The 72,089-nt window shown below is 52.1% G+C and overlaps 1 protein-coding gene across 1 annotated transcript; it reads left to right on the top strand.

The window, feature by feature from the left end:
* Nucleotides 1-36,324: 36,324 nt before the first annotated feature.
* MEAK7 (MTOR associated protein, eak-7 homolog) lies at nt 36,325-55,749 on the top strand. The gene is made up of 8 exons (XM_073659907.1): nt 36,325-36,463; nt 42,304-42,452; nt 42,962-43,189; nt 43,343-43,490; nt 44,333-44,755; nt 44,878-44,996; nt 46,950-47,129; nt 55,237-55,749. The coding sequence occupies exons 2-8, from the start codon at nt 42,315-42,317 to the stop codon at nt 55,351-55,353; spliced, it is 1,353 nt and encodes a 450-aa protein (XP_073516008.1). The 5' UTR covers nt 36,325-36,463; nt 42,304-42,314; the 3' UTR covers nt 55,354-55,749.
* Nucleotides 55,750-72,089: the final 16,340 nt, after the last annotated feature.

Raw genomic sequence — 72,089 nt, 5'->3', positions numbered from 1 at the left:
AATGGCCGGTCAAAACAAGAGTTAATCAAGGCATAAAGGATATAGAGATCCATAAATAATACATAAGGAGTAACCCAGTTAAATATAGCATATACACACTTCCTCCTCTTACTACATGGCCCAATAATATGAAATAGTCATATGTTATTTCATTATTTTACTTTATTTAGTTAATTGCAAGCAAGATAATAATAAAAAAACAGCCCCTTAAAAAATCCCATAAAAACCCATGGGTGGTGTGGTCCACCAATATCCTATCGACATGAGGTAATATATTGTACTCAGTAACCATCAATATTGCATATGATGCCCAGCATAGGCCAGTTAATATTACATGAATAAATTGCAGCTGAAATACAAACCAGATGCCATGGTAGTAACTCCACACCACCCAAGCACCCCAACGCACGTTTCGCGTATGTTGCTTCCTCAGGGGGGTAGTTGGTGCAAGGAGCAGTCCGATCATAAGTAGTTGTACAGAGGGGCTGGGCCAATTACTGTGCCCTATCATATGTCATTAATCTAATTATATGAATAATAAATAAATCCAGCCAGTTACCTACTGGCGTCCAGAGGAATTTGCATATTCTGTGCCGTATGTCTGATGTATAAGACGGCGCATCCATGCTGCCCATCCCGAGGCCGGCGTCCCGGAAGTCAGACAGCGAATGCCTGCGCTCCTTAACACCCGATTGGACACCGCGCTCAGGGAGGGAAGCGCGACAGCACAGCGCAGGCGCGCACACATCACTGGCACCAGGACACCATTTTGTTAGTGGGCACAGCGTGCCAGTAGTTTTACACATAGATAATTAATAGAATATGCAGAGATATAGTTAGTGATGGGCATAACATGATTATAGCACAATAATTATAATATTTATAACATGATCAACATAAGAGAATACAATTAACATTACATTAATAATAAGAGATTGCGGAACACCATCAAAGAGATTTTTGAGCATACCGTGCCAGCAGCTCAGCACAAAGAGACAGAGATATATATAACATAAACTATTTTAACATGATCAGCAGCAAAAAAGTACAGGAACATCTGTAATAATGAATTCCAATATTGCTGCTTGAAGCTTGAGAGAGAATTTTCTTAGTCATATCTCCCTCTGGTGGCTTTTACATAAATTGCAGGTGCTATCTCCCTCTGGTGGCTTTTACATAAATTGCAGGTGCTATCTCCCTCTGGTGGCTTTTACATAAATTGCAGGTGCTATCTCCCTCTGGTGGCTTTTACATAAATTGCAGGTGCTATCTCCCTCTGGTGGCTTTTACATAAATTGCAGGTGCTATCTCCCTCTGGTGGCTTTTACATAAATTGCAGGTGCTATCTCCCTCTTGTGGCTTTTACATAAATTGCAGGTGCTATCTCCCTCTTGTGGCTTTTACATAAATTGCAGGTGCTATCTCCCTCTGGTGGCTTTTACATAAATTGCAGGTGCTATCTCCCTCTGGTGGCTTTTACATAAATTGCAGGTGCTATCTCCCTCTTGTGGCTTTTACATAAATTGCAGGTGCTATCTCCCTCTGGTGGCTTTTACATAAATTGCAGGTGCTATCTCCCTCTTGTGGCTTTTACATAAATTGCAGGTGCTATCTCCCTCTGGTGGCTTTTACATAAATTGCAGGTGCTATCTCCCTCTGGTGGCTTTTACATAAATTGCAGGTGCTATCTCCCTCTGGTGGCTTTTACATAAATTGCAGGTGCTATCTCCCTCTGGTGGCTTTTACATAAATTGCAGGTGCTATCTCCCTCTGGTGGCTTTTACATAAATTGCATGTGCTATCTCCCTCTGGTGGCTTGTACATAAATTGCAGGTGCTATCTCCCTCTGGTGGCTTGTACATAAATTGCAGGTGCTATCTCCCTCTGGTGGCTTGTACATAAATTGCAGGTGCTATCTCCCTCTGGTGGCTTGTACATAAATTGCAGGTGCTATCTCCCTCTGGTGGCTTGTACATAAATTGCAGGTGCTATCTCCCTCTGGTGGCTTGTACATAAATTGCAGGTGCTATCTCCCTCTGGTGGCTTGTACATAAATTGCAGGTGCTATCTCCCTCTGGTGGCTTTTATATGAATAGCAGATGTTACACATGTCCTTTAAACTGTGATCAGAAGATACAGACATCATATTAAAGAGATATATTATTACACATACTGCAGTGTCATACAATAAACATTTATCCATAGTCTACCCTTCTAGATATACCAAGTTAATAGCAGTTAAAATTTTGTTCTAAACAAAAGGTTATTAATACATAATTGTGTAATCAATATCTATTGACAGATGTATCCGTATAAACCTCCATGTGTAGTTCATGCAGGCAGCATATTAAAATTAATATATAATGCAGCAACATACAATATGTATCCATAGTTTATCCCTCCAGGTATACTATATAGAGAGTTATTCCCTGTATGTATATCCAAATAATAGTACACAGCTATATACTCAATCATATTCATTTAAATATTCATATATAGTCGATAACACTCCTCCATGTCAGCCACCACAATACACATCCCCAATAGTTACAACCACATATATCAGATTGCTGAATAAAAATATTAAAAGGTATTTTTCGTCATACGGATCAGTGGTTCCCCCTATAATACAAGGTCACCCCCAACATTAGTTTCACGAGTGTTACGGATGGTGGAACCTCTGTACTGCGGTGCAAGGACGGACCAGAGGGGCATGACTAGGTATCAACTCCCAAGGCCGCACGGCGGCTCAGTCGATTCCGTGAACTAGGGAGGAACCGAGCCGAGGGACCAGGTGCCACTCTGGGCCAGTCCTTGTATGAGAGCAGGTGACTCCCACGGGTCAGAGGGCAGGAACTGACCGGTACAGCGGATGAGCCTCGGCTGGCAGGCTGACGGGTGATCCGGGTAGACAAGCAGGCTGATTAGGCAGATAGTCAGGCGAGTGTTCCAGGTAGGCAAGCTGGCGGCACAACAGGTAACAGGCAGGTGCTTCCAGGTAAGCGGGCTGGCAGGCACGGCAGCTAACAGGCAGGTGTTTCCAGGTAAGCGGGCTGGCAGGCACGGCAGGTAACAGGCAGGTGCTTCCAGGTAAACGGGCTGGCAGTCACAGCAGGTAACAGCCAGGTGCTTCCAGGTAAGCGGGCTGGCAGTCACGGCAGGTAACAGGCAGGTGCTTCCAGGTAAGCGGGCTGGCAGTCACGGCAGGTAACAGGCAGGTGCTTCCAGGTAAGCGGGCTGGCAGTCACGGCAGGTAACAGGCAGGTGCTTCCAGGTAAGCGGGCTGGCAGTCACAGCAGGTAACAGGCAGGTGCTTCCAGGTAAGCGGGCTGGCAGGCACGGCAGGAAACAGGCAGGTGCTGGTGGGCACGGCAGGTAACAGGCAGGTGCTTCTAGGTAAGCAGGCGGGCAGAGCCCATAGACAGACTGGCGGACTGGAGAGTAGACAGACTGTCGGGCTGGAGAGTAGTGAGGCTGACGGACTGTACTGAAGATCAGACTGGCAGACAGGACTGACTTGCAGAGGACCTGGGGGCTGAAGCAAAGTAAGAATCACAAAGCAACAACCTTGCACGGGCACCTCCATATTGGAGGAGGTGCCTTTTATAGGGGAAGTCCTCCGGCCATTGGCCAGGGACTTTTTAGGACGGCGCGCGCGGCCCCTTTAAGAGGGAGGGAGTGCGCGTGCACGCCCTAAGCACAGAGCCAGGGAAGCTGCGTGCACCAGCAGCAGCAGCAGAGAGGCCGGAAGACGCTGGAGCAGGACCGCGGCGGCAAGGGGGACGGCGTCTCTGCCGGGCAGGAGGCAGAGATGCCAATGCTACAGTACCCCCCCCCTCCCTTACGCCCCCTCTTTTTTAGGCCTGCAAGAAATCTTTTAAAGAGAAGAGGGGCATGAATGTTCTCCCTGGGTCCCCAAGAGCTCTCCTCTGGGCCAAACCCCTTCCAATCCACCAGAAAAAAGTTTTTTCCTCTTACCCTTTTGGTGGCCAGAATGTTCTCTACCTCATAGACGTCCTCAGCGGAGACCGGAGCTGGGGAGGTACCTGCATCGTCAGAAAAAGAATTAAGAACAACAGGTTTGAGGAGAGATATGTGGAAGGAGTTGGGAATCCGTAAGGTGACCAGGAGTTTCAGCTTGTAAGACACGGGATTGATTTGCTTGAGAACCTCAAATGGGCCGATGAACCGCGGACCCAACTTATACGATGGTATTTTGAGCCGAACATGTTAGGAGGAGAGCCAAACCTTGTCTCCTGGATGGAATTGAGGCGGATCCAGACATCTCTTATCAGGATGTCTCTTCATCTGCTCGGAGGACTGAAGAAGTACGGATCTAGTGTCTTCCCAAACAATAGAAAATTCGCTGACCAGAGACTCCGCGGCAGGATTGTCCACAGAAGAGGAGACGGGAAACAAAATCCGGGGATGTTGACCGTAGACCACAAAGAACGGGGATTTAGTAGAAGACTCGCTCTCATGGTTGTTATAAGAGAACTCGGCCCATGGTAGGAGCTCAACCCAGTCTTTATGGTGAGCGTTGACGAAGTGCCGGAGGTAGCTGGTAAGGATCTGGTTGATACGCTCCACTTGACCCTTGGACTGAGGATGGTAAGCAGAGGAGAAATCCAAGGAGACATCCAGCAGCTTACACGTAGCTCTACAGAAGCGTGAACTGAACCCCGCGATCAGACACAATGTGGAGGGGTAGGCCATGGAGACGGAAGATGTGATGGATGAAGTCCTTAGCCAGCACAGATGCAGACGGGAGACCAGGCAGAGGGATGAAGTGGGCCATCTTAGAAAAGAGGTCAGCGACCACCCAAATGACTGTACAACCGGCAGAAACAGGGAGATCAGTAATGAAGTCCATTGCAATGTGTTGCCAAAGAGTGGAAGATATGGGCAAAGGCTGGAGACGGCCGGCGGGCAGATGCCTAGGAACTTTGTTATGGGCACAGGAGGAACAAGCCGAGACAAAATCCGCAAAGTCCTTGCGTAGAGAAGGCCACCAGTAATGTCGGGCGATGAGCAGGAAGGTCTTCCTCCGGCCTGCATGGCCGGCTAGTTTGGACAAATGACCCCAGAGAAGAACCTTCTTACGATCAGGAACAGCTACAAAAGTCTTACCGGGTAGAAGACGAGACAGGTCAAATGGGGCCACAGTCATTACACTGGAGGGGTCGATGATATGTAGAGGTTCCTCCTCTTGGTTGGAGGACAGGAAAGAGCGGGATAGAGTGTCAGCTTTAATGTTCTTGTCCGCAGGGCAGTAATGTAGAGAAAAGCAGAATCGGGCAAAGAACAGAGACCACCAGGCCTGACGTGGATTGAGTCTCTGGGCGTTCTGTAGATATGCCAGGTTTTTGTGATCAGTGTAGATGATCACTGGGTGCAGAGCCCCTTCCAGCAGGTAACGCCACTCCTCCAGCGCTAATTTGATGGCCAGCAGCTCACGATCTCCTATGGAGTAGTTGCGCTCGGATGAGGAGAAGAGCTTGGAGAAGAAGCCACAGGCTACCATTCTCCCGGACGGGGATTTATGGGTGAGCACCGCTCCGGAGGAGGAGGAGGATGCATCAACCTCCAGTAAGAACTGCTTGTCGCAATCCGGACGGTGCAGCACAGGGGCGGAGGAGAAGGCTTGTTTTAGGGAGACGAAGGCCTCCTCCGCTTCGGAGGTCCATTCCTTGGGATTTGCTCCCTTACGGGTGAGCACGGAGATGGGAGCAGTCCGGGAGGAGGAGTGAGGAATGAAGAGGCGGAAATAATTTGCGAAGCCCAGGAATCGCTGAATCGCCTTCAACCCCTCCTGTCGGGGCCATTTCAAGACGGCAGAAACCTTCTCGGGATCCATCCGAAGACCAGTCTCGGAGATAATATATCCCAGGAATGGAAGGGAAGTCTGCTCGAAGAGACATTTTTCAAATTTTGCGTAGAGACGATTCTGCCGGAGCCTTAGCAGAACCTGACGAACATTCCTCCGGTGAGAGGGGAGATCCGGAGAGAAGACCAAGATATCCAGGTATACCACTACGCAAGAATACAAGAGGTCGCGGAAAATGTCATTAACTAGCTCCTGGAAGACGGAGCATTGCAGAGACCAAAGGGCATGACGCGGTATTCATAGTGACCGTCCCGGGTGTTGAATGCCGTCTTCCACTCGTCTCCCTGGCGGATCTGGACCAAATTATACGCCCCACGTAGATCGAGCTTGGTGAAGACCCTCGCGCCTTTAAGGCGGTCGAACAGCTCCGAGATGAGAGGCAGGGGGTACTTATTCTTGATGGTAATTTGATTAAACCCCCTGTGATCGATACACGGCCGTAGCGAGCCATCTTTCTTTTTAATGAAGAAGAATCCGGCTCCAGCCGGGGAAGTGAATTTCTGAATGAATCCCCTAGCAAGATTCTCTTCTATGTACTCAGACATGGCCCGGGTCTCAGCCAGCGACAAGGGGTAGATATGCCCGCGGGGAGGAGAAGCACCAGGTACCAGGTCAATGGGGCAATCATACTGCCTATGAGGTGGTAGTGTTTCAGCCTCCTTCTTGTCGAAGACGTCTGCATAGGACCAGTAGGGTGCCGGCAGACCAGGTAGATTAGCCGGAGTAGACGGGGGTCGAGCCGGGCGAACCGGAACCAGGCTGGCCCCATGGCAATACTGCCCCCAACAGAACACCTCACCGGATCGCCAATTCAGGACGGGTTCATGTTTCTGTCGCCAGGGTAGACCTAGCAAAAGGGGGTGAGAGAGTCCAGATAGCACATGGAAGGAGATCCTCTCTGAGTGCAGCATTCCCACCTGAAGGGTTACAGGCTCTGTGATGAGCAGGATGGTCACCGGAAGGAGTCTTCCATCCACGGAAGCGACTGCCAATGGTTCAGCCAGACGTTTGGTGGGAATCTGATACTTCTCCACAAGGGACTGAGAAATGAGATACCCAGCGGCTCCGGATTCCAGGTGGGCGGTTTCAAAGAACCGGGTCTCTCCACAGGAAATAGAAACGGATAGACTCAAGGACGGAGAGGATTTACTCTTGCTCCCCTCGGCTCGGCGTGTTTCTTGGCGAGACTTGACCATCTTGGTCTGGTCGATCTGCATGGGTTCGGGCGAGCGTGCCCGGGGACTTGCTGGTTGGGAGGCAGGCTTCTGGAAAACAGGAGCGAGACAAGGAAATCTTCTCTCCAGGTAGTCTCCTTAGCTCGTTCCAGGAAACGGATGTCAATCCGGGTAGCTAGTGACACCAGGTCATCCAGGGTGGTAGGAATGTCCCGGCCGGCTAGCTCGTCCTTGATCCCTGCGGAAAGAGTCTCCCAGAAGGTGGACACCACGGCCTCGTTGGTCCAGGCAAGCTCAGATGCGAGGGTACGGAACTGTATGGCATAGTGGCCCACGGTGAGACTCCCTTGGTGGAGACGGAGCAATGAGGAGGCAGTAGAAGTCCTTCGGTCGGGCTCATCGAAGACCTTCCGGAAGGCAGTGAGGAAAGCCGGAAGATCGGACAACAGGGAATCCCCTCTCTCCCATAAAGGGTTTAGCCAAGCCAATGCTTCCCCGGTGAGGTGAGACATATGATGAACGCCACCTTGGCCCGGTCGGAGGGAAACTGATGTGCCTGGAGTTCAAAGTGCAGCGTCCAATGGTTCAGAAAACCCCAACATAAGACGGGGTCACCCCCAAAATGAGGCGCAGAGAGCCGGGGTCCAGAGCTGGATGCCATGGCACCAGTAGGTAGAGGCGCCGCCGGAGCGGATGCCGCTCAGCTCGAGGCGGACACAGGTGGGACGGACAGCGTGTCCAGGCGAGAGTTGACAGACCGCAGGTAGGTCAGGATGGTTTCCGGTTGGGATCTCTGACGAGAAACCTCATGGTACAGGTCAGCAAGCGAAGGGGCCTGGGGGCCACCGGGTTCCATGGCCCGTGCAACCTGTTACGGATCCGGGTGGTGGAACCTCTGTGCTGCGGTGCAAGGAGGGGCCAGAAGGGAGTAACTAGGTATCAACTCGGTCCGACCAAGGTCGCACGGCGGCTCAGTCGACTCCGTGAACCAGGGAGGAACCGTGCAGAGGGACCAGATGCCACTCTGGGGACCGACCTTGTATGAGAGCAGGTGACTCCCACGGGTCAGAGGGCAGGAACTGACCGGTACAGCAGATGAGCACGGCAGGCAGGCTGACGGGTGATCCGGGTAGACAAGCAGGCTGATTAGGCAGATAGTCAGGCGAGTGTTCCGGGTAGGCAAGCTGGCGGCACAACAGGTAGCTGGCTGGTGCTTCCAGGTAAGCGGGCAGGCAGGCACGACAGGTAACAGGCAAGTGCTTCCAGGTAAGCGGGCTGGCAGGCATGGCAGGTAACAGGCAGGTGTTTCCAGGTAAGCGGGCGGGCAGAGCCCATAGACAGACTGGCGGACTGGACTGTAGACAGACTGTCGGGCTGGAGAGTAGTGAGGCTGACGGACTGGACTGAAGATCAGACTGGCGGACAGGACTGACTTGCAGAGGACCTGGGGGCTGAAGCAAAGTAACAATCACAAAGCAACAACCTTGCACGGGCACCTCCATATTGGAGGAGGTGCCTTCTATAGGGGAAGTCCTCCGGCCATTGGCCGGGGACTTTTTAGGACGGCGCGCGCGGCCCCTTTAAGTGGGAGGGAGCACACGTGCGCCCTAAGCACAGAGCCGGGGAGGCTGCGTGCACCAGCAGCAGCTGCAGGAAGGCCAGAAGACGCCGGAGCAGGACCGCGGCGGTAAGGGGGATGGCGGCTCTGCCGGGCAGGAGGCAGAGACGCCGATACTACAACGAGCTACACCAGAAATGGAGCAAAGCTTATCATGTCATTTAGGCCTTTTGGTTTAATCGTGTCCAAGGTTATAATCCATTTTATTTCTTTTTGTTCAAGCATTATTTTTACATTTCCACCTCTTGCTCCAACATTAACCTCATCTATTCCCCTAAAGAGCAACAATCTCCAATTACAGTTACGACATCTCTGAAGTGTTTGGGAATATTTTTTAGAGTAGACCGTTCCTCAGGTTTTTCTCATTTAGCTGCATTTTTTATATCCTTAATTTGTTCAAGTATTCTTTCCCCGAAATTCACGGGATGTAAGTCCCACGTACATTAGATTGCACGGACACGTTGCCCAATATATTATCCCCGTCGATCTGCAATTAATAATTAATTATTTTATATATCCTTTACTCTGTCAATTTGGGGACAAGGACCACAGGATCCACATGAGAAGCTGCCATGTGTCGGAGTAGTATTACCAGCTAACATGTTTTGGGGGAATGTAATGGCTCCTCACCAGGATATCCGTTAGGGTTTTTGACCTTTTTGGTGTTATAGATGACTTTAATGGGATTACCTGTCTTAAAACGGGATCAGAGCGAAGAATTGGCCAAAATCTACTACTGATCTCATACATCTCCCTCCATTGACCGCGGTAAGGGGTGATAAGTCTCGCCCTCATCCCTAGTTGCTTCCTCAGCTCTCTCACAGCCTTTCTGAATAACATCATTCCTATAATGACGGACACTGAAACGTTTTTTCAATTCCGCTGCTTGTTTTTCACATAATTGGTCGGTAGAACATATACGTCGAGCCCTAAGGAACTGATCGGTCGGTATGGATCTAATGACCTGAGGTGGATGGGATGGTCTTGCACTCAGGATAGCATTGACTGCTGTACTTTTTCTATAAATATCTGTAGATATTATTCCTCCTTCTTCCTTTTTTTATTTTTAAATCCAAGAAGTCAATTTCCTCAGGGCTCGACGTACTGGTAAGTCGAATGTTATATTGATTGTCATTAAGTTCTTGAAAAAACTGCTCCAAAAGTGCATCCACCCCCTGCCATATAAAAAAACAGGTCATCAATGAACCTCACCCACATCTGGACCGCACCGTTCTCCTCTGCTGGATAGATAATGTTATGCTCCCAGTACCCAAGGAAGAGGGACGCATAGGATGGCGCACAAGACGCCCCCATTGCGGTGCCTCTCTCCTGAAGATATCTCCTATCCTTGAATAGAAAGAAATTATGCTCACCCACATCTGGACCGCACCGTTCTCCTCTGCTGGATAGATAATGTTATGCTCCCAGTACTCAAGGAAGAGGCACGCATAGGATGGCGCACAAGACGCCCCCATTGCGGTGCCTCTCTCCTGAAGGTATCTCCTATCCTTGAATAGAAAGAAATTATGCTCACCCACATCTGGACCGCACCGTTCTCCTCTGCTGGATAGATAATGTTATGCTCCCAGTACCCAAGGAAGAGGCACGCATAGGATGGCACACAAGACGCCCCCATTGCGGTGCCTCTCTCCTGAAGGTATCTCCTATCCTTGAATAGAAAGAAATTATGCTCACCCACATCTGGACCGCACCGTTCTCCTCTGCTGGATAGATAATGTTATGCTCCCAGTACCCAAGGAAGAGGCATGCATAGGATGGCGCACAAGACGCCCCCATTGCGGTTCCTCTCTCCTGAAGGTATCTCCTATCCTTGAATAGAAAGAAATTATGCCTCAGAACGAAATTGAGGAGCTGCAGAATCAGCTGGATTAGATGATGGTCCAGATGTGTGGTATGCAGATAGAATTCGACCGCCCCCAAACCATCCTCGTGCTTAATTGAAGTATATAGGGACTCCACGTCTGCTGCAGCCATGATTATATCCCTATCAAAGGAGATGTCTTGAAGTCTTATAAGTAGGTCCATGGAGTCCCTAATATAAGATGGTAAGCTTTGCACGAGGGGTTTGAGGTAATAGTCTAGGAATCTACAGTGGTGGCCAAAAGTATTGGCACCCCTGCAATTCTGTCAGATAATACTCAGTTTCTTCCTGAAAATGATTGAAATCACAAATTCTTTGGTATTATTCTCTTCATTTAATTTGTCTTCAATGAAAAAACACAAAAAGAATTGTCCTAAAGCCAAATTGGATATAATTCCACACCAAACCTAAAAAAGGGGGTGGACAAAAGTATTGGCACTGTTTAAAAAATCATGTGATGCTTCTGTAATTGGTGTAATTAACAGCACCTGTAACTTACCTGTGGCACCTAACAGGTGCTGGCAATAACTAAATCACACTTGCAGCCAGTTAACATGGATTAAAGTTGCCTCAACCTCTGTCCTGTGTCCTTGTGTGACCACATTGAGCATGGAGAAAAGAAAGAAGACCAAAGAACTGTCTGAGGACTTGAGAAACCAAATTGTGAGGAAGCATGAGCAATCTCAAGGCTACAAGTCCATCTCCAAAGACCTGAATGTTCCTGTGTCTTCCGTGCGCAGTGTCATCAAGAAGTGTAAAGCCCATGGCACTGTGGCTAACCTCCCTAGATGTGGACGGAAAAGAAAAATTGACGAGAGATTTCAACGCAAGATTGTGCGGATGGTGGATAAAGAACCTCGACTAACATCCAAACAAGTTCAAGCTGCCCTGCAGTCCGAGGGTACAACAGTGTCAACCTGTACTATCCGTCGGCGTCTGAATGAAAAGGGACTGTATGGTAGGATACCCAGGAAGACCCCACTTCTTACCCCGAGACATAAAAAAGCCAGGCTGGAGTTTGCCAAAACTTACCTGAGAAAGCCTAAAACGTTTCAGAAGAATGTTCTCTGGTCAGATGAGACAAAAGTAGAGCTTTTTGGGAAAAAGCATCAACATAGAGTGTACAGGAAAAAGAAAGAGGCATTCAAAGAAAAGAACACGGTCCCTACAGTCAAACATGGCGGAGGTTCCCTGGTGTTTTGGGGTTGCTTTGCTGCCTCTGGCACTGGACTGCTTGACCGTGTGCATGGCATTATGAAGTCTGAAGACTACCAACAAATTTTGCAGCATAATGTAGGGCCCAGTGTGAGAAAGCTGGGTCTCCCTCAGAGGTCATGGGTCTTCCAGCAGGACAATGACCCAAAACACACTTCCAAAAGCACTATAAAATGGTTTGAGAGAAAGCACTGGAGACTTCTAAGGTGGCCAGCAATGAGTCCAGACCTGAATCCCATAGAACACCTGTGGAGAGATCTCAAAATGGCAGTTTGGAGAAGGCCCCCTTCAAATATCAGGGACCTGGAGCAGTTTGCCAAAGAAGAATGGTCTACAATTCCAGCAGAGCATTGTAAGAAACTCATTGATGGTTACCGGAAGCGGTTGTTCGCAGTTATTTTGGCTAAAGGTTGTGCAACCAAGTATTAGGCTGAGGGTGCCAATACTTTTGTCCGGCCCTTTTTTGGAGTTTTGTGTGAAATGATCAATGATTTGATTTTTGCTTCATTCTCTTTTGTGTTTTTTCCTTGCAAGCAAATTAAATGAAGATAATAAGACCAAAGAATCTGTGATTGCAATCAGGAAGAAACTGAGTATTATCTGACAGAATTGCAGGGGTGCCAATACTTTTGGCCACCACTGTACATGTTGGGTCACATAGGCCATTGTTGCCCGATACAATTGGTCTACCGGGTGGGTCAACAATGTCTTTGTGAACTTTTGGCAGGAGGTATCACTGGGTTAGAAACAATAAGACCCTCATACACTGATTGGGGGATGATATTTTTTCCCTGTGCATCATTAGATAGATCACTATTAAAAACCAGTGTAGGGTTTTTATCCAATTTCTGATAACAAATCAGTAATATTAACTGGCCTATGCTGGGCATCATATGCAATATTGATGGTTACTGAGTACAATATATTACCTAATGTCGATAGGATATTGGTGGACCACACCACCCATGGGTTTTTATGGGATTTTTTAAGGGGTTGTTTTTTATTATTATCTTGCTTGCTGTGTGAAATTAACTAAATAAAGTAATATAATGAAATAACATATGACTATTTCATACTATTGGGCCATTTAGTAAGAGGAGGAAGTGTGTATATGAAAAAAACAAGAGACCTGAACTGGAATGTAAATTGGTGTGCATGCAGCGTGTTTGAGCATGTTCACACATGGCCACTAATCAGAAAAAAAACATATGTTACGTGCACGCCGCTAGGTTCAGATAGGGGCGAGACCCGTTTCATGAATTCTTTGGAATCCTGGGGGATCCGTTACTCAGGGCGACCATAGACCATGTGCTGCAGCTTCTCTCAGGCACACAGGGGTATTGACCCTCAGGCACAGACACGTAGGTTGTTTCACTTGCTGACCAGACACACTTGACAAGAGTCCTCATAAACGGTAGAACAGTAGCATTTAATAAGAAGCCGCACAGCCAGTGCAAGTTAAGCCTTATGAGCAACAGGCTCCAATGATAAACAGTACAGTTTCCTTAGCAGCACAGCAGTTCACAGTCTTCCCAGTAGTACAGGACAGCACAGATCTAATGCAAAGGCACATTAATGAACACAGCATTTTTTACAGCACAGTGAGATGGAGGAGGGGGGAGGGTTTGCTGAGGGAGATGATCCCTGTGACACCATTTCTTACAGTCCTTATCTTTCTGCCTGACAATACTCTGCATTGCTAGTTCAGGAACTCTACCTGACCTGTGCTTAGCTTCACTCCTGACTTGAATCCTTTTCACTTGCAGGGGCGCTTCTGTGAGATACAGAACACACAAAACACCTTTCTCTTCGGCTCCAGCCAGACAGTAAACAACTTCCCCACAATCCCCTTGGGGCTCTGCTAAAACACTCCCCTTCTCCTGTGAATGTGTTAACCCTTCTATTGCTGGATGCTTCTGGAGCACAACACTTCATGTCTCATGTGCTTGTGTTACTTCTAATAGTTGCTGAATGCTTTTAAAGCAACAGCACTACTTCCGCATGTCACACTCTGCAACAGCACTACTTCTGCCTGTCACACTCTGCAACAGCACTACTTCTGCATGTCACACTCTGCAACAGCACTACTTCTGCATGTCACACTCTTCCCTCCTTTTTTGAATGTCGTCCTCGACATTCGTTTTAATTGGTCAATCTGACCAATTCTGAGACAGTGGTGAAAGTTAGATATCTTTATATACAAATTGGCATTGACAAATTGGTATAATGTGGCACCCCAGGGGTCTGGTTTCCACAGTAACAGCAATGTTATGTCTGAGAGCAGGTGGGAGGTCTCTTGGTCAGGGATCCTATGCATGCCACACCTCCTGCCCAGTCCTGGGAGGGGAAGAACTTCCCCTATATAAACTTAGGGCTGAGGCAGGGTTAGGGAGTAGAGAAGAAGTAGAGACAGAGAAGCAGATATAGGAAAAGAACATCAGGAGCTCTGTGGGAGCAGTGCTACAAGGAGTCAGGGGCTGGCAGCTGCAGAGCTCGCCCTGACTGAGAAGTTATCACCGGACCCGGAGTCCGAGGCTGTGGGGACTAACTCCTATCCAGCAGCAGAAACCGACCGGCAGGGGATTGCAGGTCCTCTGGCCCAGAAACCCGAAGGCACGGTCACACGCGTGGGACCAGCACCGCCGTCGTGGAGCGGAAGCTACTAGAAGGCCCCGAGTCACCGGCCATACGGGTGAGCACCACACGGTACACTCAGGGACGTGGGCTACTTATACCCGCCTCTAGCAAGGTAGCCGGAAGAGTATCGTTAGTTTGGGAGGCCTACAACTCCGCCTGGCCAGGGGAGATCCCATCTGCTCAAGGACTGACCAGGCCCCAATCGCTAGCCAGTACTCCGGGAGGGTCTATCTTTGTCACCAGTAAAGACCCTGAACTACACCGTACCGTCTCCGAGTGGTTCCTGCTACCCCCATCATCCACGTCGGCTGCCCTGAGGCCATACCCCTCCCGTTGGGGGTTATACTATCACGCTGCACAATCCTACCACCGGCCTCAGCGGTCTGCCCTGCAGCAGCAGCTCCTTAGCTGTACTCAACGGGTGGCGTAGTCGTCCAACATCTACCGCTAATACAGCGCCACTTAGTCTGACTCCCTGGGCACGGACCGGATCACCGCCACGAGACTACAACCCTCAAGAGATCCGGCTCCGGGTAAGCTCCCGCGTGCGCAACGCAGCGCGACACAGGTCCAGGGGCGCGTCAACTTTTGGCGTAGTCGGCAGGATTTCGTGCCCGCAACCACCGGGTACTGCGTGCCTGAAAAAGACTGTTCAAACTTACCAGTGGTGAAGATTCCCGCCATCCGTGGAGGTTTCCCGCCATCCGGCGCCATCTTCTACCTTCTTCCCGCCATCCGCGAAGTTTTCCCGCCATCCGGCGCCATCTTCTGCCTTCTTCCCGCCATCCGTGGAGTTTTCCCGCCGTTGGACGCCATCTTGAAGACGCCGCGCGGGAAGAAGAGGGGCGTGGACTCCGAAAGCGCGCGAGAACTGAAGCCCCGCCTCACGTCCGGACGTTGCGTAAGGTCCTGGAAGGAGCCCAGCAGACGCCGACGTCACAGGAGCGCGACGGAAGGTCCTCAACCCTGACGATCCACTGCGGAGCCGCGGCCTACGGAAGAGGATCATCGCAAGGTAGGCCACGGTCCACTAGGGGGGAGGAAGATGTCGGATACGGAGGAGAGCTTCACTGCCTCAACCCCCGCCAGCGCCACCGCTGCTGCAGTCATGCCTTTCACCATGCCCTATATCCCGGGAGCGGCCTGGCTACCCCAGTACTCAGGGGAGTCACATACCCTGCATGACTTTAGAGAAAAGCTGGATAGCCTCTTCCAGGTGTATCCCCACACAGAAGAGCAAAAAGTGAGCATCCTGGTGGCCCAATTAACCGGAACAGCCCAAAGGGAGGTAAAGTCCTGGCCACCTGGGAGGAGGACTGTTGCAGGGATACTAACCCGGCTGAGGGACACCTTTGATACCGGCACCTCAGCCGAGATCAAGCTTAGATTCTACGGGTGCAAGCAGCGAGCACACGAGAGTATAAGGGACTATGCCCTGAACCTACAAGAGGCCCTGAGAGCCATTAAGCAGACCGACCCTGACGGCGTGGGAGACGAGGACAGGCTGTTGACTGAACAATTTATAGAGGGTTTATATTGCAATGCCCACCGAACCCAGTTGCGGGCAATGGCCTTACAGGACCCTCATCTGGGATTTGCACAGTTCAAGGACAGAGCCATCCGGGTGCTCCGAGAACCGGCACCAGGTGGCGTTGTGACCCACAGACGCCCCACTACCACTTACCACCAGGAGGCGGCACCCTTGTCGGCAGGGCCTGTGGGAGCTGATGCGCAGGCTTTGAACAATGACCCGGCTCCAGACCTGCACCATCAGGTCCAAGAGCTAGCTAAAAGCGTTGCTGCGCTAACCCGAACTGTGCAGTCTTTACAGGTTTCCACTCCAGGGAAGATCCAGCTGGCATCCGGACCGGAGGACATCCCGTGGCGTCGACCAAGGAGGACCCCACCGGCCAGAGGAAGACCCAGCGACCGATACAACGAGGACGGACGACCCATCTGCCGCCGCTGCAATCAACCCGGACATATGGCAAGGTACTGTCCTTTAAACTGGCACAACCTGGGGTAGAGGGCCAACCCCCAGGAAAAAGATCACCAGGCCCATCGAACTGGCGCGAAAAATATGTGGGAGGACGTCCAGTCTTACCCGTGGTACTGGATGGCATTCCTATGAGTGCCCTACTGGACACCGGGTCACAGGTCACCACCATCCCGTACGTGCTCTTCAAGCAGTACTGGAATGACTCGGATATCACCCGCTACCCTGACCAGCAATGGTCAGCCCGTGCCACAGAATGGATTTAAAGAGGTGACCATTAAAATCGGTAGAGTCGAACTGGCAGCACAGGGACTGATCATTGTAGACATTGACAAACACGAGAGTCACCCAAAGATAACTCTAGGAACTAATGTAATTGAAAATTGTCTTGCAGAGGTGATTTTCCTTTTACAGCAGGTTGCCAAGAACGCCAGCTCCGGCCAGCAGCGAGTGCTCCAGAAAGAGATCCGGGCACTGATGCGACGGCAACAGCTAGAACTCTCCGGTGGTGAGATTGGTAGCGTGCGAATGTGTGACCCTTTCCCTATTGCCATGCCCCCGAAAAGTGAAATGATGATTTGGTGCCGGGCAGCTATTGGTCTGAGAGGTAGAGATTACCAGGCAATGGTAGAACCAGTTTACTCAGACAGTAGGCCCACCATTTTGACAGCACGGGGGGTGGTCAATGTACGCCATGGGAGGGTGCCCGTTCGCATAATAAATATCGGGAAGAGGGAAGTGTACCTGCCCCGGTATGCCACGCTAGCCAAATTGTATACCATCAATCAAGATTCCATACAGTCCGTAGAACCCTTGCCTCCATCTTCCCCGGAGGAAGGTAACGGCTCTAAGGAAACAATGGAGGACTGGTGTCAGCAACTACATTTGGGTACTGACTCCACTCCCTCACACCAGAAACAGGGAGTCTATCGGGTGGTTCAAGAGTACGAGAGAGTGTTTAGTAAACACCCGTTAGACTTCGGGCGAGTCAAGGGGGTAGAACACCACATCCCCACGGGAGACCATCCTCCCATAAAAGAGAGGTATCGACCCGTACCCCCTGCACACTACCAACACGCCAAGGGGATGCTTAGAGACATGAAGGAGGCTGGGGTGATCAGGGATAGCTGTAGCCCCTGGGCAGCTCCACTAGTCTTAGTCAAAAAGAAAGACAACACCATGAGGATGTGTGTAGATTACCGGAAAATCAACCGTATCACACACAAGGATGCGTACCCCTTACCAAGGATAGAGGAGTCTTTGGCTGCTTTAAGATCTGCTAACTTCTTCTCTACCTTGGATCTCACTAGTGGGTACTGGCAGGTTCCTGTAGCAGAGGTGGACCGGGAGAAGACCGCATTCACCACCCCGATGGGACTTAGCGAGTTTACCTGCATGCCGTTCGGACTCTGCAACGCACCAGGAACCTTCCAACGATTAATGGAGTGCTGTCTGGGCCACAGAAACTTCGAGACGGTCCTGCTGTACCTGGACGATGTCATCGTATATTCCAAGACGTATGAGGACCACCTGAAACACCTGGCGGAAGTGTTCGAAGCTCTGGCAAGCTACGGCCTAAAGGTGAAACCCTCCAAGTGTCACCTCCTGAAACCAAAGGTGCAGTACCTGGGACACGTGGTGAGCGCTGATGGAGTGGCTCCCGACCCTGATAACATCACCGCAATTAAGGAATGGCCAAGTCCCTCCAGTGTAAAGGAAGTGCGGCAGTTCCTCGGGTTGGTAGGCTATTACCGCAGATTCATCCCCGGTTTCACCAAAAAGGCAGCTCCTATGCAGGACCTCCTGATAGGCCAGTCCCGGAAGGCCAAGAACCAGAAGCCACCCTTCAGATGGGAGAAGTTAGAAGAAGAGTCCTTCCGCCAGCTGAAGATGGCCCTCACGGGGGATGAAATCCTGGCGTACCCTGATTACAGCCAGCCCTTTATCCTCTACACCGACGCAAGTAACATCGGGCTAGGAGCCGTGCTGTCCCAGATCCAGCAGGGGAAAGAACGAGTAATCGCTTACGCCAGCCGAAAACTGCGACCCACCGAGAGAAACCCTGAGAATTACAGCTCATTTAAGCTAGAGTTCCTGGCAGTGGTGTGGGCAGTCACCGAACGCTTTAAGCACTACCTCGCTTCCTCCCGGTTCACCGTGTACACGGATAACAACCCGTTGACACACCTGGACACAGCAAGACTCGGTGCCCTAGAGCAGAGATGGATGGCCCGTCTGTCCAACTACGAGTTCACAATCAAATACCGGGCAGGACGCTCCAATACCAACGTGGACGCCCTGTCCAGGATGCCAAACCTACCGGACGTAGGAGAAGATCCAGAGGGACTGGAAGAAGTCGAACTCCCCGCGTTCCACCGTCATGGGACTATCCAGTATTCCCACCGGGTAGGGAATAAGCAAGCTGCTACGTTTAATCCCTTGCCTCACTACAACTGGGCGGAAACGCAAGACAGTGACCCTGCCGTCCGACTGGTGAAGGAGATGCTGACTCGGCCAGAGGCTCGCCTTGACCCAGACGCTCCGGAGGAAGCCAAGCAACTATGGGCTGAGAAGAGTCGACTGTTCCTTTATAAGGGGAAGTTGTGCCGCCGAATGGTTAACTCCCGGACGCATGAACTAATCTGGCAAGTAGTGGTGCCACGAAGAGACGCAGCCGTGGTGATGGAGGCATACCACGACGGGGCTGGACACTTCGGATGGAAGAAGCTGGAGTTCCTGCTGCGCGGGCGGTTCCACTGGGTAGGCATGAGGGGAACCATCGAGAGGTGGTGCAGAGACTGTGGCCCGTGCAACCTAAGAAGGAAGGACCGTGCCAGCCAGAAGACTCCCCTGCAGTCCATCGTCACCCGGCAGCCGTTGGAACTGGTAGCCTTGGATCATGTAAAACTGACCCCAAGCAGAAGTGGCTACGTCTACGCACTAACCATCGTGGATCACTACTCCCGGTTCTTGGTTGTCGTCCCCGTCAAGGACTTAACAGCTCGAACAGCAGCTAGAGCCTTCCAGCAGCATTTCTGCCGTCCACACGGGTACCCGGACCAAGTGTTGACAGACCAGGGACCTGCCTTTGAAGCGGAGGTCTTCCAAGAATTCTGCACTCTGTATGGCTGCCGGAAGATAAGGACGACACCCTATCATCCGCAAACTAATGGACTTTGTGAGAAAATGAACCAGGTGGTGATAGATCTTCTGAAAACATTGCCCCTGGAAGAACGCAGTCTGTGGCCTGAGAGGCTGCCCGACCTAGTGGACCTATACAACCACATCCCGGTAGGTTCCACCAACTGTACCCCGGCTTACCTGATGAGGGCAAGACCTGGTAAGCTACCTGTTGACCTGGAGATGGGAGTCCTGACACCCGAGGACACTTCACCAGAAGCAGACTGGGACACAGAGAGGCAGCAGCAGTACCGGAAAGTACAGGAGAGCGTGGAGCGAAGTCTCTGTCAAGCTAGGGAAAGACAAGAGAAAACTTACAACCAGTATGCTCCCGCTGTTCCCCTGGTACCCGGAGAGCAGGTCTTGAAGAGGAAAAGGCGGCTCCACAAGTTGGACGACCAGTGGGAGAAGGACCCGTACATCGTACTGCCCTCAAGCCACGACAACCCAAAGGTCTGTACCATCAGTAAAGACGGAGGGGAAACCACAACCATTGTATCCCGGGATCACCTGAAGAAGTGTCCCGAACAGCTACGGAACCCTGAAGAGGAACAAGAAGACCCTCGACCCGTAGAGGAAAGGGAAGATATGGTTAGTACTGTGCTCGGAGACTTCCCTCGGTCTTGGACTCAAGTAAGTGGCGCAGTTGTGGTACCCGTACTCACCTTCCTCCAACCAGCATCCCAAGCACCTACGGAGCAACAGGTAGAGCTGGAAGAACAGCCGGTCCAGGAGGCAGAAGACCCCACACCAGCAGACCAGGAGGATCAACCCTCTGCTTATAGTGAACCTGCCATGCCTCTAGTGAGCCAAAGGGCCCGTGGACAGCTGCCCAGTTTACCCTTGACAGTTCCTACACCCTGTAGTTCGGGGCTAGACAGTCAGCTCCGTAGGTCCACTAGGGCCACTAGAGGCCAGTTACCCGCACGATGGAGGATTTGAAGTGTATAAGTTGTTTTATTTATGGTTACCTGTTTTTCTTGTTGCTTGTGTATAATTATGTGTTTCTAGTTATTTTTAGGAGTCCTTGGTGGATTTACCGGGAATCCTTGTACAATTGGTTGGAGCGTAACCTAGGAATGGACTAAAGACTGTTAAGGACTCGGGGCAGGACAGACCCCTACCTGGTTACGTCTCCCTGTTTTGGTGAAATGGACACCTTGCTTTTCTTCAAAAACTGCACCCGGTTGCGGACACGCCGTGACCATCCTTATGTGTTTTTCTTATTGTATTATTATTGTTTATACCTTGTTATGTTTTTCTAAAAATATGTTTAGTCCCGGAGTACTAAATTTCACTAGGGGGAATGTGGCACCCCAGGGGTCTGGTTTCCACAGTAACAGCAATGTTATGTCTGAGAGCAGGTGGGAGGTCTCTTGGTCAGGGATCCTATGCATGCCACACCTCCTGCCCAGTCCTGGGAGGGGAAGAACTTCCCCTATATAAACTTAGGGCTGAGGCAGGGTTAGGGAGTAGAGAAGAAGTAGAGACAGAGAAGCAGATATAGGAAAAGAACATCAGGAGCTCTGTGGGGAGCAGTGCTACAAGGAGTCAGGGGCTGGCAGCTGCAGAGCTCGCCCTGACTGAGAAGTTATCACCGGACCCGGAGTCCGAGGCTGTGGGGACTAACTCCTATCCAGCAGCAGAAACCGACCGGCAGGGGATTGCAGGTCCTCTGGCCCAGAAACCCGAAGGCACGGTCACACGCATGGGACCAGCACCGCCGTCGTGGAGCGGAAGCTACTAGAAGGCCCCGAGTCACCGGCCATACGGGTGAGCACCACACGGTACACTCAGGGACGTGGGCTACTTATACCCGCCTCTAGCAAGGTAGGCGGAAGAGTATCGTTAGTTTGGGAGGCCTACAACTCCGCCTGGCCAGGGGAGATCCCATCTGCTCAAGGACTGACCAGGCCCCAATCGCTAGCCAGTACTTCGGGAGGGTCTATCTTTGTCACCAGTAAAGACCCTGAACTACACCGTACCGTCTCCGAGTGGTTGCTGCTACCCCCATCATCCACGTCGGCTGCCCTGAGGCCATACCCCTCCCGTTGGGGGTTATACTATCACGCTGCACAATCCTACCACCGGCCTCAGCGGTCTGCCCTGCAGCAGCAGCTCCTTAGCTGTACTCAATGGGTGGCGTAGTCGTCCAACATCTACCGCTAATACAGCGCCACTTAGTCTGACTCCCTGGGCACGGACCGGATCACCGCCACGAGACTACAACCCTCAAGAGATCCGGCTCCGGGTAAGCTCCCGCGTGCGCAACGCAGCGCGACACAGGTCCAGGGGCGCGTCAATAACGTTCATAAACATTGATAACAACCTAATCGTATGATCTTTTTCTTGTAGGATGCCTGTAAGAAATAAAGCCCCCGTCTCACATAGCGAGATCGCTAGCGAGATCGCTGCTGTGTCACGGTTTTGGTGACGCAGCAGCGACCTCACCAGCGATGTCGCTATGTGTGACACTTTGCAACGATCAGGCCCCTGCTGTGAGGTCGCTGATCGCTGCAAAGTGTCCTGGACCATTTTTTGGTCGTTGCTCTCCCGTTGTTTATCATGGTTACGAGCCTGCTAAAGTGAGCGGTAACCTCCCGCTCACTGTAGCAGAGTGGTAACCATGATAAACAACGGGTTACTAGGTGCGCGTGTGCCCCTAGTAACCCGATGTTTACCATAGTTACCAGCCTGCTCCTGCTTCAAAAAACAAAAAAGTGTGAAACAACTGAAAATATGTCTTATATTCTAGGTTCTTCAAAGTAGCCACCATTTGCTTTGATGACTGCTTTGCACACTGTTGGCATTCTCTTGATGAGCTTCAAGAGGTAGTCACCGGAAATGGTCTTCCAACAATCTTGAAGGAGTTCCCAGAGATGCTTAGCACTTGTTGGCCCTTTTGCCTTCACTCTGCGGTCCAGCTCACCCCAAACCATCTCGATTGGGTTCAGGTCTGGTGACTGTGGAGGCCAGGTCATCTGGCGTAGCACCCCATCACTCTCCCTCTTGGTTAAATAGCCTTTACACAGCCTGGAGGTGTTTGGGGTCATTGTCCTGTTGAAAAATAAATGATGGTCCAACTAAACGCAAACCGGATGGAATAGCATGCCGCTGCAAGATGCTGTGGTAGCCATGCTGGTTCAGTATGCCTTCAATTTTGAATAAATCCCCAACAGTGTCACCAGCAAAGCCCCCCCACACCATCACACCTCCTCCTCCATGCTTCACGGTGGGAACCAGGCATGTAGAGTCCATCCGTTCACCTTTTCTGCGTCGCACAAAGACACGGTGGTTGGAACCAAAAATCTCAAATTTGGACTCATCAGACCAAAGCACAGATTTCCACTGGTCTAATGTCCATTCCTTGTGTTCTTTAGCCCAAACAAGTCTCTTCTGCTTGTTGCTTGTCCTTAGCAGTGGTTTCCTAGCAGCTATTTTACCATGAAGGCCTGCTGCACAAAGTCTCCTCTTAACAGTTGTTGTAGAGATGTGTCTGCTGCTAGAACTCTGTGTGGCATTGACCTGGTCTCTAATCTGAGCTGCTGTTAACCTGCGATTTCTGAGGCTGGTGACTCGGATAAACTTATCCTCAGAAGCAGAGGTGACTCTTGGTCTTCCTTTCCTGGGGCGGTCCTCATGCGAGCCAGTTTCTTTGTAGCGCTTGATGGTTTTTGCAACTGCACTTGGGGACACTTTCAAAGTTTTCCCAATTTTTCGGACTGACTGACCTTCATTTATTAAAGTAATGATGGCCACTCGTTTTTCTTTACTTAGCTGCTTTTTTCTTGCCATAATACAAATTCTAACAGTCTATTCAATAGGACTATCAGCTGTGTATCCACCAGACTTCTGCACAACACAACTGATGGTCCCAACCCCATTTATAAGGCAAGAAATCCCACTTATTAAACCTGACAGGGTACACCTGTGAAGTGAAGACCATTTCCGGTGACTACCTCTTGAAGCTCATCAAGAGAATGCCAAGAGTGTGCAAAGCAGTCATCAAAGCAAAAGGTGGCTACTTTGAAGACCCTAGAATATAAGACATATTTTCAGTTGTTTCACACTTTTTTGTTAAGTATATAATTCCACATGTGGTAATTCATAGTTTTGATGCCTTCAGTGTGAATGTACAATTTTCATAGTCAGGAAAATACAGAAAAATCTTTAAATGAGAAGGTGTGTCCAAACTTTTGGTCTGTACTGTACGTCTTCAACCAGTTCTCTCTCTCTCTATGCTTTAACAGTTCTTTGTTTCTACAAAGTCTTTTAAGGAAAAAAGCATGAAAACAAGTCTTTCCACCAGGCAACATCTTCCATACTGCCTCTCGGTGGTGAATACCACTCAAGTGGGCTTACCTGGTCCGCAGGTAGATATACCTGTTTCCAGTTGACAGTCCTTGGCACTTGACTCGGTTCACCTAGTGTCTCATACATCAGCATCATGGGCCTCCTCAATTCTCGAGTCGACATCCTCCTGGTGGGTTGCTCCTCAGAGACCACGGGTTCTTCGGTCACAGGAGTTTTTTCCGCTGCACTCATTTCCCGTGCTTCCTCAGATGCTCTTGGAGCTGCCTCTGTAAGTTCCTGTACTTCTCCTGAGTCGCTTGTTTCCGCACGGTCTGGTAATTCCGCTTCTCCTGAGAGTCAATCGGTCTCTTCAGGGACCAGTGTTCGATCATCAGATCTGAATTGGACTTCATCTGCACTCCTTGGTACAAACTCAGGAGCCTCAGGACTTAGTTAACTCTCCTGAGGATGATACATCCCTCTCCTTGCCGGTCCGAGAAATACAACGGTGTGTTCTTCTCCATCTGAACTTTCAAGGTCACTATCCACCTCCGGAGCTTCAGTCTGTTGTGGTCCCTTAGTCGATCTCAGACGATGTCGGTCTACTTCTGGGAAGCTTTGTTGTAGTGGGAGATAATCACAGGGTAGTAGTAAATTCCGATGGACTATTCTGGTTTTCTTGTCTCCCGTTCCCAATCGGATTTCATACACTGGGCTGTCACCAGCTTTCCTCCTTACGACCACATAAACTTTGTCTTCCCAGTACGAACAAAGTTTTCCTGGACCACCTTTCTCAAGTATGTTCTTGACTAGCACCCGGCTTCCCAATGCCAATTCTGCTCCATAACATTTTCAATCATAGTAGTCCTTACTCTTCCTCTGTCCTTGCGTAACCACTTTGGACGCTACGTTGTATGCCTCTGCCATTCATTCCTTCCATTTCCGAACGTACTCCGGATACTTTCTGTAAGTCTCTGACACCGGAGTATCGAACATGATGTCGATTGGCAGTCTTGGCGATCGTCCATACAATAGGAAAAAGGGTGTCTAACCCGTTGCATCGCTCTTTGTACAGTTATAGGCATGTAAGACTTTTGACAGAGAACTCTTCCAGTCTTTCTTCTCATCAGCTGTTAAAGTGCGCAACATCGACAATAATGTCCGGTTAAAACGTTCCACTTGTCCATTACCCTCTGGGTGATAGGGCGTTGTGTGGGATCTCTGAATTCTACAGTACTTTCCTAGCTTGGCAAAGAGCTGGTTCTCAAATTCTCTTCCTTGGTCGTGGTGTAACCTCGTAGAGAACCCAAACCTCAAAGCAAAATCATTGAAGATCTTCTCTGCCGCTGTTCGACCTGTTTTATTGGTGGTGGCATATGCTTGAGCAAATCGAGTGAAATGGTCCATCACCACCAAGATGTATTCGTAACCACCCTTGCACGTCTCGAGATGTAGAAAGTCTATTGAGACCATCTCAAATGGATACGTAGTTTGGATGTTGCCCATAGGTGCCCGGGTTGATGTGTTGGGCCGTTTATCTTTCAGACACCCACACTCCCTGGTCACGTACCTATCAATATCTCTCTGCATGTACGGCCAGAAGAAACATTCACGGATCAAGTTGGTTGTCCTTTCCATTCCCAGGTGTCCCATGTTTTCATGGAGTTCATTGAAGACCAACCTACGGAATACTCTGGGTAGTACCAACTGCCGGTTTTGTCCTCCTTTATGATACAGGATACTTGTAATGCACACGCCCGGACTGACTGGCGTGTGCGTGTATATGTAGTGATTCCACTGGACCGTACCAGAGAGTGAATGCCTGGAGGGGCGTAACTAAGTATCCACTCGATCCGACCAAGGTCGCACGACGGCATACGACGCCAGTGCACCAAGGAGGAACCGAGCAGAGGGACTAGGTGCTACTCCAGGTCAGACCCCGGACACGGCTGTTGACCCACAACGGGGAATACAGGAACAGGCAGGTTAGGCTGGCACACAGACTGGTGGGTATAGGCAGACACGGCTGGTATGCAGACGGGTGGATGCTGGCAAGCACGACTGGCATGCAAACAGGGAGGAACAGGCAGGTACGGCCGATATGCAGGCAGGTGGATGCTGGTAAGCACGACTAGTATGCAGGCAGGGAGGTACTGGCAGGTACGACGGGTTGGAGCACAGAGTGGATAGGACCCAGTACAGACTGGGACTCAGGAACAGAACCGCAGATGCGGTGGACAAACACAGCAGAGTGAGGCCGCCCGGAGCGGCGAGCAAGAGCAGAGCAAGACGAGACCGCCAGGAGCGGTGAGCGAGAGTAGAGCAGGACGAGGCCGCCTGGAGCAGTGAGCAAAGGGTCAGAGCAGAGCGAGACTGCCGGAGCAGTGAGCAAAGGGTCAGAGCAGAGCGAGACTGCCGGAGCAGTGAGCAAAGGGTCAGAGCAGAGCGAGACTGCCGGAGCAGTGAACAAAGGGTCAGAGCAGAGCGAGACTGCCGGAGCAGTGAGCAAAGGGTCAGAGCAGAGCGAGACTGCCGGAGCAGTGAGCAAAGGGTCAGAGCAGAGCAAGACTGCCGGAGCAGTGAGCAACGCAGAGCAGCGCGGAAACCGCAGGAGCGGTGAGCAAGGCAGAGCAGGGTGGAAACCGCAGGAGCGGTGAGCAAGGCAGAGCAGAGCGGAAACCACAGGAGCGGTGAGCAAGGCAGATCAGAGCAGAAACCGCAGGAGCGGTGAGCAAGGCAGAACAGAGCGGAAACCGCAGGAGCGGTGAGCAAGGCAGAGCAGAGCGGAAACCGCAGGAGCGATGAGCAAGGCAGAGCAGGCTAGAAACACTGGAGCGGTGAGCAAGGCAGAGCAGGCAAGAACCACTGGAGCGGTGAGCAAGGCAGAGCAGGCAAGAACCGCCGGAGTGGTGAGCAAGGCAGAGCAGAGGGGACAGGGCTCTGTTCACACGGAACAGACAGAAGGGAAAGGCAGAACCAGATACACACAAGATACTTGCAATGAAGTAGCGAGTGGACTCTAAATTCACAAACGGGAGTACAGGGACAACGAGCAGGAGTTAGGTGCAGGTTCAGACTCTGCAGAAAAAGGGAAGGTACGGACATAGAGAAAAACAGGAAACAGGTTAGGAGACAGTTCAGACAGGAACTGTTACTGCAACAAATACAGGAACGAGCCAAGGTAAAGCCAAGTGCTGGTTCAGACAATGCAGGAGAAAGGGAAGGTACGGACATGGAGAGAAACAGGAAGCAGGATAGGAGAAAGTTCAGACAGGAACTGTTACTGCAACAAAATACAGGAACGAGCCAAGGTAAAGCCAAGTGCTGGTTCAGACAATGCAGGAGAAAGGGAAGGTACGGACATAGAGAGAAACAGGAAGCGGGTTAGGAGACAGTTCAGACAGGAACTGTACTGCAACAAATACAGGAGCGAGTCTGGGTATGCGGCCCCCAGAGGGCGAGACGAACAGGCTAGGAGCGTGTTCAGACAGGCCTGGAAATACAGCCTCCAGGAAGGCAGACAGACAGCTGGCTAGAGTGCACAGACAGGACACAGTTCAGACACGAGAACTGATACCGTAAGGCAGGAAACATAGACAGGACCTGGCACATCAGTGACAAGAAGCCAACTGACAGAACAAGATGCTCAGGCATGGATTCCAAGGAGGAGCTGGTTTAAATACCAGGTGACAGACAGCAATAGGCTGAGGATGCATTAGGGGTGTGTCTGCAGCAGCTACAAGAAACAGGAAGTTCAGCGGGCGTCACCCTAAGCAGCCAGGGCAGAGCAAAGCAGACAGTATGGAAAGAAGCCAGAGTGGCAGTCTGGACTGGAAATCAAGTGCGCGCTCTTGCACAGTGGGAGATGGACCACTATGCAAGGACACCGCCAGGTATGTTACAATACTGTCTTCACTGAGGTAGAGCTTCGTCCATTCTTTAATTAAAACAGATACTGCTGGTGACTCATTGTCTCTCTCCCGTTTACTTGGAAACCGATTTTGGTCCACATAAAGTAGTATTCTACCAATTATCTGATCTTCCCGTTGTGCTCTACGGATTTTCCCTTTTGGTAGTTGTTGAATAGATCGGGAGTGATCTTGTTCTCTCGCTTTTATGTTGGTTTCCACCATCAACGGACACCACAATAGTGTGTCTTCCACCTGATAAGCTTGTACTGCTTGGGTAGTGCTCTCAATTGCTTCCAGACTGACTTCCTCCGAGCATTCTTGCATGAACTCCTCAGGCTCTAGTGGCATTCTTGACAATCTGTCAGCATCCGCATTGCACTTTCCTGGCCTGTACTTGATGCTAAAATTGAAGTCAACTAGTTCAGCATCTGCTTTGCTACCGCTCGATCTTCAGCACACAAGTGTTCCAGGCTTACTGGGGGATCCCAGGACCCTGAGGTGGGTCGTGCAATTTCTTCCCCTTGGCAACTCCTGTTCCTTAGTGGGGAGACTGAATTCACAGTAGACCCTTGGGTTGGTCTCACACTGGCTGGATATACCGTTTTAACGGTTTCGATGTGACCTAACACAGTCTTTGGATCCAGTCTAATTTCATGTTTCGTAGTACTCATCACCAGTACTGTCACTTGAACAAACCCACCAGTAGGAATTGTAAGCACAGTCTCACCTTGAACTAGGCCTTCCGGAAGTTCTGAGGAGTCTTTGGCATGAACAGTCTTTTCTGTACTTTTCTTCCCGGTTATACCTGGACTCCACACCTCACCCCCACCATTTGGTTTGCAGGGATGATGATTAGGCTCCAGCCTACCTTGACTTCTTTTAGGTCCATTGTATTCTGTGCTTTCTTTACTCTATGAATCACATTTTCCGCCATGGCGTTGGGTACGGCAAGTGATGTGGCGATTGCATCCACCACCAGAGTCCCTGACTTGTGTTTCGTGATGACCTCACTGATTACATTATAACCCAGGATAGGATCCTCTGCCACGTCCTGATCACTGGTCACGAGAAAAGGTACGAAAAGCTCAATGGTGTTGCTGTTCTTCGTGGCCCTCAGTTGGAAAGTCACTTCCACCCGGCCTATGAAAGGGATTGCGGTCTGGTTGACGGCTTTGCCGTGGAGTTCCACTGGACCAAAGAGTTCTTTTAGTGACCAAAGGCAGGTATGTGGCAGGTAGCGCCTTCTCCATTCTTCATTTAAAAGGCTCGCTTGGGCTCCTGCGTCCCACAGTGCTTTTACTAGGAGGCCATCTAGCTGGCACTGTATAAAGCACCTCTCACCGTTTAGGCTGATGAGGCTATCTTTACTGATCGAGGAAACCTCCTCCCAGGAGTACATCGTTTGACCTCCGCACTGGGCATTAAGTAACTGATGTCCCTGTCTCCATTGCAGCTGTTGTAGATGGGAACACGCTTGGGGATAGTACTGACGCAGCCGTTTTACCTTATGCGCCGTTCTGGGGTTTGGTGAGATTTGGATTTGCTTCTGGGGCCTCCTAGGTGTCGTGGTTACCAGTCGCCCCGCACTGGCAACCTCCTGTCTTTTAACCCAAACGACAGTGACCATTGGCATAATGTCCTTCCTCACCACATCTTAGACAGTGGACACATACCATACTCCGATTTGATGAACGGCACGCTTCACAAGCCGGGTATCTTCTGTTTTGGAACCCACTCCTGGGTCTGAAGGATACAGGTTCTGGTCTGGAACAAATCAACTTTTTCACCTCAATCAACTCGGCTCGCAGTTCTCCTATTACTTACTTCCAGTCAGCGCTGGCAGGCCTCTCTTTTGTTGGTGATTTAAGGTTCCCTCTTGGAGGTGGCACTGGAGGGTCTCTATGATGATCTTCAGACTGGCCACGGGGGTTTCCAACTTCAGCTGACTCATTTTGGTGATTTTAGGAGCAGAGCCTTTCTTTAACTTCTGTTCGCTCTCTGACTCCAAACTAGCTGCCTCATTCATTTTTTCAATTAGGACTTCGTCCAGAATGCCAGGATCTTCTAGGTACTGTTTAAGCTGCAACTTGATGTCTTTCCTGATTAACCCCGTTCCCAATGATCTCAAGAACTTCTTCTGGACTAGTCCAGCATCAAACTTCTCTTCCGCTTCTACATCTCTGGATGCAAACAACAGTCTATCCTTCAGTTCAATTGCTCTGAACAAGAAACTTTGGGGTGATTCATTACTTTTCTGTGAGAGGTTAATGAGTCGGTGGAACAATTCTGTAGTACTCTCTTCTTTATAGTGCCCTTTTAAAATCATCTTCAGCTGTTGCAAGGTCAATTGACTTTTCATTTCTAGCATAATACGGAGGTTCAGTCCTGGGCTGATCGCTTTCACCACCCCCTCAAGGATCTCATCTGGATGGTAGCCATTCTGTAAGCCTGCATCGATCTGGTGCAACAAGTTCATATAAGACAGTTTCTCTTTCTGTTCACACTCTCCAATCTGTCCCAGGATCTTGAATTCTTTCCTTATGGTGATTTGTGGTGTTAGAGAGGACTGTCTCCCTGATTTATCTAACCCGAGCAGGTTAAAGGTCCTGTCTGAGTCTATCAGAGGTTTTGGTCGATTCCAGCAGGGCTGTTGTTAGGGCTTTGAATTGTACTTTCAATTCCTGTAGCTCAGTCTGTGGACGGCGATTTCCGCTTTTGGTAATTGGTGCCGCCCCTCTATCCTCCAACTTCAACCTGGTTAGAAACTGTGTTAGTTCCTGGAGGAATGTCCCCATGATGTCTTCAGCTCTTTCTCCCCCAGCTCATCCATTTTAGCATTAATGGCAGCTAACAGTTGCCTGTGGTTGTGTGCTTTAGAAATCTGTTCTACTGACATTTTTATATGTTCTGCTGCTGTTCTCAATTCTTCACAGGTTAACTGAAGAAGCAGCTCACCAATTCTGTCCACTTGTATTTCCACATCCATTGCTGCTAGTGAGTTTTCTTTAGGGCTGGTCCCCTTAAACTGGTGTAGCAGAGTTGAATTGAGGTGCTGTGCTGCTGTGTTTTCCCAGACACTTTTCCTCTTCTCCCTCTGCACGCTAATTCTTGCTCAAGATTCCCCGTACGGGCCACCAAGGTTACACGCACGCCACTAGGTTCAGATAGGGCGAGACGGATTACATGAATTCTTTGGAATCCTGAAGGAACTGTTACTCAGGGCGACCATAGACCATGTGCTGCTGTGTTTCTCAGGCACACAGGGGTAATGACCCTTAGGCACAGACACGTAGGTTGTTTCACTTGGTGACCAGACACACTTGACAAGAGTCCTCATAAACGGTAGAACAGTAGCATTTAATAAGAAGCCGCACAGCCAGTGCAAGTTAAGTCTTATGAGCAACAGGCTCCAGTGACAAACAGTACAGTTTCCCTAGCAGCACAGCAGTTCACAGTCTTCTGAGTAGTACAAGACAGCACAGTTCAAATGCAAAGGCACATTAATGAACACAGCATTCTTTACAGCACAGTGAGATGGAGGAGGGGGGGTTTGCTGAGGGAGATGATCCCTGTGACACCATTTCTTACAGTCCTTATCTTTCTGCCTGACAATACTCTGCACTGCTAGTTCAGGAACTCTACCTGACCTGTGCTTAGCATCACTCCTGACTTGAATCCTTTTCACTTGCAGGGGCGCTTCTGTGAGATACAGAACACACACAACACCTTTCTCTTCAGCTCCAGCCAGACAGTAAACAACTTCCCCACAATCCCCTTGGGGCTCTGCTAAAACACTCCCCTTCTCCTGTGACTGTGTTAACCCCTCTATTGCTGGATGCTTCTGGAGCACAACACTTCCTGTCTCATGTGCTTGTGTTATTGCTAATAGTTTCTGAATGCTTTTAAAGCAACAGCACTACTTCCGCATGTCACACATATTAGAGTTAGGGCTGTCCCATAACGGTCTCCGTGACGAGGCGGGGTGGCTTTCGCGTTATTTTGATCAAAATTATGTTAACTAAGTACCCTTTATTAATTTCATGCACTATTGCGATTTATTTATTTACTGCAGGGCATTTGTGTATTGTATTTCTTTCTTTGTTTTTTTTTCAGATGAGGAGGAGATGTAGAGCGATGCAGCACTGCAGAGAGGACGGGTAGGTGGTAGACAGAGTTTAGGAGGAGATGTAGGGTGGTGCAGCACTGTGGAGAGGACGGGTAGATGGTAGACAGAGATGAGGAGGAGATGTAGGGCGGTGCAGCACTGTGGAGAGGACGGGTAGATGGTAGACAGAGATGAGGAGGAGATGTAGAGCGGTGCATCACTGTGGAGAGGATGGGTAGGAGGTAGGCAGAGATGAGGAGATGTATGGCGGTGCAGCACTCTAGAGAGGACATGTAGTCGGTAGACAGAGATGAGGAGGAGATGTAGGGCAGTGCAGCACTGTTGAGAGGACGGGTCGGTGGTAGACAGAGATTAGGAGGAGATGTAGGGCAGTGTAGCACTACGAAGAGGATGGGTAGGTGGTAGACAGAGATGAGATGTAGGGCGGTGCAGCACTGTGGAGTGAACAGGTAGGTGGTAGACAGAGATAAAGAGGAGATGTAGGGCGGTGCAGCACTGTGGAGAGGATGGGTAGGTGGTAGACAGAGATGAGGAGGAGATGTAGGGCGGTGCAGCATTGTGGAGAGGATGGGTAGGTGGTTGACAGAGATGAGGAGTAGATGTAGGGCGGTGCAGCACTGTGGAGAGGATGGGTAGGTGGTAGACAGAGATGAGGAGATGTAAGGCGGTGCAGCACTCTAGAGAGGACATGTAGTCGGTAGACAGAGATGAGGAGGAGATGTAGGGCAGTGCAGCACTGTTGAGAGGACGGGTCGGTGGTAGACAGAGATTAGGAGGAGATGTAGGGCAGTGTAGCACTACGAAGAGGATGGGTAGGTGGTAGACAGAGATGAGATGTAGGGCGGTGCAGCACTGTGGAGTGAACAGATAGGTGGTAGACAGAGATAAAGAGGAGATGTAGGGCGGTGCAGCACTGTGGAGAGGATGGGTAGGTGGTAGACAGAGATGAGGAGGAGATGTAGGGCGGTGCAGCATTGTGGAGAGGATGGGTAGGTGGTAGACAGAGATGAGGAGTAGATGTAGGGCGGTGCAGCACTGTGGAGAGGACGGGTAGGGTGGTAGACAGAGATGAGATGTAGGGTGGTGCAGCACTGTGGAGAGGACAGGTAGGTGGTAGACAGAGATGAAGAGGAGATGTAGAGCGGTGCAGCACTGTGGAGAGGACAGATAGGTGGTAGACATAGATGAGGAGGAGATGTAGGGCGGTGCAGCACTGTGGAGAGGACGGGTAGGGTGGTAGACAGAGATGAGATGTAGGGTGGTGCAGCACTGTGGAGAGGACAGGTAGGTGGTAGACAGAGATGAGGAGGAGATGTAGAGCGGTGCAGCACTGTGGAGAGGACAGATAGGTGGTAGACATAGATGAGGAGGAGATGTTGGGCGGTGCAGCACTGTGGAGAGGACAGGTAGGTGGTAGACAGAGATGAGGAGGAGATGTAGAGCGGTCCAGCACTGTGGAGAGGATGGGTAGGTGGTAGACAGAGATGAGGAGTAGATGTAGGGCGGTGCAGCACTGTGGAGAGGACGGGTAGGGTGGTAGACAGAGATGAGATGTAGGGTGGTGCAGCACTGTGGAGAGGACAGGTAGGTGGTAGACAGAGATGAAGAGGAGATGTAGAGCGGTGCAGCACTGTGGAGAGGACAGATAGGTGGTAGACATAGATGAGGAGGAGATGTAGGGCGGTGCAGCACTGTGGAGAGGACGGGTAGGGTGGTAGACAGAGATGAGATGTAGGGTGGTGCAGCACTGTGGAGAGGACAGGTAGGTGGTAGACAGAGATGAGGAGGAGATGTAGAGCGGTGCAGCACTGTGGAGAGGACAGATAGGTGGTAGACATAGATGAGGAGGAGATGTTGGGCGGTGCAGCACTGTGGAGAGGACAGGTAGGTGGTAGACAGAGATGAGGAGGAGATGTAGAGCGGTCCAGCACTGTGGAGAGGACAGATAGGTGGTAGACATAGATGAGGAGGAGATGTAGGGCGGTGCAGCACTGTGGAGAGGACGGGTAGGGTGGTAGACAGAGATGAGATGTAGGGTGGTGCAGCACTGTGGAGAGGACAGGTAGGTGGTAGACAGAGATGAGGAGGAGATGTAGAGCGGTGCAGCACTGTGGAGAGGACAGATAGGTGGTAGACATAGATGAGGAGGAGATGTTGGGCGGTGCAGCACTGTGGAGAGGACAGGTAGGTGGTAGACAGAGATGAGGAGGAGATGTAGAGCGGTCCAGCACTGTGGAGAGGACAGATAGGTGGTAGACATAGATGAGGAGGAGATGTAGGGCGGTGCAGCACTGTGGAGAGGACAGGTAGGTGGTAGACAGAGATGAGATGTAGGGCGGTGCAGCATTGTGGAGAGGATGGGTAGGTGGTAGACAGAGATGAGATGTAGGGCGGTGCAGCATTGTGGAGAGGATGGGTAGGTGGTAGACAGAGATGAGGAGTAGATGTAGGGCTGTGCAGCACTGTGGAGAGGACGGGTAGGTGGTAGACAGATGAGGAGATGTAGAGCGGTGCAGCACTGTGGAGAGGACAGATAGGTGGTAGACATAGATGAGGAGGAGATGTAGGGCGGTGCAGCACTGTGGAGAGGACAGGTAGGTGGTAGACAGAGATGAGGAGGAGATGTAGAGCAGTGCAGCACTGTGGAGAGGACAGGTAGGTGGTAGACAGAGATGAAGAGGAGATGTAGAGCGGTGCAGCACTGTGGAGAGGACGGGTAGGTGGTAGACAGATGAGGAGATGTAGAGCGGTGCAGCACTGTGGAGAGGACAGATAGGTGGTAGACATAGATGAGGAGGAGATGTAGGGCGGTGCAGCACTGTGGAGAGGACAGGTAGGTGGTAGACAGAGATGAGGAGGAGATGTAGAGCAGTGCAGCACTGTGGAGAGGACAGGTAGGTGGTAGACAGAGATGAAGAGGAGATGTAGAGCGGTGCAGCACTGTGGAGAGGACAGATAGGTGGTAGACATAGATGAGGAGGAGATGTAGGGCGGTGCAGCACTGTGGAGAGGACAGGTAGGTTAGGGTTAGCCCAGGGTTAGGGTTAGCCCATGGTTTGAGTTAGGGTTAGCCCAGGGTTAGGGTTAGCCCAGGGTTAGGGTTAGCCCAGAGTTTGAGTTAGGGTTAACCCAGGTTTAAGGTTACGGTTAGCCCAGGGTTAGGATTGTGTTAGGGGTACGGTTAGGATTAGGGCTAGGTTTTTGTTACGGTTGTGTTGGGGTTGGGATTTTTTCAAAAGTAAAGAAAAAAAAAATGATGACGATATGGCGACTAGTGTTGAGCGCCAGTGCTCGCTACTTGAGTTTGCACCGGGTGCTCAGGTATGCACTGAGTATCGCGAGTGCTTGAATCTTCGGCCCATATGTTTCGTTATACAGCAAAAAAAAACTCTCGGGGATTGCCTGCCATGCACGAGAGATCCCCGCATGTTTTTTTTTGGGTGTCTAATAACCGTGAAACATGTGGGCGGGGACTCGAGCATGTCACTCCAGCACACGCTGTACATGGTGCATACCTGAGTACCCGATGCAAACTCAAGTAGCGAGCACTTGCGCTCAAGACTAATGACAACTTATTCAGTATGATGACCTAATGTTATCAAATTCTGTGTCGTACCTCTGGGTTCAAAATGTTCACTATACCCCTTGATAAAATCCTTGAGGGGTCTAGTTTCCAAAATGGTGTCACTTGTGGGGGGTTTCCACTGTTTAGGCACATCAGGGGCTCTCCAAACGCAACATGGCGTCCGCTAATTATTCAAGCAAATTATACATTCAAAAACTCTAATGGCGCTCCTTCCCTTCTGAGCCCTGCCGTGCGCCCAAACAGTAGTTTTCCCCCACATATGGGGTATCTGCTTACTCAGGAGCAACTGCACAACAAATTTTGTGGCCCATTTTCTCTTGTTACCCTTGAGAAAATTTAATATTTGGGGCCTGAAGTAAAATTTGTGTGAAAAAAAAGTTAAATGTTCATTTTTTCCTTCCACGTTGCTTTAGTTCCTGTGAAGCACCTGAAGGGTTAATAAAGTTCTTGAATGTGGTTTTGAGCACCTTCAGGGACGCAGTTTTTAGAATGGTGTCGTTTTGGGGTATTTTCTGTCATAAAGACCCCTCAAAGTCACTTCAAATAAGATGTGGTCCCTAAAAAAAATGGTTTTGTAAATTTTGTTGTAATAGGAACACTCGTGCAGCGTTCACAGCGGTCACATGACTTCATTACTGCGGTCTCCATGGAGATAAGGCTCGGCGCGCTGTACAGGAAGCCGCTGCTGCCTCCCACAGCTCGTGTCTGTAGTCGTTACTGCACAGGAGAGACGTAACAACGTAACACTAGGACCCAACTGATCCGCCAGTCACAAAGATGGCGACGGTCCGCATTCCGCCCTTCTCGTGTCTCCGCCCACTATTGCCATGCTGATTGGACAACAAATCTGTCGATTACACATTCCTCACGGCTGTAATGATTGAGCGGGGCGGGGACTGGAGAGAACAACTGACGTCACGAGAGGGCGGAGCTTAGAAAGTCGCAGGACGAAAGAAGGTAAAGAGCGCAGCATGTGTATCTAGGACTGTGGCATGGGGTGTATATACCTCTAGGACTGTGACATGGGGGAGTATATACCTCTAGGACTGTGACATGGGGGGTATATACCTCTAGGACTGTGACATGGGGTTTATATACCTCTAGGACTGTGACATGGGGGGTATATACCTCTAGGACTGTGACATGGGGGGGGGGGCATATACCTCTAGGACTGTGACATGGGGGGGGGGAGTATATACCTCTATGACTGTGACATAGGGTGTATATACCTCTAGGACTGTGGCATGGGGGGTATATACCTCTAGGACTGTGACATGGGGTTTATATACCTCTATGACTGTGACATGGGGTGTATATACCTCTAGGACTGTGACATGGGGTGTATATACCTCTAGGACTGTGACATCGGGGGGGGAGTATATACCTCTAGGACTGTGACATGGGGGGGGAGTATATACCTCTAGGACTGTGACATGGGGGGGGGAGTATATACCTCTAGGACTGTGACATGGGGGGGCATATACCTCTAGGACTGTGACATGGGGGGGCATATACCTCTAGGACTGTGACATAGGGGGGTATAAACCTCTAGGACTGTGACATGGGGGGTATATACCTCTAGGACTGTGACATTGGGGGGGGGGGGAGTATATACCTCTATGACTGTGACATGGGGTGTATATACCTCTAGGACTGTGACATGGGGGGCATATACCTCTAGGACTGTGACATAGGGGGGGTATATACCTCTAGGACTGTGACATCGGGGGGGGGGAGTATATACCTCTAGGACTGTGACATGGGGGGGAGTATATACCTCTAGGACTGTGACATGGGGTGTATATACCTCTAGGACTGTGACATGGGGGTGTATATACCTCTAGGACTGTGACATGGGGGGGTATATACCTCTAGGACTGTGACATGGGGGGGTATATACCTCTAGGACTGTGACATGGGGTGTATATACCTCTAGGACTGTGACATAGGAGGGTTTATATACCTCTAGGACTGTGACATAGGGGGGTTTATATACCTCTAGGACTGTGACATAGGGGGGTTTATATACCTCTAGGACTGTGACATAGGGGGGTTTATATACCTCTAGGACTGTGACATGGGGGGGGGAGTATATACCTCTAGGACTGTGACATGGGGGGGGAGTATATACCTCTAGGACTGTGACATGGGGGGGGGGAGTATATACCTCTAGGACTGTGACATGGGGGGGGGGGAGTATATACCTCTAGGACTGTGACATGGGGGGGAGTATATACCTCTAGGACTGTGACATGGGGGGGAGTATATACCTCTAGGACTGTGACATAGGGGGGTATATACCTCTAGGACTGTGACATAGGGGGGTATATACCTCTAGGACTGTGACATGGGGGGTATATACCTCTAGGACTGTGACATGGGGGGGTATATACCTCTAGGACTGTGACATGGGGGGGTATATACCTCTAGGACTGTGACATGGGGGGGTATATACCTCTAGGACTGTGACATGGGGTGTATATACCTCTAGGACTGTGACATAGGGGGGTTTATATACCTCTAGGACTGTGACATAGGGGGGTTTATATACCTCTAGGACTGTGACATGGGGGGGGGGAGTATATACCTCTAGGACTGTGACATAGGGGGGTTTATATACCTCTAGGACTGTGACATAGGGGGGTTTATATACCTCTAGGACTGTGACATGGGGGGGGAGTATATACCTCTAGGACTGTGACATGGGGGGGGAGTATATACCTCTAGGACTGTGACATGGGGGGGGAGTATATACCTCTAGGACTGTGACATGGGGGGGGAGTATATACCTCTAGGACTGTGACATGGGGGGTATATACCTCTAGGACTGTGACATGGGGGGGTATATACCTCTAGGACTGTGACATGGGGGGGTATATACCTCTAGGACTGTGACATGGGGGGGTATATACCTCTAGGACTGTGACATGGGGTTTATATACCTCTAGGACTGTGACATAGGGGGGTTTATATACCTCTAGGACTGTGACATAGGGGGGTTTATATACCTCTAGGACTGTGACATGGGGGGGGAGTATATACCTCTAGGACTGTGACATGGGGGGGGGAGTATATACCTCTAGGACTGTGACATGGGGGGGAGTATATACCTCTAGGACTGTGACATGGGGGGGGAGTATATACCTCTAGGACTGTGACATGGGGGGGGAGTATATACTGTACCTCTAGGACTGTGACATGGGGGGGAGAGTATATACCTCTATGATGGTGACATGGGGGGGGAGTATATACCTCTAGGACTGTGACATGGGGGGGGAGTATATACCTCTAGGACTGTGACATGGGGGGGAGGAGTATATACCTCTAGGACTGTGACATAGGGGGGTATATACCTCTAGGACTGTGACATGGGGGGGTATATACCTCTAGGACTGTGACATGGGGGGGTATATACCTCTAGGACTGTGACATGGGGGGGTATATACCTCTAGGACTGTGACATGGGGTTTATATACCTCTAGGACTGTGACATAGGGGGGTTTATATACCTCTAGGACTGTGACATAGGGGGGTTTATATACCTCTAGGACTGTGACATGGGGGGGGAGTATATACCTCTAGGACTGTGACATGGGGGGGAGTATATACCTCTAGGACTGTGACATGGGGGGGAGTATATACCTCTAGGACTGTGACATGGGGGGGGGGAGTATATACCTCTAGGACTGTGACATGGGGGGGGAGTATATACTGTACCTCTAGGACTGTGACATGGGGGGGAGAGTATATACCTCTATGATGGTGACATGGGGGGGAGTATATACCTCTAGGACTGTGACATGGGGGGGGAGTATATACCTCTAGGACTGTGACATGGGGGGGAGTATATACCTCTAGGACTGTGACATAGGGGGGTATATACCTCTAGGACTGTGACATAGGGGGGTATATACCTCTAGGACTGTGACATGGGGGGTATATACCTCTAGGACTGTGACATGGGGGGGTATATACCTCTAGGACTGTGACATGGGGGGGTATATACCTCTAGGACTGTGACATGGGGGGGTATATACCTCTAGGACTGTGACATGGGGTGTATATACCTCTAGGACTGTGACATAGGGGGGTTTATATACCTCTAGGACTGTGACATAGGGGGGTTTATATACCTCTAGGACTGTGACATGGGGGGGGGGGAGTATATACCTCTAGGACTGTGACATAGGGGGGTTTATATACCTCTAGGACTGTGACATAGGGGGGTTTATATACCTCTAGGACTGTGACATGGGGGGGGAGTATATACCTCTAGGACTGTGACATGGGGGGGGAGTATATACCTCTAGGACTGTGACATGGGGGGGGAGTATATACCTCTAGGACTGTGACATGGGGGGGGGGAGTATATACCTCTAGGACTGTGACATGGGGGGTATATACCTCTAGGACTGTGACATGGGGGGGTATATACCTCTAGGACTGTGACATGGGGGGGTATATACCTCTAGGACTGTGACATGGGGGGGTATATACCTCTAGGACTGTGACATGGGGTTTATATACCTCTAGGACTGTGACATAGGGGGGTTTATATACCTCTAGGACTGTGACATAGGGGGGTTTATATACCTCTAGGACTGTGACATGGGGGGGGAGTATATACCTCTAGGACTGTGACATGGGGGGGAGTATATACCTCTAGGACTGTGACATGGGGGGGAGTATATACCTCTAGGACTGTGACATGGGGGGGGAGTATATACCTCTAGGACTGTGACATGGGGGGGGAGTATATACTGTACCTCTAGGACTGTGACATGGGGGGGAGAGTATATACCTCTATGATGGTGACATGGGGGGGGAGTATATACCTCTAGGACTGTGACATGGGGGGGGAGTATATACCTCTAGGACTGTGACATGGGGGGGAGGAGTATATACCTCCAGGACTGTGACATGGGGGGGAGGAGTATATACCTCTAGGACTGTGACATGGGGGGGGAGTATATTCCTCTAGGACTGTGACATGGGGGGGGGGGGAGTATATACCTCTAGGAGTGGACTGTTTAATGTGTATCCCTCTCTGGCAGTCGTGGGGTTAAGCCTATAATCTCCGGTTGTTCGAGGCTGAGACCTAATAACATGTGATTGTTTGTAATATTTATAGTGGAAACAAAAACCGACTGACACCTGACTGACCCTGCTCTGTCACCTCCAGAGCTGCGCTCACTGCTCTGCTGAAAAACTCTGTGAAACTGTCTTGAGCTTCCAGTGCAAACTAGTGACGGAGATTTGGTTGCAGCTCTCCCCCTCTCTCCTCTCTGACGTCCCTTCACCTCGCCCTCTCTCCCCTCTGCCGCCCCGTCGCCTCTCCCCTCTCCTCCTGTTTCCCCTCTGCTGCCCCGTCACCTTTCCCTCTCCCCTCTGCCGCCCCGTCGCCTCGCTCTCTCCTTTTTCTCGCCCCTCTGCCGTCACCTCGCTCTCTCCTCTCTCTCGCCCCTCTGCCGTCGCCTCGCTCTCTCCTCTCTCTCTCCCCTCTGCCGTCGCCTCTCTCTCTCCTTTCTCTCTCCCCTCTGCTGTCGCCTCGCTCTCTCCTCTCTCTCTCTCCCCTCTGCCGTCGCCTCGCTCTCTCCTCTCTCTCTCCCCTCTGCCGTCGCCTCGCTCTCTCCTCTCTCTCTCCCCTCTGCCGTCTCCTCGCTCTCTCCTCTCTCTCCCCTCTGCCGTCACTTCGCTCTCTCCTCTGCCGCCCCGTCGCCTCGCTCTCTCCTCTGCCGCCCCGTCGCCTCGTTCTCTCCTCTCTCTCTCTCCCCTCTGCTGCCCCGTCGCCTCGCTCTCTCCTCTCTCTCTCCCCTCTGCCGCCCCGTCGCCTCGCTCTCTCCTCTCTCTCTCCCCTCTGCCGCCCGTCGCCTCGCTCTCTCCTCTCTCTCTCCCCTCTGCAGCCCCGTCGCCTCGCTCTCTCCTCTCTCTCCCCTCTGCCGCCCCGTTGCCTCGCTCTCTCCTCTCTCTCTCCTCTCTGCCGCCCCGTCGCCTCGCTCTCTCCTCTCTCTCTCCCCTCTGCTGCCCCGTCGCCTTGCTCTCTCCTCTCTCTCCCCTCTGCCGCCCCGTCGCCTCGCTCTCTCCTCTCTCTCTCCCCTCTGCCGCCTCGCTCTCTCCTCTCTCTCTTCCCTCTGCCGCCCCGTCGCCTCGCTCTCTCCTCTCTCTCTCCCCTCTGCCGCCCCGTCGCCTCGCTCTCTCCTCTCTCTCTCCCCTCTGCCGCCCCGTCGCCTTGCTCTCTCCTCTCTCTCTCCCCTCTGCCGCCCCTGTCGACTCTCTCTCTCTCTCCCCTCTGCCGCCCCCGTCGATTCGCTGTCTCCTCTCTCTCCCCTCTGCCGCCCCCGTCGCCTTTCTCTCTCCTCTCTCTCTCTCCCCTCTGCCGCCCCGTCGCCTCGCTCTCTCCTCTCTCTCTCCCCTCTGCCGCCCCGTCGCCTCGCTCTCTCCTCTCTCTCTCCCCTCTGCCGCCCCGTCGCCTCGCTCTCTCCTCTCTCTCTCCCCTCTGCCGCCCCGTCGCCTCGCTCTCTCCTCTCTCTCTCCCCTCTGCCGCCCCGTCGCCTCGCTCTCTCCTCTCTCTCTCCCCTCTGCCGCCCCGTCGCCTCGCTCTCTCCTCTCTCTCCCCTCTGCCGCCCCCGTCGATTCGCTCTCTCTCTCTCCCCTCTGCCGCCCCCGTCGACTCGCTCTCTCTCTCTCCCCTCTGCCGCCCCCGTCGACTCGCTCTCTCCTCTCTCGCGCTCTCCCCTCTGCCGCCCCTTCACCTCGCTCTCTCCTCTCTGCTGACGGCCGTGTCTTGCACTTTGCAGGGTCTTCAGTGATGGGAAATGTGGAAAGCAGCGGTTACCAGAGACGATCGGCTCGGGTGCGCCCGGAGGAGCGGGCTCAGATAGAGAGGAGCTTTGATAATTTGTCAAGAAACCCGAGTAAGAAATGCGTGGGACTGACAACGTTCCAGGTAAGACGCGGCCGGTCCCCTCCCCCGCAGAGGGCAGATACAACCTGATGGTCTGCGGTGCATGCACAGCCTCCACTGTTCTCTGTTATCAGTCAGTGGAGATGAGGAATCTGGTAAAGATTTGTCCGGGGATTGACTGATCCGTGACCCTGCTCTCTGCTTGCTGTCCATGAATGGAAATATTAGTGTTTACAGCCGCAGCCTTGACCTTGTCCTGCTCACACAGCTTCTGCCCTGCAGAGCATCGCAGGATACAATGTCACGGACCCTCAGCTGTGAGGAGCAGTTTTCAGGCTCTGGACATCCGGGTTTCCATTCACTGACAGCGAGCAGGTTGTTTCTACCAAGTTGCCTTCCCCATAGTGCAGCGATCCAGCTGTAACCTCGGTACATGGGGGGCCATCCGTGTTTGTCAGTGACGCCAGCCCCCCGCTGTAGTTGGGCAGGGGGACCTCATCATTATTACATGGTCGTTGTACTACTGCCCCCATCGTCTGCTCCTTCCTCAGGACTCCCTCGCTTCCTCGCTCCCGGCCTCCATGTCTCAGTGCATATTTCGTGGGGTACAGAGCGTGAACGTCAGCGGCGCCCCCACAGCTCCGGAGGTGACCCGCGAGCAGTACGTCGTGTTCATCATTGAGCTCCTGCGAGGGACGGCCGAGGAGAAGAGCGCGCTCATAACGCCAATGGTCGGGGCTGACAACTGCGGGAAAGTAACGGGGCAGCGGGTGCAGCAGGTGAGTGTGCGCTGTCAGGTGTGCGCTGTCATGTGGGCGTTACATCACCGACATTGATCGGGGGAGGGGCGCACATTTCCGGTGACTCCGGCGCGGTTCGTGCGTTTTACCGGATGTTGACGAGTCTCATCCGCGACTTCTCTTTTTTTCCAGTTCCTGGCGGATGTGATCGGCGCAGCGGTCCACGTCCTCTGTCAGCAGAACGCACTCTCCGGATGGAGCCTGGAAAATACGCGGGACTGCGACCACGGGGTCCGCGCGCTGGCGGCTCAGCTGATGTCACAGTTACAGGAGCCCAGCGGTAACGACCCCAGGGGGCAAAGGGTTAATGATACCTGACAAACGTGAGAGCCGCAACGTATTATCCCCCCAGGTCTTGTCCCAGATATCGCCCCCCACTGTGTATGTATGAAAGGCGGGGTCATCGGGGGATGCGCTGGATTCAGCAGTCCTGAGTGGGGGAGGGGTGGCTATACTGCAGAATCAGGGGGACCCCAGGGGCTGAGACCACCTAGAAATGGATGGAGGGTAGGACGTCGTCACTGCACTGGCGCTGACCCCGGCTGCGGCCCCCTCGTCGCCGGCGCTGACCCCGGCTGCGGCCCCCTCGTCGCCGGCGCTGACCCCGGCTGCGGCCCCCTCGTCTCTGGCGCTGACCCCGGCTGCGGCCCCCTCGTCTCTGGCGCTGACCCCGGCTGCGGCCCCCTCGTCTCTGGCGCTGACCCCGGCTGCGGCCCCCTCGTCGCCGGCGCTGACCCCGGCTGCGGCCCCCTCGTCTCGGCGCTGACCCCGGCTGCGGCCCCCTCGTCGCCGGCGCTGACCCCGGCTGCGGCCCCCTCGTCGCCAGCGCTGACCCCGGCTGCGGCCCCCTCGTCGCCGGCGCTGACCCCGGCTGCGGCCCCCTCGTCGCCGGCGCTGACCCCGGCTGCGGCCCCCTCGTCGCCGGCGCTGACCCCGGCTGGGGCCCCTTCGTCTCCGGCGCTGACCCCGGCTGCGGCCCCCTCGTCGCCGGCGCTGACCCCGGCTGCGGCCCCCTCGTCTCCGGCGCTGACCCCGGCTGCGGCCCCCCCGTCTCCGGCGCTGACCCCGGCTGCGGCCCCCTTGTCGCCGGCGCTGACCCCGGCTGTCACCCTTATGTTGCAGGTGGGCCCCCGCTGGACAGTGCTGAGCTTTCCTCCTTCTGCGGGGCGGCCCTCGAGGACTGGCTCTACAAGGTCCCCATGGTCTCTGCGCTCCTGCGAGTGGTGGTGACGTTGGCTTTCTCCGTCCTGCGGCAGGATGGAGACGTCGGCTGCCTGGTGCCGCGCTGCCGCCTGGGGAGGGCGCCGGCCTTCGTCAGCCTCCTGGATCTGCCCGCCATCATGTACCTGAACGCACACCTGCCCTCTGACATGCAGCACAAATGGCGGCTGCTCTTCTCCACCAGGGTCCACGGCGAGAGCTTCTCCCAGCTGTGCGGCCACGTGGTGGACCAGGGCCCGAGCCTCCTCGTGCTGAGGGACGCCGGCGGGTTCATCTTCGGGGGATTCGCAGCACAGAACTGGGAGGTGAAGCCGCAGTTTCGGGGTGAGTCCGGGGAGCCGCCTGGTCTCCTCCATCTCTGCTGTCAGAATATTTACACCACAAGACTTGTCTGCTGCAAACACTCTGTGCTGCTGTGACCCTGCACTGTGGTGTCTTGTCCTCAGGTGACAGCAGGTGCTTCCTGTTCACCGTGTCGCCACGTCTGGACGTCTTCACCTACACCGGCTACAACGAGCACTACATGTACCTGAACCACAGCCAGCAGACCATGCCCAACGGCCTGGTGAGCGCCGCCGGGGGTGTGCGGGGCCGCGGGGGAGGGGTGTGTGTGTGTGTGTGCGGCCAGCGGGGGAGGGGTGGGTGGGTGCGGGGTCAGCGGGGGGCTGTGTGAGCGGGGGAGGGGGGTGTGTGTGTGTGTGTGTGCGGCCAGCGGGGGAGGGGTGGGTGGGTGCGGGGTCAGCGGGGGGCTGTGTGAGCGGGGGAGGGGGGTGTGTGTGTGTGTGTGCGGCCAGCGGGGGAGGGGTAGGTGGGTGCGGGGTCAGCGGGGGGCTGTGTGAGCGGGGGAGGGGGGTGTGTGTGTGTGTGCGGCCAGCGGGGGAGGGGTGGGTGGATGCGGGGTCAGTGGGGGGCTGTGTGAGCGGGGGAGGGGGGTGTGTGTGTGTGCGGCCAGCGGGGGAGGGGTAGGTGGGTGCGGGGTCAGCGGGGGGCTGTGTGAGCGGGGGAGGGGGGTGTGTGTGTGTGCGGCCAGCGGGGGAGGGGTGTGTGTGCGGCCAGCGGGGGAGGGGTGGGTGGGTGCGGGGTCAGCGGGGGGCTGTGTGAGCGGGGGAGGGGGGTGTGTGTGTGTGCGGCCAGCGGGGGAGGGGTAGGTGAGTGCGGGGTCAGCGGGGGGCTGTGTGAGCGGGGGAGGGGTGTGTGTGTGTGAGGGGGGGGATGTGAGTGGGGGGTGGGTGTGTGTGTGTCTGAGTGGGGGAGGGGTGTGTGAGGGGGGATGTGAGTGGGGGAGGGCTGTGTGAGGGGGGATGTGAGTGGGGGAGGGCTGTGTGAGGGGGTGTGTGAGTGGGGGAGGGGTGTGTGAGGGGGGGATGTGAGGGGGGTGTGTGTGAGTGGGGGAGGGGTGTGTGTGTGTGAGGGGGGGATGTGAGGGGGGAGGGTGTGTGAGTGGGGGAGGGGTGTGTGAGTGGGGGAGGGGTGTGTGGGGAGGGGTGGGGGAGGGGTGTGTGGGGAGGGGAGGGGGGTGTGAGTGGGGGAGGGGTGTGAGTGGGGGAGGGGTGTGTGAGGGGGGTGTGTGAGTGAGGGAGGGGTGTGTGAGGGGGGTGTGTGAGTGGGGGAGGGGTGTGAGTGGGGGAGGGGTGTGTGAGGGGGGGTGTGTGTGTGGGGGAGGGGTGTGTGAGGGGGGGTGTGTGGGGGGGGATGTGAGCGGGGGAGGGGTGTGTGTGTGAGTGGGGGAGGGGTGTGTGGGGGGGTGTGTGAGGGGGGGATGTGAGCGGGGGAGGGGTGTGTGTGTGAGTGGGGGAGGGGTGTGTGGGGGGGGTGTGAGGGGAGGGGTGTGTGAGGGGGGTGTGTGGGGGAGGGGTGTGTGAGGGGGGTGTGTGGGGGAGGGGGATGTGAGCGGGGGAGGGGTGTGTGTGCGGGGGAGGGGTGTGTGTGTGAGTGGGGGAGGGGTGTTTGAGGGGGGGTGAGTGGGGGAGGGGTGTGTGTGCGGGGGAGGGGTGTGTGAGTGGGATGTGAGCGGGGGAGGGGTGTGAGTGGGGGAGGGGTGTGTGAGGGGGGGGATGTGAGTGGGGAGGGGTGTGTGTGCGGGGGAGGGGTATGTGAGTGGGATGTGAGCGGGGGAGGGGTGTGTGTGTGGGGAGGGGGATGTGAGTGGGGGAGGGGTGTGTGAGGGGGGATGTGAGTGGGGGATGTGAGTGGGGGTGTGAGCGGGGGTGTGTGTGCGGGGGAGGGGGATGTGATGACCTCCTGTGTTGGTCACCTGCTCCTCCTGTGTTGGTCACCTGCTCCTCCTGTGTTGGTCACCTGCTCCTCCTGTGTTGGTCACCTGCTCCTCCTGTGTTGGTCACCTGTCCCTCCTGTGTTGGTCACCTGCTCCTCCTGTGTTGGTCACCTGCTCCTCCTGTGTTGGTCACCTGCTCCTCCTGTGTTGGTCACCTGCTCCTCCTGTGTTGGTCACCTGCTCCTCCTGTGTTGGTCACCTGCTCCTCCTGTGTTGGTCACCTGTCCCTCCGTTGCTCCTCAGGGTATGGGGGGGCAGCACGACTACTTTGGACTTTGGATCGACAGTAATTTTGGAAAAGGCCACAGCAAAGCGAAGCCGCGATGTACGACGTATAACAGCCCGCAGCTGTCCGCCACCGAGGAGTTCTGCATAGACGCCATGGAGGTGTGGGGGCTGGGTGAGCTGAGCGAGGAGCTGCAGGTGGGAGACCGCACCCCCCCATGCCTGTATATAGTGTATATACCGCACCCCCCCATGCCTGTATATAGTGTATATACCGCACCCCCCATGCCTGTATACAGTGTATATACCGCACCCCCCATGCCTGTATATAGTGTATATACCGCACCCCCCATGCCTGTATATAGTATATATACCGCACCCCCCCATGCCTGTATACAGTGTATATACCGCACCCCCCATGCCTGTATACAGTGTATATACCGCACCCCCCATACCTGTATATAGTGTATATACCGCACCTCCCATGCCTGTATATAGTGTATATACCGCACCCCCCCATGCCTGTATACAGTGTATATACAGCACCCCCCATGCCTGTATATAGTGTATATACCGCACCCCCCATGCCTGTATATAGTGTATATACCGCACCCCCCATGCCTGTATATAGTGTATATACCGCACCCCCCATGCCTGTATATAGTGTATATACCGCACCCCCCATGCCTGTATATAGTGTATATACCGCACCCCCCATGCCTGTATATAGTGTATATACCGCACCCCCCCATGCCTGTATATAGTGTATATACCGCACCCCCCCATGCCTGTATACAGTGTATATACCGCACCCCCCCATGCCTGTATATAGTGTATATACCGCACCCCCCCATGCCTGTATACAGTGTATATACCGCACCCCCCATGCCTGTATATAGTGTATATACCGCACCCCCCCATGCCTGTATATAGTGTATATACCGCACCCCCCATACCTGTATATAGTGTATATACCGCACCCCCCCATGCCTGTATATAGTGTATATACCGCACCCCCCATGCCTGTATATAGTGTATATACCGCACCCCCCATGCCTGTATATAGTGTATATACCGCACCCCCCATGCCTGTATATAGTGTATATACCGCACCCCCCATGCCTGTATACAGTGTATATACCGCACCCCCCATACCTGTATATAGTGTATATACCGCACCCCCCATGCCTGTATATAGTGTATATACCGCACCCCCCCATGCCTGTATATAGTGTATATACCGCACCCCCCATGCCTGTATATAGTGTATATACCGCACCCCCCCATGCCTGTATACAGTGTATATACCGCACCCCCCCATGCCTGTATATAGTGTATATACCGCACCCCCCCATGCCTGTATACAGTGTATATACCGCACCCCCCCATGCCTGTATACAGTGTATATACCGCACCCCCCCATGCCTGTATATAGTGTATATACCGCACCCCCCCATGCCTGTATATAGTGTATATACCGCACCCCCCCATGCCTGTATACAGTGTATATACCGCATCCCCCCATGCCTGTATACAGTGTATATACCGCAACCCCCCATGCCTGTATACAGTGTATATACCGCAACCCCCATGCCTGTATACAGTGTATATACCGCACCCCCCCATGCCTGTATATAGTGTATATACCGCATCCCCCCATGCCTGTATACAGTGTATATACCGCATCCCCCCATGCCTGTATACAGTGTATATACCGCACCCCCCATGCCTGTATATAGTGTATATACCGCACCCCCCCATGCCTGTATATAGTGTATATACCGCATCCCCCCATGCCTGTATACAGTGTATATACCGCAACCCCCATGCCTGTATATAGTGTATATACCGCACCCCCCCATGCCTGTATATAGTGTATATACCGCACCCCCCCATGCCTGTATACAGTGTATATACCGCACCCCCATACCTGTATATAGTGTATATACCGCACCCCCCCATGCCTGTATATAGTGTATATACCGCACCCCCCATACCTGTATATAGTGTATATACCGCACCCCCCCATGCCTGTATATAGTGTATATACCGCACCCCCCATGCCTGTATACAGTGTATATACCGCACCCCCCATGCCTGTATACAGTGTATATACCGCACCCCCCCATGCCTGTATATAGTGTATATACCGCACCCCCCCATGCCTGTATATAGTGTATATACCGCACCCCCCATGCCTGTATACAGTGTATATACCGCACCCCCCCATGCCTGTATACAGTGTATATACCGCACCCCCCATGCCTGTATACAGTGTATATACCGCACCCCCCATGCCTGTATACAGTGTATATACCGCACCCCCCCATGCCTGTATATAGTGTATATACCGCACCCCCCCATGCCTGTATATAGTGTATATACCGCACCCCCCATGCCTGTATACAGTGTATATACCGCACCCCCCCATGCCTGTATACAGTGTATATACCGCACCCCCCATGCCTGTATATAGTGTATATACCGCACCCCCCCATGCCTGTATACAGTGTATATACCGCACCCCCCCATGCCTGTATACAGTGTATATACCGCACCCCCCCATGCCTGTATATAGTGTATATACCGCACCCCCCATGCCTGTATATAGTGTATATACCGCACCCCCCATGCCTGTATATAGTGTATATACCGCACCCCCCCATGCCTGTATACAGTGTATATACCGCACCCCCCATGCCTGTATATAGTGTATATACCGCACCCCCCCATGCCTGTATACAGTGTATATACCGCACCCCCCCATGCCTGTATATAGTGTATATACCGCACCCCCCATGCCTGTATATAGTGTATATACCGCACCCCCCATGCCTGTATATAGTGTATATACCGCACCCCCCATGCCTGTATATAGTGTATATACCGCACCCCCCCATGCCTGTATACAGTGTATATACCGCACCCCCCCATGCCTGTATATAGTGTATATACCACACCCCCCCATGCCTGTATACAGTGTATATACCGCACCCCCCATACCTGTATATAGTTTATATACCGCACCCCCCATACCTGTATATAGTGTATATACCGCACCCCCCATGCCTGTATACAGTGTATATACCGCACCCCCCATACCTGTATATAGTGTATATACCGCACCCCCCCATGCCTGTATATAGTGTATATACCGCACCCCCCATACCTGTATATAGTGTATATACCGCACCCCCCATGCCTGTATATAGTGTATATACCGCACCCCCCCATGCCTGTATACAGTGTATATACCGCACCCCCCCATGCCTGTATACAGTGTATATACCGCACCCCCCATACCTGTATATAGTGTATATACCGCACCCCCCCATGCCTGTATACAGTGTATATACCGCACCCCCCATACCTGTATATAGTGTATATACCGCACCCCCCCCATGCCTGTATACAGTGTATATACCGCACCCCCCATACCTGTATATAGTGTATATACCGCACCCCCCCCATGCCTGTATACAGTGTATATACCGCACCCCCCCATGCCTGTATACAGTGTATATACCGCACCCCCATACCTGTATATAGTGTATATACCGCACCCCCCCCATGCCTGTATACAGTGTATATACCACACCCCCCATACCTGTATACAGTGTATATACCGCACCCCCCCATGCCTGTATACAGTGTATATACCGCACCCCCCATACCTGTATACAGTGTATATACCGCACCCCCCCATGCCTGTATACAGTGTATATACCGCACCCCCCCATGCCTGTATACAGTGTATATACCACACCCCCATACCTGTATATAGTGTATATACCGCACCCCCCCATGCCTGTATATAGTGTATATACCGCACCCCCCATACCTGTATACAGTGTATATACCGCACCCCCCATGCCTGTATATAGTGTATATACCGCACCCCCCATGCCTGTATATAGTGTATATACCGCACCCCCCCATGCCTGTATATAGTGTATATACCGCACCCCCCATACCTGTATATAGTGTATATACCGCACCCCCCCATGCCTGTATATAGTGTATATACCGCACCCCCCATACTTGTATATAGTGTATATACCGCACCCCCCCATGCCTGTATATAGTGTATATACCGCACCCCCCCATACCTGTATATAGTGTATATACCGCACCCCCCATGCCTGTATATAGTGTATATACCGCACCCCCCCCATGCCTGTATACAGTGTATATACCGCACCCCCCATACCTGTATATAGTGTATATACCGCACCCCCCCATGCCTGTATACAGTGTATATACCGCACCCCCCATACCTGTATATAGTGTATATACCGCACCCCCCATACCTGTATATAGTGTATATACCGCACCCCCCATACCTGTATATAGTGTATATACCGCACCCCCCCATGCCTGTATATAGTGTATATACCGCACCCCCCCATACCTGTATATAGTGTATATACCGCACCCCCCATGCCTGTATACAGTGTATATACCGCACCCCCCCATGCCTGTATACAGTGTATATACCGCACCCCCCATGCCTGTATACAGTGTATATACCGCACCCCCCCATGCCTGTATACAGTGTATATACCGCACCCCCCCATGCCTGTATATAGTGTATATACCGCACCCCCCATGCCTGTATATAGTGTATATACCGCACCCCCCATGCCTGTATACAGTGTATATACCGCACCCCCCCATGCCTGTATACAGTGTATATACCACACCCCCATACCTGTATATAGTGTATATACCGCACCCCCCCATGCCTGTATACAGTGTATATACCGCACCCCCCATACCTGTATATAGTGTATATACCGCACCCCCCCATGCCTGTATACAGTGTATATACCGCACCCCCCCATGCCTGTATACAGTGTATATACCGTACCCCCCCATGCCTGTATATAGTGTATATACCGCACTCCCCCATGCCTGTATACAGTGTATATACCGCACTCCCCCATGCCTGTATACAGTGTATATACCGCACTCCCCCATGCCTGTATACAGTGTATATACCGCACTCCCCCATGCCTGTATACAGTGTATATACCGCACTCCCCCATGCCTGTATACAGTGTATATACCGCACCCCCCCATGCCTGTATACAGTGTATATACCGCACCCCCCATGCCTGTATACAGTGTATATACCGCACCCCCCATGCCTGTATACAGTGTATATACCGCACTCCCCATGCCTGTATACAGTGTATATACCGCACCCCCCCATGCCTGTATACAGTGTATATACCGCACCCCCCCATGCCTGTATACAGTGTATATACCGCACTCCCCCATGCCTGTATACAGTGTATATACCGCACTCCCCCATGCCTGTATACAGTGTATATACCGCACCCCCCCATACCTGTATATAGTGTATATACCGCACCCCCCATACCTGTATATAGTGTATATACCGCACCCCCCCATGCCTGTATACAGTGTATATACCGCACCCCCCCATGCCTGTATACAGTGTATATACCGCACCCCCCCATGCCTGTATACAGTGTATATACCGCACTCCCCCATGCCTGTATACAGTGTATATACCGCACTCCCCCATGCCTGTATACAGTGTATATACCGCACCCCCCCATGCCTGTATACAGTGTATATACCGCACCCCCCATGCCTGTATACAGTGTATATACCGCACCCCCCCATGCCTGTATACAGTGTATATACCGCACCCCCCCATGCCTGTATATAGTGTATATACCGCACCCCCCATGCCTGTATATAGTGTATATACCGCACCCCCCCATACCTGTATATAGTGTATATACCGCACCCCCCCATGCCTGTATATAGTGTATATACCGCACCCCCCCATGCCTGTATATAGTGTATATACCGCACCCCCCATACCTGTATATAGTGTATATACCGCACCCCCCATACCTGTATATAGTGTATATACCGCACCCCCCCATGCCTGTATACAGTGTATATACCGCACCCCCCCATACCTGTATATAGTGTATATACCGCACCCCCCATGCCTGTATACAGTGTATATACCGCACCCCCCCATGCCTGTATACAGTGTATATACCGCACCCCCCCATGCCTGTATATAGTGTATATACCGCACCCCCCATGCCTGTATATAGTGTATATACCGCACCCCCCCATACCTGTATATAGTGTATATACCGCACCCCCCATACCTGTATATAGTGTATATACCGCACCCCCCATACCTGTATATAGTGTATATACCGCACCCCCCCATGCCTGTATACAGTGTATATACCGCACCCCCCCATGCCTGTATACAGTGTATATACCGCACCCCCCATACCTGTATATAGTGTATATACCGCACCCCCCATACCTGTATATAGTGTATATACCGCACCCCCCCATGCCTGTATACAGTGTATATACCGCACCCCCCCATACCTGTATATAGTGTATATACCGCACCCCCCATACCTGTATATAGTGTATATACCGCACCCCCCCATGCCTGCATATAATTGTACAGTGGGTACGGAAAGTATTCAGACCCCTTTACATTTTTCACTCTTTCTTTCATTGCAGCCATTTGATAAATTCTAAAAAGTTCTTTTTTTTTCTCAGTAAAGTCCACTCTGCCCCATCTGGACTGAAAAAAACAGAAATGTAGAAATTTTTGCCAATTTATTAAAAAAGAAAAACTGAAATATCACATGGTCATAAGTATTCAGACCCTTTGCTCAGACACTCATATGTAAGTCACATGCTGTCCATTTCCTTGTGATCCTCCTTGAGATGGTTCTACTCCTTCATTGGAGTCCAGCTGTGTTTAATTAAACTGATAGGACTTGATTAGGAAAGGCACACACCTGTGTATATAAGACCCCACAGCTCACAGTGCATGTCAGACCAAATGAGAATCATGAGCTCAAAGGAACTGCCCAAGGAGCTCAGAGACAGAATTGTGGCAAGGCACAGATCTGGCCAAGGTTACAAAAGAATTTCTGCATTACTCAAGGCTCCTAAGAGCACAGTGGCCTCCATAATCCTTAAATGGAAGAAGTTTGGGACCACCAGAAGTCTTCCTAGACCTGGCCGTCCAGCCAAACTGAGCAATCGTGGGAAAAGAGCCTTGGTGAGAGAGGTAAAGAAGAACCCCAAGATCACTGTGGCTGAGCTCCAGAGATGCAGTAGGGAGATGGGAGAAAGTTCCACAAAGGCAACTATCACTGCAGCCCTCCACCAGTCGGGCCTTTATGGCAGAGTGGCCTGACAGAAGGCTCTCCTCAGTGCAAGACATATGAAAGCTCGCATAGAGTTTGCTCAAAAACACATGAAGGACTCCCAGACTATGAGAAATAAGAGTCTCTGGTCTGATGAGACGAAGATAGAACTTTTTGGTGATAATTCTAAGCGGTATGTGTGGAGAAAACCAGGCACTGCTCATCACCTGCCCAATACAATCCCAACAGTGAAACATGGTGGTGGCAGCATCATGCTATGGGGTGTTTTTCAGCTGCAGGGACAGGACGACTGGTTGCAATTGAAGGAAACATGAATGCGGCCAAGTACAGAGATATCCTGGATGAAAACCTCTTCCAGAGAGCTCTGGACCTCAGACTTGGCCGAAGGTTCACCTTCCAACAAGACAATGACCCTAAGCACACAGCTAAAATAACAAAGGAGCGGCTTCAGAACAACTCTGTGACCATTCCTGACCGGCCCAGACAGAGCCCTGACCTAAACCCAATGGAGCATTACTGGAGAGACCTGAAAATGGCCGTCCACCAACATTCACCATCCGACCTGACGGAACTGGAGAGGATCTGCAAGGAAGAATGGCCGAGGATCCCCAAATCCAGGGGTGAAGAACTTATTGCATCATTCCCAAGAAGACTCATGGCTGCACTAGCTCAAAAGGGGGCTTCTCCTCAATACTGAGCAAAGGGGCTGAAGACTTATGACCATGTGATAGTTCAGGTTTTCTTTTTTAATAAATTTGCAAAAATTTCTACATTTCTGTGTTTTCAGTCCAGATGGGGTGCAGAGTGGACTTTAATGAGAAAAAAAAGAACTTTTTAGAATTTACCAAATGGCTGCAATGAAACAAAGAGTGAAACATTTAAAGGGGTCTGAATACTTTCCGTACCCCCTGTATATACCGCACCCTCCATGCCTGTATATAGTATATATACCCCCCCTCCATGCCTGTATATACCACCCCCCCACATTCAGTATAGTCTCGTCGCTGCGGTGCTGCGTTGTGTGAGATGCGGCCGCGGCTCTGCTGGTGATATTCGCCTGTGTGCAGTCCCATGTAACAGTCATCCCTCGTCTCTACACTTCTGTGCAGGTTAAGAACAAGAAGAGCATCCTGGACGCCGACCCCGAGGTGCGGGCGCTGCTGGAGATGACCGGGCGGACGCGGCAGAGCGATGGATTGAGAGATAAAGAGGAGGATGAAACGTAGGAGGAGCGGACGGGAGGCCGGAGGTGGTCGGTACAAGCACTGACTGTGGACGATGAGCGTCGGGGGAGACGCTGGGGGCCGCTGCCTTCTGATCTCACCATTATTAGAGCCAGTTATAACTCAGCCGTGTGGCTGTAGCTATCAGTGTTCACCACAAGATGGCAGCAGATTCATGCAGGAGGCTGCAAGATAAAGGCCCTGTCTGCTGCCTGCTGTGCCCCTCCACTGTGGGCCCTGGACCTGCCGTCCCATCCCCCCAGTCCTCCACTGTGGGCCCTGGACCTGCCGTCCCATCCCCCCAGTACTCCGCTGTGGGCCCTGGACCTGCCGTCCCATCCCCCCAGTCCTCCGCTGTGGGCCCTGGACCTGCCGCCCCATTACCCCCCAGTCCTCTGCTGTGGGCCCTGGACCTGCCGCCCCATTACCCCCCAGTCCTCTGCTGTGGGCCCCGGCCCTGCCGCCCCATTACCCCCTCTGCCGAGTCCTCTCCACTGTGGGCCCCGACCCTGCCGTCCCATCCCCCTCCCCAGTCCTCTCCGCTGTGGGCCCCGGCCCTGCCATCCCATCCCCCCCCCCGCCGCTGTGGACCCCAGCCCTGCCGCCCCATTGCCCCCCAGTCCTCTGCTGTGTGCCCCGGCCCTGCCGCCCCATCCCCTCCTCCGCTGTGGGCCCCGGCCCTGCCGCCCCATCCCCCCTCCGCTGTGGGCCCCGGCCCTGCCGCCCCATCCCCTCCTCCGCTGTGGGCTCCGGCCCTGCCGCCCCATCCCCCCTCCGCTGTGGGCCTCGGCCCTGCCGCCCCATCCCCTCCTCCGCTGTGGGCCCCGGCCCTGCCGCCCCATCCCCCCCTCCGCTGTGGGCCCCGGCCCTGCCGTCCCATCCCCCCTCCGCTGTGGGCCCCGGCCCTGCCGCCCCATCCCCTCCTCCGCTGTGGGCTCCGGCCCTGCCGCCCCATCCCCCCTCCGCTGTGGGCCTCGGCCCTGCCGCCCCATCCCCTCCTCCGCTGTGGGCCCCGGCCCTGCCGCCCCATCCCCCCCTCCGCTGTGGGCCCCGGCCCTGCCGTCCCATCCCCCCCTCCGCTGTGGGCTCCGGCCCTGCCGCCCCATCCCCTCCTCCGCTGTGGGCCCCGGCCCTGCCGCCCCATCCCCCCCTCCGCTGTGGGCCCCGGCCCTGCCGCCCCATCCCCCCCTCCGCTGTGGGCCCCGGCCCTGCCGTCCCATCCCCCCCTCCGCTGTGGGCCCCGGCCCTGCCGTCCCATCCCCCCCTCCGCTGTGGGCCCCGGCCCTGCCGTCCCATCCCCCCCTCCGCTGTGGGCCCCGGCCCTGCCGTCCCATCCCCCCCCTCCGCTGTGGGCCCCGGCCCTGCTGCCCCATCCCCCCCTCCGCTGTGGGCCCCGGCCCTGCCGTCCCATCCCCCCCCTCCGCTGTGGGCCCCGGCCCTGCCGTCCCATCCCCCCCTCCGCTGTGGGCCCCGGCCCTGCCGTCCCATCCCCCCCTCCGCTGTGGGCCCCGGCCCTGCCGTCCCATCCCCCCTCCGCTGTGGGCCCCGGCCCCAGTCCTCCAGCACCGTCCTGTCCTACCTCACCGATGTCAGATTTTATAGAAATGATTTTATGAGATTCTTCTGCGCCGACGTTCTGGGGCTGAAGCTTCTGGAAACTTCTATTTATATATAGCCAGGTTAATAAATATCCCGATCTGATCGGACCCCCGTCTCCTCTACATGGGGGTCTCCACCCGGGATTTATGCCCCATTCTGAGACTTCTGATTTGTTGGTTGTAATATCGCGCCCTCCCCTCCCCCGCATCATACACATGACTCCAGATGCTGCGGAGATCAATGGGATTTAGATCCGGACTCATTGCTGCCACTTCAGATCTCTCCAGAGCTTTGTTACCATCCATTTCTGGGGGCTTCTTGAAGTATGTTTGGGGTCATTGTCCTGCTGGAAGACCCATGACCTAGGACGCACACCCAGCTTTCTGACAGTGGGCGCTACATTGCCAATCAGTCAAAGTCCTTTGGTAATCTTCAGATTTCATGATACAGTGAAGATCCCCAGTGCCAGAGGCAGCAAAATAACCACAAGACATCTGTGACCCTCCACCATATCTGACTGTAGGTGCTGTGTTCTTTTCTTTGTAGGCTTCAGTCCACTTTCGGTAAACAGTAGACAGATGTGCTTTACCAAAAAGCTCTGTCCTGGTCTCATCTGTCCACAAGACGCTTTCCCAGAAGGATTTTGGCTTACACATGTACATTTTGGCAATCTGCAGTCTATCTTTATGTCTGTGTGTCAGCAGTGGGGTCCTCCGGGGTCTCCTACCATAGCGTTTCATCTCATTCACATGTGGACGGATGGTTCGCGCTGACACTGATGCCCCCTGAACCTGCAGGACAGCTTGAATTTCTTTGGACCTTGATTGGGGCTTATCCACCATCCTGACTATCCTGCGTTACAACCTTTCATCAATTTTTCTCTCCCGTCCACATCCAGGGAGATTATCTAGAGTGTCATGGGGTGTAAACTTCTTGATTATGTTGCCCTCAGTGAACAAAGGAACATCAAGATCTCTGGAGATGGACTTGTAACCTTGATTGTTGATATTTTTCAACAACTTTGTTTCTCTTGTCCTCAGACAGTTCTCTTCTCCTCTTTCTGTTCTCCGTGCTTAGTGTGGCACACACAGACATAATGTAAAGATTGAGGCAACTTCTCCCCTTTTTGTCTGGTTTCAGGTGTGATTTCCATATTGCCCACACCTGTTACTTGCCACAGGTGAGTGTGAACGAGCATCACATGCTTGAAACAAAGTTGTTTTCTTACAATTGTGTCCGGCCCATTTTTTGGAATTTTGTGTGAAATTATGTCCAAATTGGCTTTTTTTTGTGTTGTTGAAATACACACAAAGGAAATAAACCTGTGTATAACCGAACATGGAATTGTGAGAATTGTCTGGGAAATGCTTCATTTTCTGGAACAAGACTTCCAGCTGTGACTGTAGCGGGGGCTTCCACTCCAGAAGGTCAGCAGTCCGGCCCTGCCACAAATCTAGACCCCTGGAGTATACAGTATATAGCATGGGCTGCGTGTATTCTATAGACCGGGGGGCTGCTCACGGTGTCGGCTCATTGTCCTGTATTATTATATGTGGATACTCGAGCTCCGGCCACAAGATTCAGACGAGTAAACCGCGCTGCAGTGATAATAATGCTGCTATAATAATCCTGTGTCCTAATACTGCAGCCCACCCAGCACCGGCCGTGTGTATACAGCAGGGGCGGGGTGTATACTGTGCAGCCTCAGCCTCTGTATACAGCGCGGTCTCTATAGGTGTATACTGTGCAGCCTCAGCCTCTGTATACAGCGCGGTCTCTATAGGTGTATACCGTGCAGCCTCTGTATACAGCGCGGTCTCTATAGGTGTATACTGTGCAGCCTCTGTATACAGCGCGGTCTCTATAGGTGTATACTGTGCAGCCTCTGTATACAGCGCGGTCTCTATAGGTGTATACTGTGCAGCCTCTGTATACGGCGCAGTCTCTATAGGTGTATACCGTGCAGCCTCTGTATACAGCGCGGTCTCTATAGGTGTATACCGTGCAGCCTCTGTATACAGCGCGGTCTCTATAGGTGTATACCGTGCAGCCTCTGTATACAGCGCGGTCTCTATAGGTGTATACTGTGCAGCCTCTGTATACAGCGCGGTCTCTATAGGTGTATACCGTGCAGCCTCTGTATACGGCGCAGTCTCTCTAGGTGTATACCGTGCAGCCTCTGTATACAGCGCGGTCTCTAGGTGTATACTGTGCAGCCTCTGTATACAGCACGGTCTCTATAGGTGTATACTGTGCAGCCTCTGTATACAGCGCGGTCTCTATAGGTGTATACTGTGCAGCCTCTGTATACAGCACGGTCTCTATAGGTGTATACTGTGCAGCCTCTGTATACGGCGCGGTCTCTATAGGTGTATACCGTGCAGCCTCTGTATACAGCACGGTCTCTGTAGGTGTATACCGTGCAGCCTCTGTATACGGCGCGGTCTCTATAGGTGTATACCGTGCAGCCTCTGTATACGGCGCGGTCTCTATAGGTGTATACCGTGCAGCCTCTGTATACAGCGCGGTCTCTATAGGTGTATACTGTGCAGCCTCTGTATACGGCGCGGTCTCTATAGGTGTATACCGTGCAGCCTCTGTATACGGCGCGGTCTCTATAGGTGTATACCGTGCAGCCTCTGTATACAGCGCGGTCTCTATAGGTGTATACTGTGCAGCCTCTGTATACAGCGCAGTCTCTATAGGTGTATACTGTGCAGCCTCTGTATACAGCGCGGTCTCTATAGGTGTATACTGTGCAGCCTCTGTATACGGCGCGGTCTCTATAGGTGTATACCGTGCAGCCTCTGTATACGGCGCAGTCTCTATAGGTGTATACTGTGCAGCCTCTGTATACGGCGCAGTCTCTATAGGTGTATACTGTGCAGCCTCTGTATACAGCGCGGTCTCTATAGGTGTATACTGTGCAGCCTCTGTATACAGCGCGGTCTCTATAGGTGTATACTGTGCAGCCTCTGTATACAGCGCGGTCTCTATAGGTGTATACCGTGCAGCCTCTGTATACAGCGCGGTCTCTATAGGTGTATACCGTGCAGCCTCTGTATACGGTGCGGTCTCTATAGGTGTATACCGTGCAGCCTCTGTATACGGCGCGGTCTCTATAGGTGTATACTGTGCAGCCTCTGTATACAGCGCAGTCTTTATAGGTGTATACTGTGCAGCCTCTGTATACAGCGCGGTCTCTATAGGTGTATACCGTGCAGCCTCTGTATACAGCGCGGTCTCTATAGGTGTATACTGTGCAGCCTCTGTATACGGCGCGGTCTCTATAGGTGTATACCGTGCAGCCTCTGTATACAGCACGGTCTCTATAGGTGTATACTGTGCAGCCTCTGTATACAGCGCGGTCTCTATAGGTGTATACCGTGCAGCCTCTGTATACAGCACGGTCTCTATAGTTGTATACTGTGCAGCCTCTGTATACAGCGCGGTCTCTAGGTGTATACTGTGCAGCCTCTGTATACAGCGCGGTCTCTATAGGTGTATACTGTGCAGCCTCTATATACAGCGTGGTCTCTATAGGTGTATACTGTGCAGCCTCTATATACAGCGTGGTCTCTATAGGTGTATACTGTGCAGCCTCTATATACAGCGTGGTCTCTATAGGTGTATACCGTGCAGCGTCTGTATACAGCGCGGTCTCTATAGGTGTATACCGTGCAGCCTCTGTATACAGCGCGGTCTCTATAGGTGTATACTGTGCAGCCTCTGTATACGGCGCGGTCTCTATAGGTGTATACCGTGCAGCCTCTGTATACGGCGCGGTCTCTATAGGTGTATACCGTGCAGCCTCTGTATACAGCACGGTCTCTATAGGTGTATACTGTGCAGCCTCTGTATACAGCGCGGTCTCTAGGTGTATACTGTGCAGCCTCAGCCTCTGTATACGGTGCGGTCTCTATAGTTGTATACTGTGCAGCCTCTGTATACAGCGCGGTCTCTATAGGTGTATACCTTGCAGCCTCTGTATACAGCGCGGTCTCTAGGTGTATACTGTGCAGCCTCTGTATACAGCGCGGTCTCTATAGGTGTATACCTTGCAGCCTCTGTATACGGCGCGGTCTCTATAGGTGTATACTGTGCAGCCTCTGTATACGGCACGGTCTCTATAGTTGTATACTGTGCAGCCTCTGTATAAGGTGCGGTCTCTATAGGTGTATACTGTACAGCCTCTGTATACAGCGCTGTCTCTATAGGTGTATACTGTGCAGCCTCTGTATACAGCGCAGTCTCTATAGGTGTATACTGTGCAGCCTCTATATACAGCGTGGTCTCTATAGGTGTATATTGTGCAGCCTCTGTATACAGCGCGGTCTCTATAGGTGTATACTGTGCAGCCTCTGTATACGGCGCGGTCTCTATAGGTGTATACTGTGCAGCCTCTGTATACAGCGCAGTCTCTATAGGTGTATACTGTGCAGCCTCTGTATACAGCGCGGTCTCTATAGGTGTATACTGTGCAGCCTCTGTATACAGCGCGGTCTCTATAGGTGTATACTGTGCAGCCTCTGTATACGGCACGGTCTCTATAGGTGTATACCGTGCAGCCTCTGTATACGGCGCGGTCTCTATAGGTGTATACCGTGCAGCCTCTGTATACAGCGCAGTCTCTATAGGTGTATACCGTGCGGTCTCTATAGGTGTATACTGTGCAGCCTCTGTATACGGCACGGTCTCTATAGGTGTATACCGTGCAGCCTCTGTATATGGCGCGGTCTCTATAGGTGTATACTGTGCAGCCTCTGTATACGGCGCGGTCTCTATAGGTGTATACTGTGCAGCCTCTGTATACGGCGCGGTCTCTATAGGTGTATACCGTGCAGCCTCTGTATACGGCGCAGTCTCTATAGGTGTATACTGTGCAGCCTCTATATACAGCGTGGTCTCTATAGGTGTATATTGTGCAGCCTCTGTATACAGCGCGGTCTCTATAGGTGTATACTGTGCAGCCTCTGTATACGGCGCGGTCTCTATAGGTGTATACTGTGCAGCCTCTGTATACAGCGCAGTCTCTATAGGTGTATACTGTGCAGCCTCAGCCTCTGTATACGGTGCGGTCTCTATAGTTGTATACTGTGCAGCCTCTGTATACAGCGCGGTCTCTATAGGTGTATACTGTGCAGCCTCTGTATACAGCGCAGTCTCTATAGGTGTATACTGTGCAGCCTCTATATACAGCGTGGTCTCTATAGGTGTATACTGTGCAGCCTCTATATACAGCGTGGTCTCTATAGGTGCATACTGTGCAGCCTCTATATACAGCGTGGTCTCTATAGGTGTATATTGTGCAGCCTCTGTATACAGCGCGGTCTCTATAGGTGTATACTGTGCAGCCTCTGTATATTGTGCAGCCTCTGTATACAGCACGGTCTCTATAGGTGTATACTGTGCAGCCTCTGTATACAGCACGGTCTCTATAGGTGTATACTGTGCAGCCTCTGTATACGACGCGGTCTCTATAGGTGTATACCGTGCAGCCTCTGTATACAGCGCGGTCTCTATAGGTGTATACCGTGCAGCCTCTGTATACGACGCGGTCTCTATAGGTGTATACTGTGCAGCCTCTGTATACAGCGCGGTCTTTATAGGTGTATACTGTGCAGCCTCTGTATACAGCGCGGTCTCTATAGGTGTATACTGTGCAGCCTCTGTATACGGCGCGGTCTCTATAGGTGTATACTGTGCAGCCTCTGTATACGGCGCGGTCTCTATAGGTGTATACTGTGCAGCCTCTGTATACGGCGCGGTCTCTATAGGTGTATACTGTGCAGCCTCTGTATACAGCGCGGTCTCTATAGGTGTATACTGTGCAGCCTCTGTATACAGCGCGGTCTCTATAGGTGTATACTGTGCAGCCTCTGTATACAGCGCGGTCTCTATAGGTGTATACCGTGCAGCCTCTGTATACAGCGTGGTCTCTATAGGTGTATACTGTGCTGCCTCTGTATACAGCGCGGTCTCTATAGGTGTATACTGTGCAGCCTCTGTATACGGCGCGGTCTCTATAGGTGTATACTGTGCAGCCTCTGTATACAGCGCGGTCTCTATAGGTGTATACTGTGCAGCCTCTGTATACAGCGCGGTCTCTATAGGTGTATACTGTGCAGCCTCTGTATACAGCGCGGTCTCTATAGGTGTATACTGTGCAGCCTCTGTATAAAGCGCGGTCTCTATAGGTGTATACTGTGCAGCCTCTGTATACAGTGCGGTTTCTATAGGTGTATACTGTGCAGCCTCTGTATACAGCGCGGTCTCTATAGGTGTATACTGTGCAGCCTCTGTATACAGCGCGGTCTCTATAGGTGTATACTGTGCAGCCTCTGTATACAGCGCGGTCTCTATAGGTGTATACTGTGCAGCCTCTGTATACAGTGCGGTTTCTATAGGTGTATACTGTGCAGCCTCTGTATACAGCGCGGTCTCTATAGGTGTATACTGTGCAGCCTCTGTATACAGCGCGGTCTCTATAGGTGTATACTGTGCAGCCTCTGTATACAGCGCGGTCTCTATAGGTGTATACTGTGCAGCCTCTGTATACAGCACGGTCTCTATAGGTGTATACCGTGCAGCCTCTGTATACAGCACGGTCTCTATAGGTGTATACCGTGCAGCCTCTGTATACAGCGCGGTCTCTATAGGTGTATACCGTGCATCCTCTGTATACAGCGCGGTCTCTATAGGTGTATACCGTGCAGCCTCTGTATACAGCGTGGTCTCTATAGGTGTATACTGTGCAGCCTCAGCCTCTGTATACGCGGTCTCTATAGGTGTATACTTTGCAGCCTCTGTATACAGCACGTTCTCTATAGGTGTATACCGTGCAGCCTCTATATACAGCGTGGTCTCTATAGGTGTATATTATGCAGCCTCTGTATACAGCGCGGTCTCTATAGGTGTATACTGTGCAGCCTCTGTATACAGCGCGGTCTCTATAGGTGTATACTGTGCATCCTCTGTATACAGCGCGGTCTCTATAGGTGTATACCGTGCAGCCTCTGTATACAGCGCAGTCTCTATAGGTGTATACTGTGCAGCCTCTGTATACAGCGCGGTCTCTATAGGTGTATACTGTGCAGCCTCTGTATACAGCGCAGTCTCTATAGGTGTATACGGCGCGGTCTCTATAGGTGTTTACCGTGTAGCCTCTGTATACAGCGCAGTCTCTATAGGTGTATACTGTGCAGCCTCTGTATACAGCGCGGTCTCTATAGGTGTATACTGTGCAGCCTCTGTATACAGCGCAGTCTCTATAGGTGTATACTGTGCAGCCTCAGCCTCTGTATACGGTGCGGTCTCTATAGTTGTATACTGTGCAGCCTCTGTATACAGCGCGGTCTCTATAGGTGTATACTGTGCAGCCTCTGTATACAGCGCAGTCTCTATAGGTGTATACTGTGCAGCCTCTATATACAGCGTGGTCTCTATAGGTGTATACTGTGCAGCCTCTATATACAGCGTGGTCTCTATAGGTGCATACTGTGCAGCCTCTATATACAGCGTGGTCTCTATAGGTGTATATTGTGCAGCCTCTGTATACAGCGCGGTCTCTATAGGTGTATACTGTGCAGCCTCTGTATATTGTGCAGCCTCTGTATACAGCACGGTCTCTATAGGTGTATACTGTGCAGCCTCTGTATACAGCACGGTCTCTATAGGTGTATACTGTGCAGCCTCTGTATACGACGCGGTCTCTATAGGTGTATACCGTGCAGCCTCTGTATACAGCGCGGTCTCTATAGGTGTATACCGTGCAGCCTCTGTATACGACGCGGTCTCTATAGGTGTATACTGTGCAGCCTCTGTATACAGCGCGGTCTCTATAGGTGTATACTGTGCAGCCTCTGTATACAGCGCGGTCTCTATAGGTGTATACTGTGCAGCCTCTGTATACGGCGCGGTCTCTATAGGTGTATACTGTGCAGCCTCTGTATACGGCGCGGTCTCTATAGGTGTATACTGTGCAGCCTCTGTATACGGCGCGGTCTCTATAGGTGTATACTGTGCAGCCTCTGTATACAGCGCGGTCTCTATAGGTGTATACTGTGCAGCCTCTGTATACAGCGCGGTCTCTATAGGTGTATACCGTGCAGCCTCTGTATACAGCGTGGTCTCTATAGGTGTATACTGTGCTGCCTCTGTATACGGCGCGGTCTCTATAGGTGTATACTGTGCAGCCTCTGTATACGGCGCGGTCTCTATAGGTGTATACTGTGCAGCCTCTGTATACAGCGCGGTCTCTATAGGTGTATACTGTGCAGCCTCTGTATACAGCGCGGTCTCTATAGGTGTATACTGTGCAGCCTCTGTATACAGCGCGGTCTCTATAGGTGTATACTGTGCAGCCTCTGTATAAAGCGCGGTCTCTATAGGTGTATACTGTGCAGCCTCTGTATACAGTGCGGTTTCTATAGGTGTATACTGTGCAGCCTCTGTATACAGCGCGGTCTCTATAGGTGTATACTGTGCAGCCTCTGTATACAGCGCGGTCTCTATAGGTGTATACTGTGCAGCCTCTGTATACAGCGCGGTCTCTATAGGTGTATACTGTGCAGCCTCTGTATACAGTGCGGTTTCTATAGGTGTATACTGTGCAGCCTCTGTATACAGCGCGGTCTCTATAGGTGTATACTGTGCAGCCTCTGTATACAGCGCGGTCTCTATAGGTGTATACTGTGCAGCCTCTGTATACAGCGCGGTCTCTATAGGTGTATACCGTGCATCCTCTGTATACAGCGCGGTCTCTATAGGTGTATACCGTGCAGCCTCTGTATACAGCGTGGTCTCTATAGGTGTATACTGTGCAGCCTCAGCCTCTGTATACGCGGTCTCTATAGGTGTATACTTTGCAGCCTCTGTATACAGCACGTTCTCTATAGGTGTATACCGTGCAGCCTCTATATACAGCGTGGTCTCTATAGGTGTATATTATGCAGCCTCTGTATACAGCGCGGTCTCTATAGGTGTATACTGTGCAGCCTCTGTATACAGCACGGTCTCTATAGGTGTATACTGTGCATCCTCTGTATACAGCGCGGTCTCTATAGGTGTATACCGTGCAGCCTCTGTATACAGCGCAGTCTCTATAGGTGTATACTGTGCAGCCTCTGTATACAGCGCGGTCTCTATAGGTGTATACTGTGCAGCCTCTGTATACAGCGCAGTCTCTATAGGTGTATACGGCGCGGTCTCTATAGGTGTTTACCGTGTAGCCTCTGTATACAGCGCAGTCTCTATAGGTGTATACTGTGCAGCCTCTGTATACAGCGCGGTCTCTATAGGTGTATACTGTGCAGCCTCTGTATACAGCGCGGTCTCTATAGGTGTATACTGTGCAGCCTCTGTATACGGCGCGGTCTCTATAGGTGTATACTGTGCAGCCTCTGTATACGGCGCGGTCTCTATAGGTGTATACTGTGCAGCCTCTGTATACAGCGCAGTCTCTATAGGTGTATACTGTGCAGCCTCTGTATACAGCGCGGTCTCTATAGGTGTATACTGTGCAGCCTCTGTATACAGCGCGGTCTCTATAGGTGTATACTGTGCAGCCTCTGTATACAGCGCGGTCTCTATAGGTGTATACTGTGCAGCCTCTGTATACAGCGCGGTCTCTATAGGTGTATACTGTGCAGCCTCTGTATACAGCGCGGTCTCTATAGGTGTATACTGTGCAGCCTCTGTATACGACGCGGTCTCTATAGGTGTATACCGTGCAGCCTCTGTATACAGCGCGGTCTCTATAGGTGTATACCGTGCAGCCTCTGTATACGACGCGGTCTCTATAGGTGTATACTGTGCAGCCTCTGTATACAGCGCGGTCTCTATAGGTGTATACTGTGCAGCCTCTGTATACAGCGCGGTCTCTATAGGTGTATACTGTGCAGCCTCTGTATACGGCGCGGTCTCTATAGGTGTATACTGTGCAGCCTCTGTATATGGCGCGGTCTCTATAGGTGTATACTGTGCAGCCTCTGTATACGGCGCGGTCTCTATAGGTGTATACTGTGCAGCCTCTGTATACAGCGCGGTCTCTATAGGTGTATACTGTGCAGCCTCTGTATACAGCGCGGTCTCTATAGGTGTATACTGTGCAGCCTCTGTATACAGCGCGGTCTCTATAGGTGTATACCGTGCAGCCTCTGTATACAGCGTGGTCTCTATAGGTGTATACTGTGCTGCCTCTGTATACAGCGCGGTCTCTATAGGTGTATACTGTGCAGCCTCTGTATACGGCGCGGTCTCTATAGGTGTATACTGTGCAGCCTCTGTATACAGCGCGGTCTCTATAGGTGTATACTGTGCAGCCTCTGTATACAGCGCGGTCTCTATAGGTGTATACTGTGCAGCCTCTGTATACAGCGCGGTCTCTATAGGTGTATACTGTGCAGCCTCTGTATAAAGCGCGGTCTCTATAGGTGTATACTGTGCAGCCTCTGTATACAGTGCGGTTTCTATAGGTGTATACTGTGCAGCCTCTGTATACGACGCGGTCTCTATAGGTGTATACTGTGCAGCCTCTGTATATTGTGCAGCCTCTGTATACAGCGCGGTCTCTATAGGTGTATACTGTGCAGCCTCTGTATACAGCGCGGTCTCTATAGGTGTATACTGTGCAGCCTCTGTATACGACGCGGTCTCTATAGGTGTATACCGTGCAGCCTCTGTATACAGCGCGGTCTCTATAGGTGTATACCGTGCAGCCTCTGTATACGACGCGGTCTCTATAGGTGTATACTGTGCAGCCTCTGTATACAGCGCGGTCTCTATAGGTGTATACTGTGCAGCCTCTGTATACAGCGCGGTCTCTATAGGTGTATACTGTGCAGCCTCTGTATACGGCGCGGTCTCTATAGGTGTATACTGTGCAGCCTCTGTATACGGCGCGGTCTCTATAGGTGTATACTGTGCAGCCTCTGTATACGGCGCGGTCTCTATAGGTGTATACTGTGCAGCCTCTGTATACAGCGCGGTCTCTATAGGTGTATACTGTGCAGCCTCTGTATACAGCGCGGTCTCTATAGGTGTATACTGTGCAGCCTCTGTATACAGCGCGGTCTCTATAGGTGTATACCGTGCAGCCTCTGTATACAGCGTGGTCTCTATAGGTGTATACTGTGCTGCCTCTGTATACAGCGCGGTCTCTATAGGTGTATACTGTGCAGCCTCTGTATACGGCGCGGTCTCTATAGGTGTATACTGTGCAGCCTCTGTATACGGCGCGGTCTCTATAGGTGTATACTGTGCAGCCTCTGTATACAGCGCGGTCTCTATAGGTGTATACTGTGCAGCCTCTGTATACAGCGCGGTCTCTATAGGTGTATACTGTGCAGCCTCTGTATACAGCGCGGTCTCTATAGGTGTATACTGTGCAGCCTCTGTATACAGTGCGGTTTCTATAGGTGTATACTGTGCAGCCTCTGTATACAGCGCGGTCTCTATAGGTGTATACTGTGCAGCCTCTGTATACAGCGCGGTCTCTATAGGTGTATACTGTGCAGCCTCTGTATACAGTGCGGTTTCTATAGGTGTATACTGTGCAGCCTCTGTATACAGCGCGGTCTCTATAGGTGTATACTGTGCAGCCTCTGTATACAGCGCGGTCTCTATAGGTGTATACTGTGCAGCCTCTGTATACAGCGCGGTCTCTATAGGTGTATACTGTGCAGCCTCTGTATACAGCACGGTCTCTATAGGTGTATACCGTGCAGCCTCTGTATACAGCACGGTCTCTATAGGTGTATACCGTGCAGCCTCTGTATACAGCGCGGTCTCTATAGGTGTATACCGTGCATCCTCTGTATACAGCGCGGTCTCTATAGGTGTATACTGTGCAGCCTCTGTATACAGCGCAGTCTCTATAGGTGTATACGGCGCGGTCTCTATAGGTGTTTACCGTGTAGCCTCTGTATACAGCGCAGTCTCTATAGGTGTATACTGTGCAGCCTCTGTATACAGCGCGGTCTCTATAGGTGTATACTGTGCAGCCTCTGTATACAGCGCGGTCTCTATAGGTGTATACTGTGCAGCCTCTGTATACGGCGCGGTCTCTATAGGTGTATACTGTGCAGCCTCTGTATACGGCGCGGTCTCTATAGGTGTATACTGTGCAGCCTCTGTATACAGCGCAGTCTCTATAGGTGTATACTGTGCAGCCTCTGTATACAGCGCGGTTTCTATAGGTGTATACTGTGCAGCCTCTGTATACAGCGCGGTCTCTATAGGTGTATACTGTGCAGCCTCTGTATACAGCGCGGTCTCTATAGGTGTATACTGTGCAGCCTCTGTATACAGCGCGGTCTCTATAGGTGTATACTGTGCAGCCTCTGTATACAGCGCGGTCTCTATAGGTGTATACTGTGCAGCCTCTGTATACAGCAAGGTCTCTATAGGTGTATACTGTGCAGCCTCAGCCTCTGTATACAGCGCGGTGTCTATAGGTGTATACTGTGCAGCCTCTGTATACAGCGCGGTCTCTATAGGTGTATACTGTGCAGCCTCAGCCTCTGTATACGGCGCGGTCTCTATAGGTGTATACTGTGCAGCCTCTGTATAAAGCGCGGTCTCTATAGGTGTATACTGTGCAGCCTCTGTATACAGTGCGGTTTCTATAGGTGTATACTGTGCAGCCTCTGTATACAGCGCGGTCTCTATAGGTGTATACTGTGCAGCCTCTGTATACAGCGCGGTCTCTATAGGTGTATACTGTGCAGCCTCTGTATACAGCGCGGTCTCTATAGGTGTATACTGTGCAGCCTCTGTATACAGTGCGGTTTCTATAGGTGTATACTGTGCAGCCTCTGTATACAGCGCGGTGTCTATAGGTGTATACTGTGCAGCCTCTGTATACAGCGCGGTCTCTATAGGTGTATACTGTGCAGCCTCTGTATACAGCGCGGTCTCTATAGGTGTATACTGTGCAGCCTCTGTATACAGCACGGTCTCTATAGGTGTATACCGTGCAGCCTCTGTATACAGCACGGTCTCTATAGGTGTATACCGTGCAGCCTCTGTATACAGCGCGGTCTCTATAGGTGTATACCGTGCATCCTCTGTATACAGCGCGGTCTCTATAGGTGTATACCGTGCAGCCTCTGTATACAGCGTGGTCTCTATAGGTGTATACTGTGCAGCCTCAGCCTCTGTATACGCGGTCTCTATAGGTGTATACTTTGCAGCCTCTGTATACAGCACGTTCTCTATAGGTGTATACCGTGCAGCCTCTATATACAGCGTGGTCTCTATAGGTGTATATTATGCAGCCTCTGTATACAGCGCGGTCTCTATAGGTGTATACTGTGCAGCCTCTGTATACAGCACGGTCTCTATAGGTGTATACTGTGCATCCTCTGTATACAGCGCGGTCTCTATAGGTGTATACCGTGCAGCCTCTGTATACAGCGCAGTCTCTATAGGTGTATACTGTGCAGCCTCTGTATACAGCGCGGTCTCTATAGGTGTATACTGTGCAGCCTCTGTATACAGCGCAGTCTCTATAGGTGTATACGGCGCGGTCTCTATAGGTGTTTACCGTGTAGCCTCTGTATACAGCGCAGTCTCTATAGGTGTATACTGTGCAGCCTCTGTATACAGCGCGGTCTCTATAGGTGTATACTGTGCAGCCTCTGTATACAGCGCGGTCTCTATAGGTGTATACTGTGCAGCCTCTGTATACGGCGCGGTCTCTATAGGTGTATACTGTGCAGCCTCTGTATACGGCGCGGTCTCTATAGGTGTATACTGTGCAGCCTCTGTATACAGCGCAGTCTCTATAGGTGTATACTGTGCAGCCTCTGTATACAGCGCGGTCTCTATAGGTGTATACTGTGCAGCCTCTGTATACAGCGCGGTCTCTATAGGTGTATACTGTGCAGCCTCTGTATACAGCGCGGTCTCTATAGGTGTATACTGTGCAGCCTCTGTATACAGCGCGGTCTCTATAGGTGTATACTGTGCAGCCTCTGTATACAGCGCGGTCTCTATAGGTGTATACTGTGCAGCCTCTGTATACGACGCGGTCTCTATAGGTGTATACCGTGCAGCCTCTGTATACAGCGCGGTCTCTATAGGTGTATACCGTGCAGCCTCTGTATACGACGCGGTCTCTATAGGTGTATACTGTGCAGCCTCTGTATACAGCGCGGTCTCTATAGGTGTATACTGTGCAGCCTCTGTATACAGCGCGGTCTCTATAGGTGTATACTGTGCAGCCTCTGTATACGGCGCGGTCTCTATAGGTGTATACTGTGCAGCCTCTGTATATGGCGCGGTCTCTATAGGTGTATACTGTGCAGCCTCTGTATACGGCGCGGTCTCTATAGGTGTATACTGTGCAGCCTCTGTATACAGCGCGGTCTCTATAGGTGTATACTGTGCAGCCTCTGTATACAGCGCGGTCTCTATAGGTGTATACCGTGCAGCCTCTGTATACAGCGTGGTCTCTATAGGTGTATACTGTGCTGCCTCTGTATACAGCGCGGTCTCTATAGGTGTATACTGTGCAGCCTCTGTATACGGCGCGGTCTCTATAGGTGTATACTGTGCAGCCTCTGTATACAGCGCGGTCTCTATAGGTGTATACTGTGAGCCTCTGTATACAGCGCGGTCTCTATAGGTGTATACTGTGCAGCCTCTGTATACAGCGCGGTCTCTATAGGTGTATACTGTGCAGCCTCTGTATAAAGCGCGGTCTCTATAGGTGTATACTGTGCAGCCTCTGTATACAGTGCGGTTTCTATAGGTGTATACTGTGCAGCCTCTGTATACGACGCGGTCTCTATAGGTGTATACTGTGCAGCCTCTGTATATTGTGCAGCCTCTGTATACAGCGCGGTCTCTATAGGTGTATACTGTGCAGCCTCTGTATACAGCGCGGTCTCTATAGGTGTATACTGTGCAGCCTCTGTATACGACGCGGTCTCTATAGGTGTATACCGTGCAGCCTCTGTATACAGCGCGGTCTCTATAGGTGTATACCGTGCAGCCTCTGTATACGACGCGGTCTCTATAGGTGTATACTGTGCAGCCTCTGTATACAGCGCGGTCTCTATAGGTGTATACTGTGCAGCCTCTGTATACAGCGCGGTCTCTATAGGTGTATACTGTGCAGCCTCTGTATACGGCGC

This window comes from Phyllobates terribilis, unplaced genomic scaffold (assembly GCF_046119375.1).
Source record: "Phyllobates terribilis strain yellow unplaced genomic scaffold, ASM4611937v1 Scaffold_14__1_contigs__length_39327217, whole genome shotgun sequence".
Taxonomy (NCBI): Eukaryota; Metazoa; Chordata; class Amphibia; order Anura; family Dendrobatidae; genus Phyllobates; species Phyllobates terribilis.
Note: the sequence above shows the minus strand (reverse complement) of the source record. Positions and strands in the feature narration are given on the sequence as shown.

Bases quoted from the DNA above. Each gene is read 5' to 3' on its own strand.
- MEAK7 (XM_073659907.1), top strand. From the start codon at position 42,315: ATGGGAAATGTGGAAAGCAGCGGTTACCAGAGACGATCGGCTCGGGTG. The intron at 43,190-43,342 runs GTGAGTGTGCGC...CTTTTTTTCCAG, and splicing joins CGGGGCAGCGGGTGCAGCAG to TTCCTGGCGGATGTGATCGG. The intron at 47,130-55,236 runs GTGGGAGACCGC...ACTTCTGTGCAG, and splicing joins AGCTGAGCGAGGAGCTGCAG to GTTAAGAACAAGAAGAGCAT.